The sequence below is a fragment of the Crocodylus siamensis genome, chromosome 3 (assembly GCF_052110815.1).
Source record: "Crocodylus siamensis isolate JL-2025a chromosome 3, ASM5211081v1, whole genome shotgun sequence".
Classification (NCBI taxonomy): Eukaryota; Metazoa; Chordata; order Crocodylia; family Crocodylidae; genus Crocodylus; species Crocodylus siamensis.
In genome coordinates this window covers 255,066,005-255,138,093 of record NC_143397.1, presented here as the reverse complement: position 1 = coordinate 255,138,093, position 72,089 = coordinate 255,066,005, and the positions used below count along the sequence as shown (strand labels likewise).

General features: G+C 48.9%; 1 long non-coding RNA gene across 1 annotated transcript; it reads left to right on the top strand.

The window, feature by feature from the left end:
- Positions 1-17,744: 17,744 nt before the first annotated feature.
- Positions 17,745-32,230, top strand: LOC149869682 (uncharacterized). Its single transcript, XR_016441129.1, has 5 exons — positions 17,745-17,849; positions 19,198-19,288; positions 24,012-24,373; positions 24,546-24,696; positions 32,099-32,230. It is a non-coding gene; the product is annotated as an uncharacterized LOC149869682 (long non-coding RNA).
- Positions 32,231-72,089: the final 39,859 nt, after the last annotated feature.

Sequence of the window (72,089 nt, the reverse complement as noted above, 5' to 3'; positions counted from 1 at the left end):
AGGCCCCGAGAGAGGCACATAGTGAAGTGGGAAGAGGCCCAGTGGGGGCACAGAGGCCTGATGAGGGGCCAGGAGCGAAGTAGGCTAAAAGCTGAAGAGTCACTCAGCAAACATTCAGGTGAGGTCAACGGGAGATGCCCAACAGACTGCCCTGGAGCTAACTGAGGTGTGGAGAGACAAGCCTGAAGCTGGGTGAGGCCGGGCAGTATGAATGTGGCCCAGCAGAGAGGGCAGTGTGAAAGAGGCTGGGTGAAAGCCGGTGGAATGAATGGGACTCCAGTGAGAGAGGGGTGGCATGAGAGAGTGGCCCTCTGGAGTAGTATGGCAGAGCTACAACTATGTGCCCAGTTTGCTCTGGACCTAGGCAGGAGAGGTAACACACAGTAGAAGATTTCTGAGGCATGGGGCATGTACAGGAGTGGTCAGAGTGTGCATTTACGGCTGTAGCCATTAGGGCATCCAAAAGGTAGTCTCCTGCTCAAATAACAGTTGAACTTTATTTTTATCAAGGTATGGCAGAAAGTGGAGTGGGAGGACTGCCCAGAGAGAGGAAGACTGGAGGCAGATCTGGCCGGGAAGGTAACCCTGTTGCATCCAGTTTGTGTTAAGGGCTGGTTTATGATAGCTGCAAGGCATGGAAGTGGCTAGAAGGGGAGAGTAGAGGCCACTGAAAGTGCCCAGTGAAAGATGCTATGTTTATCATAGTTTAGGTTAGCTGATGGCACTTGAGCCTAAGGGTTTTATTAAAGATAAGCCTGATATAGGAGCACAATGAACAGCAGGGCAGAGAAAAGCACTTGAGGTTACTCCAGTTTGAGGGCAGCCTCTCAAACTTAGTACAATGCCCAAAGTCATGTCAAGCAGGAATAAAAGAGAGGCAACACAGAGACTGGAGAGCATGGGAGGTGAATCTGACTGCCAGGGGATGTCAGACTTCAGAGTCAAAGCACCAAATCTGCTGTGCCATCCCCCCCTGCACAAGCCCTCGAGATCCACCTAGTATGGCAAAAGACAATAGAGGGTGAAACAGCCAAGAGATGCTGAAATTACAATAGCTATGATTGTTGTTGCCTCCAAAGGACTGGGTAGGTCCTACTTCAATATGACTTAAATGAGGGGATGGCAGTTATTTAGTAACTTAATTCACTTAACGTGGCCTTTATTTATACCATGCACCAGGTGATCCAACTGTCTGACAGCAGGGGTAGTGCAGGGTTAACACTCAGATCCTACTGGTTTTAGACAGTAGAAGTATACATCATTGTATATTACCCCAAGTATACATCATTGTATATTACCACCTACTGGCTAATGATCTTTGTAAATCAGCCTTTATTTCTCTTGTACCCAGTTTTACTTGCATCATTTTACATGCTTTCCTCATGACCAGTCATGATTGGTGCTGTGGATCTTTAGATTTTACAAATTAATGAACTTATTCAATTAAAACATCCCCTACACTTTTTTTTTTTCCAGCCTTGGTCATGCCACCCCATGTGCTTTATCTACTATCCAAGTCTGTATTGATTCCATCCATCTCAGGATGTTCTTGAACAGATGCCAGATGTACTGATGCACTCTGCTGCCTTTCACAGATCTTTAGACCTCCAGGCTTTTAACACTTCTTGGCCCATCTGTGGCCTGCAGTAATCAGTATAACATACCAACAGTGTAGCCATTGTAGAGACAGATTGCTGTAAGGGTTAGATACATCTGAGTTCTTCAATTAAAGAAAACAGTTATGAGCTTGAAGTCATGAGTTAAGCTGCTATCAAAAAAAGAAAAAATATATGCTAATTTAACCCTGATGCTCAGATAACTGAATTGTCATCTTCACTAGGTTAGAGGAATGATAATGGTTTTGCATGTCTGCAAGCACCCACACATTCACCATGCTACAACCCAGTATGGTCACCACTCCCCTCTCTTTTCCTTCACTATCAGGAAAGCGAACTTTGCAGAACTTGGCAAAAACATTCTATAGAAGTGGCCAAATCTGAAGGAAATTCAGATTAACAACAACTGGCTTTACAAATGGCCTCTGCCTGTTTCTTGGCACTCAGAATGGAAATAAGATGTGACATTTCAGAGTTCATAAAATCTGGTAAAAATTACATGTTTAAATAAATATGTAAATTGGTCAAGCAGCATCTCCAAGGAGGAAAGCTCTTTGACTGTGCTTCACACTCCTCATTCAATAAGCAAATACTTTAAGAGGATCAAGGATGGATTTTAAATTAAGTTAAACTTTAACAAGGAATATATAATCCTTCCAGGAAGAAGAGATTTTTGTCACCTCCATTTATAATCTCTCTCATCCTTCAAAAACTAAAGTAGCTGACATGGCAACTATCTGGAAGTGAAAAAAAGCAAACCATGGAGCTGAATCAGTCTACAAGAGTTCTGCAAAAACAAAGACTTCCAGTGATTGATATCAGAGACATTGGAAACAGAAAGATCCATGGATTCGTCTTCTCCAACACTTGACCAGTTCAAGAAGGATTCTCTTCACTGTAGCTGCAAGGTCCATCTACTTTAATTTTATATGACCCAAAATAAAGGGTTTTCCAACACTTTATTTTTAGGTCTTTTTAGGTGTTAAAAATGGAAGGGACCCTCCTATGTTTTCAAGCCCAGTCCCCCTGTTTTCACAGGCAACCACATCATATATTCCCTTTCTCCTGCCAATTTTAAAATTAATTAGGTTGTGTGCACAAGCTACTTCTATTGGGAAGCTGCTCCAGTCATGGGCATCTGATAGTTAAAAACCTTCTGCTTTTATTAGTCACGGTCAGTTTATAACTCTGTTCATTGTCTGTTAGTTTAATGAGACTTACTTTCTTCTACAATTTAATAAATCTTTCTGTTCGGGAAGATGTCCTAATATTCAGCCTACATTTCCTTGTGTTCATTTGCATGCCATTAATATTACTATCTTACTGTAATGGGAAGCTCATACACCATTACTAAAAAGAATTGGAATTAGGAAAAAAAGAGCATTTTTTGGACTAGCTTCCATTGATTGGAAAAGGGTCAAGCCAGGAGCTACATAAACCCAGGTCAGAAGGGCAGTTTGGCAGCCTGGCCCAGACAGTGTTTGGCAGAGGAGCTGCTTTATAAATTGTGAGCCATGAATAATCCTGAAAGGGCTGAATGTGGACTACCCCACTGGATTGAAATGGAGACCCCAAGGGAGAAAGGGGGTGATAAGTAAAACCTACTGAGCTTCTTAAAACTCAGACTGCTGAGCCCAGGAGGCTAGCATTTAGCCACTGTGGGATTGATGGAAAGAAATATTGACTGGGCCAGAGCTGGAAGAGCTTGGTCATGTGGAGAGGGTGCTTGAGATGGTCTTCTGGCAGAAGTAAGGGTTGGCCCCCAATTACCACTGAACATGGCAGGTAAGACAAGGAGGTTAGTGGGGATAACAGATAAGGAAGGAGAAAGGGCTGAGCCCTGAAAGACATCAGACCATTCTCCCTAGTCCCTAGGACTTACTACGGCAGTGTATTGGCTAGGAACCTGGCATGGAGTTAAGAAGTTTGTGGAGATAGAGGAATCAATGCAGCTCTTCACTCAACAGCAGGCAGACAGTAGAAAAGCAGAAATATGAAAGGGAAGAGACTCAGAGGAACCAGAACCCGCTGTTGCATGTGGTGCAGGGACAGAAGGCCCAGATGCATGCTGTATGCAAGGCATCTGTTCCTACAAGCCAAGGCTAGAGAGCAATAATGACACCAGAGCGAGTTGGTGACATCTTTCTCCATCCAGAAAGCTAGTGGAGTACTCATGAGAAAACATGAAATTTCATGAGAGGCTGACTAAATAGGATGACCCAGAGTTCTTCCAAGTCTCCTTGGAATGAACATGTGGAATGGAGAGACATGGGACCAACAGCTGGGAGCTTTCCTAAAATCAGGGATGTCCATGCTACTCATCAGGCTTTTCTCTCTAAGGAGGCCCTGACTATGACCAGTTTAAGGAGACTATGCTTCATCAGATCAATGCATCAGAAGAAACCCACTGTCAATAGTTTTGAGCCAGGAAATGCTGAGAGCTCCATAATCCCTGACTAGTCATCCAGGCACTACAAGATGCTGCAAACAAGTAGCTGAGGCCAGAAATGAAGACGTTGGAGGTACTAACAAAACAAATCATACTGGGACAGTTGGTGTGGCACCTGGAAGGCAGAGTGAAGAAATGGGTTAGGAGTTATGAATGGTCCCACAATGCTTGGGGACAATGAAGTCTCCAAAGGACTTCATGTCAGCTAACAGGGACTCTCAGAGGGAATGCGAGGAAAGTGAAATTGGAAGAAGACTGGGTGCTCCCCCTTGAGAATGAAAAGGCCCGAGATAAAAGGTAGAGATGCAGCCAGTAAGACCTGAAACAACTGTTTTAAATCCACATCCCTGGGCATTTTCCTAGGCTGTGTGGGGCAGGAAAAAGAGCCCACCAGTCCAAGGGACAGGGGCGGTGGACAAGTCTATACTTCACCTCGATCCCCTGAGCCACCAAGGACCTCAGCCGGTGACTCCTTCATAGAGCCATTGCCATGGGCATGTATCTAACAATTCATGGACACCCCACAATACCTGCCCCTTCTGTGAGCGGAGGGAGAGCCTGGCACACGCGTTCCTGGAGTTTGCCAGGCTGCGGCTCCTTCACCACCTCCTCCAGAAACTTGCTGAGGTTCTGGCTGCACTTCTCTCCTCACCTGTTGATTTATACACATCTGGCCCCACCAGTCTTGGGACCTCCTGTTCAACCTCCTCCTGTCCCTAAGCAAGCTAGCAATATACCTCACCAGGAAGGAGGTCTGGCCAGAAGGACCCCTAGCACTGCTTTTCTTTCCCTAGTGCAATCCTGGACAGAGTATCACTGGGCAGTGTCCACTGGCTCCTCCGACTCATTCAAGGGTCAGTGTGTGCTGTATGGTGTACTCTGCTTAGTGTCGCCCACCCCTTGGCACACTAGTTATTAATCTTTGATCATCGCTCCCATCTCTGTTAGGTCTTTAGTTGTCCCTAGAAATTGGTTTTTGCCTTTCCAGTAGCCTCCCTGTCTAAGGGAGGCTAATGGTTTACTTGGTGGGAACTGCCCTATGATTCTTTACGGCAACACAATAAGATAATCCAAAAAGGCACACCTCTGAGAGCTAGGGAGAAGGAGCCACCCACAAGCTGGAGGGGATGGATTGCAATTATGGGGCAGTCCTGGAAAGGGATGCTAATGCTGAAGCAGCTGAGGACCTACTTCTAGTAATTATCTGCCTAGAAAAGACAACTGTGCAAGAAGACGACAGAGAGGAAGGTATGTAAAGGCAAGCCCCTAACTCCCCTGCTCAAGTGGACTGGAATTAAAGGACAAACAAGGACTGATGTTTTTAAGACTACCCCTTCTAGCCAGGGGAAGCCAGAGTCAGAGGCTACATAAACACGGATCTGAAGGGAAGTCTGGCCCAGACAGTGCTTGGAAGAGCTGCCTATTGAATCATGAGCTATGAACTGCGAGCAAGGCCCCAAAAGAGGAAAAGGTACCTCTAGGGAGTTGAATTGTTTGTAGTTAAAAGTCAAAAGCAAGGTAAAAGTTAATTTGCTTCCCCCACCCTTTTTTCTTTTTGTTCATTTTTGGCAAGAGGAACTCCTGGCTGTGGGCACCCTGCCACAAGCATTGGCCAGCTGAAGGGGTAGGCAGTTGAGGAGTGGTTTACAGGTTGTTAGGGAGCTGATAAGGCCCACATAAATTATTTGGGGTCATTGCCTCTAAGGTCAGGGTTGAGACAGCCGCTGAGAGAGAGGAAGTAACAAGTAGAGCCTGAGAAGCTGAGTAGACTGGTGAGCCCAGAAAGCTAGTATTTGGTCATTATGGGGTTCCCAGAAAGAAAAACATGAATGGAGCGAGAGGTGGGATGGTCCAAATTAGATGAACGGTGGAGTGTGGCACCTGAGGTGTCCCTCCAGCAGAACCGAGGGCCAACCCCTAATGACCAGGTATGGCTAGGTGAGACAGAGGCTACTGGGGGTGTTCAACAGGCAAGCAGGCAAGGGCGGGAGCAGCAGCACATGCTAGTCAGCCAGGACTGCAACACTTGCACTCTAAGTCACATTTCTTCTTTCTTGGTGGGCATCCCTTTCAAATACATGTAGACTACAGAGTTTTGGCAACACACTTGGGGGGAAAAAAAAAAAAAAATCAATGCTAGCTAGATGCTGTCTCTCCCTAACAACAAAGCCATAATTATCATGCTGCTATAACAGTGTTTGAGAGACTAGCCATTCAATTAGGCTGCTATCCAAATGGGTGCAAATTCAAAATACTATTAATGCTACACTTTAATTAGATTGGACTGGGGCTGCATTTATTGAAACAGAGGCCAGTCACATTGCACCACCACTATATCAGTAGTGTCAGAGGGTAGATATCTTCATTTAGCATAAACCACAACCGTCACGCTTCTCTGCATCACCTTCCAGGCACAGCAAAAACATGGGGTGGTCAGAGCATGAAGCCTTACTCATGCCAGACCATCTCATTAAAGGGTCCTTTGGAAAGGATTCACAAAAGAGACTGGGGCAGGCATACGAAAATCAAGATGAAGCTATTTTAATGTCTTCCTTGGTACATTTTGTAGAGTCTGTTTACCCTTTGCTAGGGAGGTGTAGGTATACTACTTTTGTCAGGACCTCATCTTTTTATATGTCCAACTTGGATTTCGACATAATGCACACATATCACTCACACTTCGATCTGTACTTAGAGTCAGGATCACAAAGAAGTTGGGCTGGAAGGGACTTTAGAGGTCATCTAGTCCAACCCCTGCCCAAGGCAGGATCATTCCTATCCAAACCATTCCGTACAACCATAATCTAAGCTCTAGATAAGACTACCCTCAACCCTGACGCAACATAGGCCTAACACCCTAACCTGCCACAGGTAAAGCAGGGGAATCAGAGCAGTCAATGTCCTGTTTCTATACAATCACTACTTCAACCCTTCATGCACACACTGCTCCTTTTTCAAGCTTATTGAATGGAAACAACTTCCATTGTCATCAGCTAGTTCAGGTATGGGCAAGTTTCCATTAAAAACATCAAAAGTTCAGTATTGAAAACTCAGGGCTTCAACTAGCCAGGCTCAATTACTTTGTCATTTCCTAATAGAGGCAAAGTAGGCTGTAGAGCCAGGATAACTACCCAGGTGCCAGTTGCTAGGGCAACCAGAGGGAACTAGTGACCCATACCTGCCAGCAGTCAGCTGACCAGAAGGGGCAGGGCCTGGCTCCCATTTAAACCCCAGGGCTGAGGCCAGGCAGGCAGTTCCCTGCTGGCAGTCAAGGGGGAAGGAGATCAGCCTGAGCGAGTAAAAGGAAGAGGCCTGAATGCATGGGAAGCTCGATATGGGTGAGAGATGGAGCACCCTTGGGCTGGCTCAAATGATGTTTTACCTGAGCAGCATGAATTTCTGTTATAGCCCAGGGTCTTGTGTTTTGTTTGCTGTTTAACTGGTGGCTTGGGTGAGACTATAAGGAGATGGAGGCCTCATGGTAGTGTGGTGACCGCAGCCCCAAAGAGAGGGGCACCAAGAGAAGCCCCAGAGAAGGAGTGGTCCAACAGGGCTGCAGAGAGCCCAAGCACCAGGGAGGGCACAGCCTTTGGGGGAGACAAACCCTGATCAGTTGTATTTTTCCTTGACTGGACTAGCAGAGGCGGGTTTGGGGTTGCACCTTGGTTTGGAGCCCATGACCCTCTGGTTGTGGGTCCAGCTCCTGTGCCTCTGGGCCAGGGAGAGCTGTGCTCCAGAAGAGAGCAGAAAAGGGGGCCATGAGCCTCCAGACACTGGAAGGAAAAGCCTTAGAGTCAAACCCTGTTTGGTGGGTTTGGACAGGGAGGCCTAGCTAGAGGAAATAGGGGTCTGGCCCTCCTGGGAGAGACCCCAACATACCAGTCAGTATCCCTCTCACATAATTTCCATCAAGACATGGCAGACAAGATCAGGGTGGAACAGAAAATCCAAGGACGACTCCAAGGGTGCCCCACGTAAGGCACAGATGGCCAACAAGATGGTGCTGGGGCGGGCAACATGTTACAGATGCATATCACAACATTGAATAGCAAAAATCACAGGCAGTACCCCCTTGGGTCCAGATGGCATGTGTCTCTTTCCTGCAGAAGTGGGAACTGCTGGAAGACCATGCTTTATAGAAAGCAGATGATAAATTACCAAGTCCTCTTTTCTTTAGGTGAAATACTGCCTCCTATTTCTCCCTAAAGCTACATGAGCTCTGAATGGTTTCCTTTTTCCACCTTCACCTTTAGGCAGGGTTAGCAAGTGGTTCAAATCCACTTCGTGCTGCTCCGATTAATCTTGGCCTCTTAATCACACACTTCTTTATCTCCTCCTCCGTCTTTTATGTTTAACTCTTTGTGCCTCTGTATAGAGCAATATTTTCTCAAAATAGTCCCCCTTTGAGCTCCTAGCATGTCCAAACCATCTCAGACTTCCCACTCAACTGTTGACCAGGAACAGTTACTTGTGAAATTGTTCTTACAATAGGAAAGAGAATAAGGAAGTATCTTGTCCAAGGTAGCACGTACTTTTCAATTATATTTAATCCTCTTCCATTTCCTTTGCTTACTTCCCAGAGTAAGTATGTAGAGGTCTTATTCCTTCTTTCATCCCATCACTAATTCAAGCATGTCCTCCTTAGAAGTGCTTGGCTTCCATTCTGGGAAAAGAGATGTCATCAAGGAATGAATTGAAGAAATGGAAATTTTGGCTCACTCCTTTATTTTATCCCCTCTGCAAACCAGGGATTATCCTTGCTATATTGATTTATGAGAAAAAGGCAGAAAGAACTAGGGATATTTCATCTGAATGGGGATTTGGAGAGAGAGAACAAACCTGCAAATCTCAGTCATCAAATACCTTGAGGGTGATTATAGTAAGAATAGAGATGGATGACTTCTCTGGGGCTGTAGCAGACAGGACTAGGAGCAATATCCTATAGCTACAGTGGGGGAAGTTTAGGTTGGAGACTAGGAAGAATTTTCTGACTGAGTGTGGTCAAGCATTGGAACAGACTACTTAGAGAAATTATGGGCTCTCCATCCATGTACATTTTCAAGAACAGGTTAGACAGGCACTTGGCTGGCATTGTCCGGGATCATCCTTTTGATACTTGAGCATCAAAAAGTTGAGCTAGGTCCTTTCCATAACCTACTTTCTATGACCCTGTGGTCTGAGGGAAAAAATAGATGTCAAAAATATCTATTTACATGTAACCTGGCAACAACATGGAGGCTGGTGGAGATTTCTATACCTTCCTTAAACCAGTCTCGATTAACTTGTCTGTTATAATCTTAGTAGCCCAAATTTAGTAAAACAGTATGTGTTAATTATTCCTGGACCCAAAATGTTGGGTTTTAATATCAGTAGAGCCCCCTCTGCAGTATCTTATAGACATCCAAGATGTGCTGCTGTCTAAGGACTAGATTGAACCTGTGGAAAGCAGTCCTGGATTATATAGTTCCTAGATATACACTTCAGTACAAATATGCTACGAGTACAAAGTATTGCAAATGGTACGAGGCTCCTGTTATTTGAAATACTCTCTTTGCCTTTTAGCTGCAATTGACCTGGATGCTTCCATCCCAATTTGCCCGCTGTCACTGCAAAAGACTTCTCCTCTTCTGGTTCCTACTCATCTAAGGAAAGCCCAACATTGACTTAATTGCATTCCTATTGCCAAGACGCCACTTCAAAGAAAACAGGAACACCTCATATCAATTACTTTACAGCAGCCAAGCAGTTAAATTAGGTTGCAAAGTAATTTACAATCTGTTCCATTTGTCTCAAGCTCCCATTGTCAGAACAGGATTATTTTTCAGCAAAATGTCCGTCTCCAGCACTAGCCTCAGGAAGTGCTGTAATTAAAAAACTTTTATTCTTTTTAAATACATCTGTGAGCCACCAGGAAAAATATATATCCATTATAATTAAAATATTTCTCCATGCCGTACGTGCCTAGAAATTTGTAACCAGTTGTGAGCGGAGAAGCTATGTTTGATGTACTGTACTTGAGAGATTCCTTAAAGAACACCAACAAAGAAAACCCTAAAACAGCAGACACTATATATCTGAACAAAAATATTCGTGGTAACAACAAATGCTACTTGCTCTGGAGAGATACCAGACTGCTGGGGTGATCAAAGTGGGTGGTGCTTGCCCTGGTGACCCACATGTTCAATGTTTGGTGCTGTTAGACCAGACATGTCAGAGCTTTGAATGTGCACAGTCCCCATCCTTGCTGCTCTAGGGCATCAAGTTGCAGAGAAGAGCAGTGATGCCCATGATGCTGATTAGCAGTGAATGTGATGCCTCTTAATGGATTGTGTCAGGTTATGGGGCCTAAAGTCTTAAAGAGGATAAAAGTCACTTGTTCTCCTAACTCTACTTTCCAACATACTTACTCTAGCACTACCCCTTCTTGGGTTGCCTTGCAAACTCCTGAGCCATCAGGTGTATATTTGTGACACTTGCACCTTGTTTACAGAGGAGAATTGTATGTTTTCTAAAATTATTTGCAAGGATAGAAGTTAAAACAGTTGGGGTAAGATGGCTGAGCCAAAAAATCCCAGCTAGAGTAGACTGGGCAAAAATGGTATTTAAGTTGTTCTTCTGTCACATGATGGGACCTGAAAACTTTTGAGCTATCACTTGGAGCTTTTATGATAGAAATGTAATGCCATATTTTCCATCATCAAGGGGGTCCAAAGGTTTTCACAAGTGAAATGCAAAGATCCATTCACTCACCACTGAACATAAAGGTTTTACCATCACACAGCAACACTGAAGAACAAGTTCTGCATGGGCTGAAGACCACTATAGAAGGGGAAAATAATCAGATCAGTAGAATGAAATTAGACTAGATCTTGTCTAGGACACTGGGGCAAAGACCTCTGATGTTGCACTAAAAGGACAGGCTCTTTAATGCCTATAGATGGGCAAGACTAGAGTTTCACATCTCATCTACAAACCACTCACCCAGAGCGGTGGAATTGCCATTGACATCAGTGGAGCTATACAGTCTTTCAGTGACTGAAGATCTGCTCTGTCTATAGTGACAGGGGCTAGACCCATTAGGAAGCTAGAAGATACTGCTAAGCCCCCCTCTCTAAGTAAGGGGAGGGAGATTGGGACACTGAATATGGAAGAAGGCTAGCTGAAAGAGCAGAGGAGACTGAAGGAAGTTGCAGGAGCTAGAAAGCTTTGCAGACCTGAAGGGAGAGGGGCATTATTTTCATTTATGGCCTGAAGTGGCACTCATGTTTTATAACTTGCAGAGGGGAAGGCAATATATCTTCTCTCAACCTGAATCAAAAGGCTATGCTTTTCTGTTTGGCTTCCTTTGATGAAGAGGGCTTTGTACAACAAACCTGTTTTGCAACTTGAAGAAGTGTGGCTGGACCTTAAGTCAGATGAAATGGTGGAAGGCACTACCAATTCACACTGCCCTCCACCACCTTACTCTACCAAGCAAGTATAACCCTGCTTTATACTGCAGCATTTCTCTCACCCAACAGAGAGATAGCAGCAGCAGGGAAGAAACATGAATTTCTATATGGAAAACTGCATCGCTGGGCACATGCTGAGTCCAGTTCAGGGCAACTCAGCTAGAAAGGCCTAGAAACATCTAGACATAAAGGTGTCTTATTTTACATCTCATCGGCATGTCCAAGAACTAACCTGGTAGGCTGCACTTCACCAGCTACCTCCAGACCCAAGAGCTGAGCTTGTCAGGCTGCGAGGAGGGACACTAACTAAAATACAGGAATTGGAATATTTTCCATGCTTATTTAATGTCTGCAGGACAGCAGGCACTACCTGCATTGCTTTGGGTAGAGATAAAAGCAATCCCAACTTTACCCACTAGAGAAGCCCTCCCATAGCTAAATGTTAGGTCAAGGATGTTGTTGTCAATGGACCCAAAGGGAAGGTGGGCAGGGGAGGGGCTGATATTTCGTGCAGCTTATGGATTTAGTGACTTCCTAACTACTTTTAAACAAACATAGAATCCAGCCTACCAGAACAAATGGCAGAGCTGAGGAAAGCCTAATTCTGTGCATTTTTACCTCACTTACAGAGAAAAAACAGGAGAGGGCTTCATAGTCAGATCCTTATAGAGGATCCAGGTCATGGGTATTTTACATTTTGGTCCTAGTACCTGTGCCATGTTAGATACAGGGTACATATTTCTGAATCAGTCCCTATTAAATCAAGGGACTAGTAGCTAACCACACGGATCTACAGAAGATCTTCATAAGTCCTAAACCATGCGTTGAAAAAGATGAGAGGCTGCCATTCTTCTTAAGGTCAGAAGAGAATGGGTGATATCTGCTGCTATTTTTGCACAGCCTATAATACACGAGAGATTATCTATGGTTTAATATTAGGAGGGGATGTGTTTATGAATTACTAAAGTATAGGAGTGTAACTGGAATGCCAAAAAAACTGGCCATTACAAGTCTGGAGAGGGAACAGCCGGGAAGTCTGGGAAAACACCTGTAGATGTACTTTCATTTAAAACATTATTCAACACATTCCCATAGCTCTTTGCAAGGATTATGCACATTCAGTATTGTTTTTTCCAAGAAACTGCATCATACTCCCTCTGTGTCGGTGTTAATTATCTGTCAACCTTCAATTCCACATGCCAATCACCTGAAGGCAACATTTTCCTAAAACACTGAACCAGGTGTCAGAATTTTATGCCCTTTCCTAATTAAAAGGTTAAGCTGAGAACAGGCAGAAGGGCAGTGGGATATAGTTATACATAATATTTGTTCAGTATTTCATACTTACATTAGTGCTTTGCTTCACTGTACAGGCAGAAGGACACCGGGCATTTGACTCACATTCTGCAGCATCTTGGATGACTGCAGCCCGAGCTACGTGATCAGATGAGATGCGGTGTGGCCACAAGGAGCTTTATTATTTATAGTAATGTGCAAGGCTGGATTCCCCAGCAAATGTAAAATCACCAGCTGGGAATTTGGCTGTGCAGGTATAAAAAACCCAGAAATGCTGACTGATGGCAAAAAGGTATTTCAGGTATGTCTCTGCTAATTGCTAAATGAAATGCAAGTGCAAAATTGGAAGCAAAAGGAAGTGCCACTATAAAGCATTGGGTTTTTAAACAGCTGTGCAGGTGTTCCATTCTCTGGAGGAGAGAAATGTTTGACAGGAAAGGATATTTGTGTTGGCAGCATCACTTGATCCATGTTTCAGGAGCCAAATTGAAAACATATTTCCACAAGGTACAGCCATAGATCATTAGAAGGAGCCAACTTTCATGTAGTGGGCAAGGAAGGCACAGACCTGTAAATTAAGAGATACCCAACAAACTGTTGGAAATATATTGGGGACTATGAAAAACCGGCAAATATAAGAGCCCAAGCAATAACAGAAGCAGATTGTACCCTTCCATTCTTATTAGCAATTTGGGATCAACTTCCTACACTGGTGAGTATTATAATCAGATCATCTTTGCAAACTCCAAAACACTCTTGGTCTCACACTTTTCTCCTTTTTCCACTGCTTACTCTTCTACCATTAATTTGAGACTGGCTCTTAAACTCCAGAGACTCTTTGCAAATAACATACATCGTGGCTCCTTCTTTCAAAGCATATATTCTCCAGTTTGGCCAAATGAAGATAATTTCAGGCCTCAGAGGAGATCCAATTTTGGGACCCTTGAAGGTGTTTTAGTTCAAAAGTGCACCACCGCCACTTTCTCACCGCTGATGTGCATTTCATCACGTATACAAATGCATGTGACACAGCACTGAGCACGTCAGCTCGCATGCAGAGCAAACTCCATTAATCAAGTCTGCTCCAAAGCCCCAAAGATCCAGCATGGTGGAGCAGACAAATGTGTGTGTATAAATGCCCTCAGTGCTACAACTCAAGTCAGTGATTCAGTGGGTCTAAAAAGTAGTGAGAACACAAGGGGGTAATTTCAGTTGAAATTAAATCCATTCCTTGAGCCATACTATTCCCAATAAGTCCAGCACAAAATAAGTTATAGAAATCAGGAGACTTTACCCATCTAGGGATAGTCTCAACTGCTCTTGAAATGGCATCTGGTGCTTAAATTGAAGCAAAGTGATGCAGTTCAGGGTCCAGGAGCTACTGAACTCCAAGGCTCCTAAAGTCTGATCTCCTCAGAAGTCTGTGGTATCTCCATTTCAGTTCAGTATTGTCCAAATTCAGACGAGGGCCACTATCTCTAAAGGCTGGTAAGTAACCTATAGGAATATGATGATGATGATGATAATAATATGTGTGAGCTAAGGAGAATAGTTAGGGAAGCGCTGAGGTAATCCCAACACAGATCAAAGGGAGTAGGAGGGCGCAAAAGCCCCCATGGCTCACCAAAAGCATCCAGGAACGTCTCCTAACTAAAAAGGAGGTGTACACCCAAAGGAAGGGAGGAGCCATCACTAGAGAGGACTATACTGCAGTTGCTCGGGGATGTAGGGGGGCAATCAGGAAGGCCAAGGCAGAGATGGGACTGGGACTAGCTACCCAGATTAAGAACAACAAGAAGTCCTTTTTTTCAATACATAGTTCCAGGTAATGTGGGGCCTTTGCAGGACACACTAGGAAATTTGGTCATCATACCAGACAACAAAGCCAACATATTTAACGATTTCTTTGCCTCCATTTTCCTAAGCAGGGACCGAAACAGTCACCCACCCCCCGCTGGGTCACCTTCAGGCCCCAGGAGGGGTGCACCTAGGCCAAGGGTTAGTGAGGAACTAGTTAGGGAACTTCTGGAGGGACTGGATGTATTCAAGTCAGCTGGTCTGGATGATCACCCTAGAGTACTGAGGGAATTAACTGAGGTCATTGCAGGACCCCTGGCACGGCTTCACGAGCATTCGTGGTGCTGTGGTGTGGTGCTGGAGGACTGAAAGAGGGCCAGCGTGGTTCCCATCTTCAAAAAAGGGGAAGAAGGAGGACCCGGGAAACTATAGGCCAGTTAGTCTTACCTCGATCCTGGGCAAACTTTTTGAGAAAATTATTCTGGCACATATGCCCAAAGGGGCCAGCAGGGGAGTTTATGCTTAGGGGCAACCAACATGGGTTCATTAGTGAGAGGTCCTGTCAGACCAACCTGGTGGTCTTCTACGACCAGATCACCAAATCCTTAGATGCAGGGGTAGCAGTGGACATAGTCTCCTGGATATTCGGAAGGCCTTCGACACTGTCTCTAACCCGTTCTCATTAAGAAACTGGGGGCTGTGGTGTCGACACCCACACAGTCAAATGGGTCGCCAACTGGCTGGAGGGCCACACCCAGAGAGCGGTGGTGGACGGGTCATGTTCAACCTGGAGGGATGTGGGCAGTGGGGTCCCCCAGGGCTCGGTCCTCGGGCCCGCACTGTTCAACATCATCAGGGACTTGGATGAGGGGGTAAAAAGAACCCTGTTCAAATTTGCTGATGACACTAAGATGTGGGGGGATGTGGGCATGCTAGAAGGGAACAATAGGCTGCAATTGGACCTAGACAGGTTATGAGGGTGGGTGGATGAGAACAGGATGGGATTCAACAACAAGTGATGCACCTGGGGAGGAACAACAGGCACCATACCTACAGGCTGGGGAATGCCATTCTTGTCAGTACAGAGGCAGAAAAGGATTTTGGAGTCATCACTGACTCCAAAATGAACATGGGCTGGCAGTGTGGGGATGCAATCAGGAAGGCCAACTGCACCTTTTCATGCATTCACAGATGCATCTCGAGCAGGTTCAAGGAGGTAATCCTCCCCCTCTATGCAGCACTGGTCAGGCCACAGCTGGAGTAGTGCGTCCAGTTCTGGGCACCACACTTCAAGAGGGATGTGGACAACATGGAGAGGGTCCAGAGGAGGCCACTCGCATGATCAGGGGACAGCAGGGCAGGCCCTACGAGGGGAGGCGATGGGAGCTGAACCTGTTCAGCCTCCACAAGAGAAGGCTGAGGGGGATCTAGTGGCCTGTTACAAACTAGTCAGGGGGGACCAGCAGGCACTGGGGAAGTCCCTGTTCCCCCGAGCACTGCCAGGAGTGACCAGGAATAATGGTCACAAGCTGGCAGAGGGTAGGTTTAGGTTAGACATCAGGAGGCGCGACTTCACGGTCCGGGCGGCTAGGATCTGGAACCAACTTCCAAGAGAAGTGGTGCAGGCTCCTACCCTGGGGGGCTTTAAGAGGAGGCTGGATGAACACCTGGCTGGGGTCATTTGACCCCAGTACTCTTTCCTGCCATGGCAGGGGGTCAGACTCAATGATCAGTTGGGGAGCAGGAGCGGAGGGAGCAGGGTACATGTGTGCCACTCACACAAGTACCCCCATACCTCAGTGGCAGAGATAGCCGCAGCAGCAGCAGCAGCAGAGGAGACAGCAGCAGGGGCAGCAACAGCTGATTCCCCTAAGTTAAGTGGGGCAGAGAGCACGGCACAGCTGAGGCGGATCTGGAGGGGAAGCCCTTCGGTGCTGCCTTAGCTCACCCAACAGGGAGCCGTGCTTCCGGGCAGCATGTGCGAACAGTGCATGCAAACAGGCATGCTCTGTAAGGGCACGCCGGCGTTTGCCCCAGCGTTCACATAAGGCGGGCGCGAGATAGCTGCACAGAGTGGTACCTCCAGGGTGCAAAGCAGTGGGCACACCTCTGCAGTCATGGTGATACAGACACGGAGTGCAGCTGCCGGGGCCCCGCCCTGGTGCTGCCGCCTACCGTGGGCTCTTCTGAGGCCTCCACCCAAAAACAGAGCTCACTGTGGGGTCAGTGACCCCTTGCCCCCGTGTCTGTGGAGGGGGCTCAGTGGGGTCCTGGGGGGGTGGGGCCTGGAGGTCTCCTTGCCTGTCCCTCCTAGGCATGACTTAGGGCCCTGGAGGAGCAGGTAAGTGAGCTCCAGGCTGCGGTGAGCAGGCTGAGGGGGATCAGGGATGAAGAGGATGAAATTGATGCCTATTTCTGTTCTCTACAGGCCCTGTCACCCACTGTACAGCATCCACAGGAGACGCATCCAACACAGGAGTGGAAGAAGGTGCCCAAATCCAGAGCTGCTAGGCCCAGAGCGGTGGAAGCTCCCCAGGTTCAGCTGGGGAACACGTTTGATGCCCTGGCAGCTGTGATGGAGGAGGATGGTGGAATTGCCTCTGGTGGGGACGATGCCACTCCCCACACAACAGGGAATGGGCAGAGAGTGAACACCAGGAAGAAGAAACGCTGGGTCCTCGTCATCGGAGACTCCATCCTATGAGGACTGGAAGGTCCCATCTGTCGGCCTGACCCCTTGACACGACAGGTCTGCTTCATGCCTGGGGCTCAGGTCAGGGACATCACGGAAAGGATCCCAGCCTACATCCGACCTGCAGACCAATACTCTACGGTTGTCGTCTATGTGGGTATGAACAACCCTGACTGCATTATGAAGGATTTCAAGGCTCTGGGAGACAGGCTGAAGGAGACGGGGGCGCAGGCAGTATTTTCCTCTCTTCTTCCAGTGAGTAGGCAGGGACGGCAACATGAGGCCTGCATTGGCGTGGTCAACCGGTGCTTATGCAGCTGGTGCCGCCAGGCAGGCTTTGGGTTCCTTGATAATGACCTATACTTTCGGGCGGGGGACTTGCTGGGGTGGGATGGGCTTCATCCCTCTCTTAAAAGCAAGCATGTCTTCTCTTCCAGGTTGGCTGATCTCGTACAGCAAGTTTTAAACTAGCCTCACTGAGGGAGGGGGCCACAGGAAGATGAGACGCTGTCCAAGCAAGACAGGTGACAAAGGCAAGGAGTGCTAAGGTAAGGAACAGGAGTCCAGACAGTCTCCCTAAACAGGGGGTAGCACATACAATCTTCTTGCAAGGCCTTAAATGCCTATATACCAATGCTCGCAGTATGGGGAACAAACAGCAGGAACTCGCCCTCAGAATAGCTAGTTCAAACCCAGATGTCATAGGACTAACAGAAACGTGGTGGGATTCATCCCATGACTGGGCAGTCAGCATTAGGGGCTATAGGCTTTACAGGCAGGATAGAGAAGGAAGGAAAGGTGGGGGTGGGTGCTCTATGCCAAGGGGCAATGCACATCCTCTGCCAGCAGGATGGGGTCAGGGGAGGGACAGGCTGAGGTACTCTGGGTCAAGATTCAAGGGGACCGTGGGGAGAGCGATTTGACGGTGGGGGTCTACTACAGACCCCCCAACCAAGGGGAGGAGCTGGATCGGGAATTTTCGGGCCAGCTTGCAGAGGCACTTAAGGCAAGGGATGTAGTTATTATGGGTGAATTTAATTACCTGGACATCTGCTGGGAGGAAGTCAGCCAGCTCCATCCTTGGGCCTGCACTGTTCAATTTCTTTATCAGCAATCTGGATAATGGGGTGAAATGCAACCTGTTTAAATTCGCTGATGATACCAAAATTTGGGGTGAGGTGAGCATGCTAGTAGGGAGGGAAAGATTGCAGCAAGATCTGGATAGGTTACAGGAGTGGGCTGACATAAACAAGATGCGTTTCAATACTGACAAGTGCAGGGTGCTGCACTTAGGCAGAAGTAATCAGCAGCACTCTTATAGAATGGGAAACTCCCTTCTTGAGAGCACGGAGGCAGAAAGGGACCTTGGAGTCATTACTGACTCCAAGAAGAAAATGGGCGGGGTCATGGTTGGCAGGGCTAACTGGACCTTGTGCATCTCAAGTAGAGCCAAGGAGGTGATCCTCCCCCTCTATGTGACGCTGGTCAGGCCACAGCTGGAGTATTGCATCCAGTTATGTGCGCCCCATTTCAGGAGGGATGTGGACAATGTTGAAAGGGTCCAGAGGAGGCCACCTGCATGATCCGGGGACAACAGGGCAGACCCTACAATGAAAGACTGCGGGACCTAAAGTCACTAGGGGGGGACTAGAAGGGTTTGGGGGAGACACTGTTTCCCCTAGCACCCCCTGGCATGACAAGGAATAATGGACACAAATTATTGGAGAGTAGGTTTAGATTAGACATCCACAAGAACTACTTCATGGTCAGGGTGCTAGGATCTGGAGCCAACTTCCATGGGAAGTGGTGCTGGCTCCTACCCTGGGGCGTCTTTAAAAGGAGACTTGATGCCTACCTGGCTGAACTCATTTGAGTCCAGTTTTTTCTCCCGCCCAGGCGGAGGGTCAGACTTGAAGATCTACAAGGTCCCTTCCAACCCTACTTCTATGATTCTATGATCTGCTCAGGTCCCTTCCAACCCTAGAAGGTATGAAACTATATTTTGCTCTACGCTGTCCTCTTATAGCATTTGATTATGTGAACATGGGTTTATGAAAGCTCTTGTCCTCTCATATATCTTATTTAAATAATTCTATAAAAAGGAGCAGATCTAATCTGCTCATATGGTGAGGGAGCCATTTGAAAAGATGACAATGTCACTGGTCACCTAGAGAGGAAGACTGGGAAGTGAAAAGTAGGGCTATGCAAAGCTTTGGATCATGATTCGGAGACCAAATCTATGAATCTGAATTGAATCGCTAGAAGCTTTAGGTGTGCCAAGTTTCAAGGTGATAAGTGCAAGTGTTTCTGGGAAACTATACCTCAACGTCCTGAAAGAAAAACTCATGTCACATGTGTGTGTTAAGCCACAGGGAAGTGAAAACTGCGGGGATGGTAGCTCTTACTGAGGCCACAAACGTGGCATGCATCATGCTCTCAGCAGAGGCTACCATCCCTGCAAGTTTAATCCAAATAAGCCAAAAGACAGCAAAGTTATAGATATTTCATTCATTTCCCATTATACTCTATAGCCGAATAGGCACCGAATCTTCCAAAGCTATTCGGCGAAGTCTAATCAGAAAAACCATTTGGATCTCCAAAATCGAATCTCTGGCATCCAAATTGAATAGTTCCCTATTCACACAGGCCTAGTGAATGGGCATGAAAACTGAATATGCTACTCCTCTGTAGAAATGGATACATATCAAATCAAGAACTGTGGGGTGCAGGGTTGATAATTTGACTTTTAAATGCAGCTGCACAGAAATTACCACCAAAGCAAAAATAACCCCATTAGCCAATAGTAGTATGAGACTTATCCACTAATAGTCTAAAACTGCACTTGCCTTTTAACTTGTTTCTGTGCTATATTGTGAACTTCCATCTGGCACCCCTAGGCAAGCGGTAACTTTACTTGAGAAGTGGGGGAGTCATCTTCATTAAGGGATCTGGGGAACATTTTATTTCTGGCACTATTTTCTATTACTTATTTTTCCTTTTAAAATATATTTTCATTAAAGGCAATTCACGGTGTTCCAATATAAACAATGTGCATGTCAGGAACAAATTGACATCTCCACACAATAAAATATTGAAATGTTGCATAATTAAGTGTCCTCCGTTTATTGAGAAAGTATATATCTACTTTAAATGTTATATGAGAACTAGAGAGCTGAGTTCATTCCCGATTCAAGAATTCAATGGTGTTACTCCCAGGGCAGTTAAGAGTTTCTCTTTTTGCTCAAAAATTTCATTTTTTTTTCCTCTTTCTGCAGTGAAACAAACCTGTTATCTGCCACTTATATGAAGTGGGAAAGATTCCCACCTTTCATTGTCTTACAATAGTGCTTTGCTGGTAGAATAAATAAAAACATTCAATTTATTATACACCTGCAAAAGCACTTGGGACAAAATCCTGCCTCCCCCTCTCCTCCCCTCCCCTCCATGACAGCAATTTTCAAATAGTTGTTCATACACCTTTTATCAGAAAAAATTATCAGAACAAGAATCCATGCTAACTACAATTTATTATGGCTGGGGCAGGCTAAATAATTTAGAGATTAAGAGGTGGCACACCAATCTTCCCTGCTAGAGGGAGAAGCTGGGCACTGCAGCCTGAGCTGGCTATGATGCTGTTCCCCAGAAGGATTTCTCCAGGTAGGGACCTATGAAAGCCATGGGCAGCAGGCCATCCATACACACAGTGAAAGGGGACAGCCAGATCCCAAGATGGCTGTGGCCCTTGTCAGGGGGATGGGCCCAAATGGCCTTGCCTTGGGTACTCTGTGCTTGGTCATTTGCCAAGAGTGAGGTTAATTCTTGGGGACCCTCACAAGGCTGTTCTTGACCCATCCATTTTTCTATAGCTGAAGATGGCCATCAATTCACTCTTTCCCCAGACAGCCCATTTCCTAAAGGAGAGGCCGTTACCCTGCACCCAGGAGCTGCCCACTAAGTCTTGCAGATGCCAGGGACCATCTAGATGCACCACTTGCAGAGGGGGTGACACACTTAGTGAGAAAACTGGCAGGAGACAGCCCTCTAGATGAAGCAGTGACACCAGCAGGAGGCTCAGGACTTCCACAATCAATTCCTGCAGGAGCTCCACTGTTTTTGCCATGACCATGCTGTGGCCATTGAGGCAGCTCAGGCTGGGAGGTTGGCTCTGGAGCAACTGGTCACCTAGACTGAGAGAAAGAGCAGCTAGCCCTGAAGAGCTTGGGGGTGATGCGGCAACTCTAGGCCTCCATTGATGTGGCCGTAGCACGTGAGTGCAGGGTCAGTGAGCACTTCATGGCCTCCATCCCTGCCCCAGTTGCTTCTGCTGCTGTCCCCTATGCTCTTCCAGCCCCACCATAGCCATCTGGCTCCACTGGCCAGCCTGGGGCCCCAGCACCAGGGCAGGACCTTGCTGGGGGCAAGTTGGCTGCATGGTGTCACAGCTGGCCCCCAAGCAGGTCCCACAGGCGCACTATGGCCATCAAGGAGCACAGGTGCTGCCTCCCCCTCCCCCAGGCCCAGACCAACCTGTGGTGACTGCCCCTCATGAGGGGTGCCCACCCTCCTCCCCGGGGCCGCTGAGCCCTGGGCCACATCCTCATGGCCTGTGTACACACAGTGATTGGACCAGGTTCCAAAAGTTGGGGTTATAGGGCAGCTAACCTCCTTCCTGTACCTGTGGATCCTCTCTCTCATTTCTCTGGATCACATCTGCACCATTTTCATTGTTTCCAGGGTTGGGGTGGGTTTCATGGTTTTAATGAGTAATAGCTTGCCTGCACAGGAACATGGGGCCAATAGACAGGGATGACTGCCTGGACCAGAGAAGTTTTAAAAAGTTCGCAGGGAGGGGAGCTGAAGAAGAACACAAAAGCTATGGTACTGAGGAGGCAGCACATAGCTGGTATAGCCCTCTCCAGATCTAAGGAAAGACTGCAAGTTTGAATTAACCCCTTGTTACTTGCCTGAGTGTTTGTTTCATTATGGATATTGGGGGTTTTTTTTGTGGGGATAAGTTTTCCCCAGGGAAAATAAAAAGCTGTATTACAACCCTCTACAGGAGGCTTAGAAAAGAACTGACTTACTGCCTTGTCCCAGCAACAATATTTTCATGTATTGTTACTTAGCACCCTCTGAGCTTGGACCTACCCAGACTTGTTCCAATCTGGAAACTCCCAGCTTGACTAACAGCTCGATTCAACCATGAACCCAGCTCAGCCTCTAGTGTGATGCCACAAATTCTAACTGATACCTAGGATTATGACCCTCAGCTTGGTCTCAGACTTCCAATATTGTGACTCAGTTCTCATGTCCAAGTCTGTGCCTTTAGCCCCTGAACTTCTAACATGATCTTATCATGCCTGCACTACTTATTATTTGCACTGTTATAGGTAAGACCCTATTGTGCTTGGTGCTGTACAAACACAGAGCAAAAAGGCAGACCAGAAGTAGCTGTGTGGGCAAAGACTGAGACACAACAAGAAACCACAAATGCATGCAGACATGGGGAGAGAACAAGGGAACAAGGACACAGTGAAAGAGCACGTCCTGTGCTTCCATGAATTCCCATTGTGATTGCATGGTGTTACCATAATTCAAAATTCTAACATAAAAAAGTTTTGTCCATATGTCTGTCTGTCCATCCATCCGTAATATTTTTGGCCAAATGTGCATGTGCCGATTGGCTGCATGGTCCGGGCAGGCGGCGGGTGGGGCCTGCTGAGTTAAAACGAAAGCCCCTCCATTAGCACACACTTCTCCTCCAGCCTCCAGCATGGTGGCTCCCTTCATCCCTTTTCCACACATTACAAATAAATAAATAGAAATAAATAAATTGAGAAGTGCAATTTAATAGCAGCAGGGCCAGCTAAGGAAAAGTGGAAGCTCTCCACCAGTGCAGTGGCTCTCCCCACCCCTTTTCCACACCTGGAAAAATAAATCAATTGGGAATAGCAAATTCTTAGCAATGGGGCCAGCTGAGGAAAAGCAGGAGCCAAGTTCCTGACTACTGTGAGAGGACAATTGGATGCCCAACATCATCAAAAAAGTTGTCACAAACTCAAGTTGGACAGTTGGGGCTGAAAGTGGAAAGGAGAGGGGATGACTGGGCACATGTGGGGCTCCACTTGCATGTGTGCCCCCCTTACCCGTATGGAGGCGGTGGCGAGGGCAGCAGCAGCTGATCCCCACCAAGGTAAGTGGGGAGAAGAGCCAACACAGCTGGGGCAGATCCAGAGGGGAAGCCCTCCAGATCCCTTTTAGTTGAGGCATCAGGGATCAGTGCTCCTGAGCTGAGCATTAACAGAGTGCGCAAACAGGCATGCTCTGTAAGGGTGCACTGATGTTTGCACAGGCAGGCAAACAAGAGGGACTAGGAGGAAGTCTTTGACAGGGAAAGGGCAAAAGGCACCACACACATACAAAAAAGGTATTGATGCAGAGTGCTGCTAGGGCCCCTACCTGGGGCTTCTCTGAGGCCTCCATCCAGAAAGAGCCCATGGGGGAACTGGAGTCACCCTGCCCCCTGGCCTGCAGGGGATGCCTGTTGGAGGTGGGGGGGGCAGGGAATGGGGCCCCCCCATATCCATCCCACAGGTGCCTGTCTTAGGGCTTTGCAGGGATTGGTGAGGAAGCTCCAGGAGGAGGTTTGCAGGCTGAGGGGGATCAGAGCAGCAGAGGATGAAATTGACGGCTATTTCCTTTCCCTGCAGGGCCCTGCACCAAAAGGGAGAACCACCCTAGGAGGTCTCCTCCACAGCGGAATGGCAGAAGGTTCCCCCCAGAGCCAGGGCTGCTCATGGCAGTGCAGTATCAGCTTCCCCAGTCCAGCTGGGAAACAGGTATGAGGCCCTGGTGACAATGGAGGAAGAGGAAGGAGAGGAGGAAACTTCTGGAGAGGAGGCCACTCCAAACACTGAACAGGCTGCAGGAGACAAGTTGACTCAGAAGAAGAGATGCCGGATGCTCATCACAGGTGACTCCATCCTGAGAGGAAGATCGCATCTGTCGCCAGGATCCCATGACACGCGTGGTCTCCTGTCTGCCTGTAGTGTGGATTCAGGGCATGATGAAGGTGATCCCGGCCATTATCTAGCCCACTGATTACTACCCCATGTTCCTTATCCATGTCGGTACTAATGATGTGGCCAGGAGCAGTCCAGATCATTTGATGAAGGACTAGCAAGCTCTAGGGGGCAAGCTGAAGGAGACAGGGACTCAGGTGGTTTTTTCATCTGTCCTTCCAGTGAGTGGATGTGGACACCACGAGACCTGCATCAGAGAGGTCAATGTGTGGCTTCGAAAATGGTGTCTGGAGGCAGACTTAAGCTTTTTACACAACCCATATTTCAGAACAAGAGATGTGCTTGTGGGATGGGCTTCACCTTTCCCTCAAAGGTAAGTGTGTGTTCTCTTTCGGGTTGGCTGACCTCCTTTGGTGGGCTTTAAACTAGGCTTGTTGGGGGAAGCAGAGGATGAGGACAGAGTGAGCCATAGAACACCAAACCAAATGATATCTACAAGAACAGCCTGGCCAAGGCAGGCAATGAGCACAAGTAGTACCCAGGTAAGAGACTGGGGTCTTTATAGTCCTGGGATTAGGGGGACAGTGCATACACCCTCAGGAGACCTCAAATGCCTCTACACTATTGCTCATAGTATGGGGAACAAGCAGAAAGAACTTGCCCTCCTTGTAGGTAACAAAAACCCAGACATAGTGGGGCTCACTGAAACTTGGCAGGCTAGAACAGGGAGGAAAGGTGGGGGTGTGGCACTCTACGTCATGAGCAATATACATCCTCAGAAAACAGCACAGTGTCAGAGGAGGGGCACACTGAAGTGCTCTGGGTCAGAATACAAGGGGTCAGGGGAGAAAGATTTAATGGTGGGGGTCTACTACAGACCACCCAACCAGGGGGAAGAGCTGGACCAGGAATTCTCAGGTCAGCTCACAGAGGCAGGTAAGTCAAGGAACGTGATCATCATGGGTGACCTAAACTATTCAGACATCTGCTGGGAAGAGGAGTCAGCCAGGTCTGACTGCTCACGTAGGTTCCTAGCTGAGTTACAGGACCTCCATGTAACCCAGGAGGTGCACAGCCCCACCAGGGAAAATGCCTTGTTGGACCTGGTCCTGGCCACAGGCAATGATTTGGTGAGGGGACTGCAGGTTCTCGACCAACTGAGCAATAGTGATCATCACCTACTGGAATTCGACATCCAGCACAGGGTGTTAAAGGCCTACAGAAAGGCAACAGGCCTAGACTTCAGGAGGGCAGATTTCAATGAAGTAAGGAGACTAGTCAGGGAGGCACTGAGGTCCCGGAGGGGAGGAGAGTTGGGAGTCCAAGAAGAGTGGTCATTTCTGAAGGAGATGATCCTCCAAGCCCAAAGAGAGTGACAATCCCAATGTGGATCAAAGGGGGCAAGAGTGCTCAAAAGCCCCCATGGCTCACCAAAAGCATCCAGGAATGTCTCAAAGCTAAAAAGGAGGCATACACCCAATTGAAGGGAGCGGCCATCACCAAGAATACCTCCATTACTCGAGATTGTAGTGGGGCTGTTAGGAAGACTAAAGGTGGAGATGGGACTGGGTCTAGCGACCTGGATCGAAGATAAAAAGGAGTCCTTTTCTAAGGGAGGAAAAATAAGGTACCAGGTAATGTGGGGCCTCTGCAGGACATGCTTGGAAAGTTGGTGGTTTCACCAGATGACAAAGTTAACCTCTTTAACAATTTCTTTGCTTGCATTTTTCTGAGCAGGGACTGGGTCATCTCCCTCCCCCAGGATCCTGGACAGACCCAGGGGAGGCTCAGCCAAGCCCAGGGTCAGTGAGGACCTAGTCAGGGAACTTCTAGAGGGACTAGTAGTGCTCAAGTCAGCAGGTCCTGATGATCTCCACCCCACAGTGCTGAGGGAACTGGCAGAGGTCATTGTGGGACCCTTGGCACAGCTTTATAAGCACTTGTGGTGCTCTGGCGATTTGGCAGAGGACTGGAAGTGGGTCATTGTGGTCCCCATTTTCAAAAAAAGGGAGAAAGAAGGACCCAGGAAACCTTAGGCCCATTAGTCTTACCTCAGTCCTGGGGAAGCTCTTTAAGAATATTATCCAGGAGCACATCTGCAGGGGACCAGCAGGAGAGATTATGCTTAGGGGCAGATCAACATGCGTTCAATAGAGGCAGGTCCTCTCAGACAAAAACTGGTTGGCTTCTATGGTCAGGTCACACAATCCTTGGATGCAGGTGTCACGGTGGACGTAGTCTTTCAGGACCCTATTCTCATTAAAAAATTAGGTGACTGTGGTGTTGACACCTACACAGTCAGATGGTTGCAAATTGGCTGGAGGTCCACACCCAAAGTGTGGTGGTTGATGGGTCATTTGACCTAGAGGGATGTGGGCAGTGGGGTTCCCCAGGGCTCAGTCCTTGGGCCTGCACTGTTCAATATCTTTGTCAGCAACTTGGATGAGGGGGTGAAAAGCAGTTTATTCAAATTTGTGGATGACACTAAGATGTGGGGAGAGGTGGGCACAATATGGGGGGGGACAAGCTACAACTAGATCTGGACAGGTTACAGGGATGGGCGGACGAGAACAGGATGGGTTTCAATACTAGCAAGTGCAAAAGTACTGCACCTGGGGAGGAACAACCAGCAGCATACCTACAGGCTGGGGGACTCCCTTCTCATCAGCACAGAGGCAGAAAAGGATCTTGGGGGTCTCAAAAAAGGAGGCTTGATAATCACCTAGCCAGGTTGTTTGACCCCAGCATTCACTCCTGCCCAGGGCAGAGGGTCCAGACTTGATGATCTGCTCAGGTCCCTTCCAACCCTACCAGCTATAACACAATGAAGTGTTTTACTATGAGACACAAATCTCTTCCTGACAGAACACATCAAAATAAAGAGCATCAACAAAATTGGTGATAGATCCAGACTCTAGAACAGTCTTCTGAAAGAACACAATTAGATGCAAGTAGAAAAAGACATGCATGAACCAATAAATCTGAAGACCAAGCTTCAAGCTGTGACAACTTGTCTTCAAAAATAGAAACTTCTGGAAGTCGATGAAGGTGCTGGTTTACAAGGCTGTCATCCTGGCCACTCTCCTCTACTGCAATGAAATCTGGACCATCTATCAAGCCCCCACCCAGGCCCCTACTTGGCCCAGCCCCCTAGGGAGCCACGCAACTGGAGCCGCGTGAACAGGCTGCGTAAACAGGCACTCAAGTTAGCGTGGAGTTTGTGCAGGAGAGGGCGCGGGAGGGCACAAGACCCTGCCTGCGAACCCCCCAGAGTAGTCAGTCCCAGCCGTAGCCAGCCTATCAGAGGCATGACATGGATGCGCACGCGCCGCACCCCGAGGGTCCCCTCGGGCTCTGCAGCCCACACATTGGGCACCTCAGAGACGGCCACCCAGACAGAGCCCATGATTCCAGGCTCCACGCAGACAGAGCCCCTGGCTTTTGGCTGCGGGGGCTGCCTGTCCCTTTTTCAGGATCTGGGGCCCGGGAGCACGGCCACCTCCCCGTGCGGGGTCTGCTCCCTACTGGGGTCTCTGGCGCGCCAGCTGGAGGAGCTCCAGGCCACAGTCCAGAGACTGCGTGCCATCAGGGACTACGAGCAGGAGATAGACTCCTACTGCCAGGCCCTTTACCCTGGGCTCCCGGGGGAGAAGCACCGTCTCCCTCCAGGTCTAAGGAGGACTCCGGGACCTCATGCTCTGCCCAGTGAGGGGCATGGACCAAGGTGGTCAAGGGCCCTAAGGCCCGCCGCACCAAGGCCCCCCCCCTCGCTGGAGCTTAGCAACAGGTTCGCACCACTTGCAGCCCCAGCAGAGCCCACGCGGTTGCCAGCTTCCGCAGGCAACACAGGCTCAACTGCAGCTACTGCCCGTGCTCTCCCCAACTCAAAGCGAAAGGTGTTTGTTGTGGGAGACTCCATCCTGCAGGGGACTGAGGGGGCAATCTGCCGCCCCGACCCCTTAGCCCAGGAAGTCCGCTGCTTCCCAGGGGCCTGCATCCGAGACATTGCGGAGAGGATCCCAAAGCTCCTCCAGCCCACAGACCACTATCCCATGCTCCTTATTCACGTGGGCACCAATGACATGGCTCGGAGCACCCCCAGCCAGGTCATGAGGCTCTACAGGGATTTGGGAGCGGGGCTTAGGGGTCTGGGAGCTCAGGTGGTGTTTTCGTTGGTCCTCCCAGGCTCGGGCTATGGGCTGAGGAGGGAGAGGAGGATCCACGCGGTGAACCAAAGACTGCGGCGCTGGTGTTATCGGGAAGGCTTTGGCTTTCATGACCACAGCCCGCTCTTTGGAGAGAGAGGCAGCGAGCTGCTGGGAAGAGATGGCCTCCACCTCTCTCCCCTGGGGAGGAGGCTCTTCTCAGCCAGGCTGGCTGACCTGCTCCACCGGGCTTTAAACTACGCCCGCTGGGGGATAGGGGGACTACGGCCCCTGCTGGCCTGCTGAATGGCCCTTGCAAAGCCAGCGGACCAAGGCACTTAAGGGAGCCCACCCCTGCCCCAGCCCTGGCACAATCTGTGGGCAAGGCAAGAGCCCCCAAGGGCACACTTGCCTGCCTGTACACTAATGCCAGGAGCCTGGGCAACAAGCAGGACGAGCTCGTCCTCCTGCTCAGTGCAAAGAAATATGATGTCATTGGGATAACGGAGACCTGGTGGGACTCCACCCATGACTGGACCACGGGTATAGAGGGTATACCCTGTACAGGAAGGATCGTGTTGACAGAAAGGGCGGGGGTGTAGCTCTCTATGTGAAGGAAAGCTACATGTCCCTGCAAGCTGATGTTGGCAACCGGCATGGACAGCTAGAGACCCTCTGGGTAAAAATTCGTGGGGAATTCGGCACAGGGGACACAACGGTGGGAGTCTACTACAGACCTCCCACTCAAAGTCCCAAGCTTGACCAGGAGTTTGCCCGGGAACTGACTGAGGCCACTTGCTCCAGGACCTTGGTTGTCATGGGTGACTTCAATTACCCGGACATCTCCTGGGAAGATCACTCAGCTAAATCTGAGCGGGTGCAAAGCTTTCTCTCATGCGTGGATGACCTCTACCTGACTCAAGAAGTCTATGGGCCAATGAGAGACAAAGCGCTGCTTGACCTGGTACTGGCTACGGGGGACGACCTAATCAGCGACCTAGTGATTGATGGGAAATTGGGTGACAGCGACCACAAGCTGATCACCTTCACCATCTGCCGTAAAGCTGGCAAGTCAGTCAGCAACACAGAAGTCCTTGACTTCAGAAAAGCCGACTTTGACAAGCTCAAGAGGCTAGTCGGTCAGGCCCTCAGGGACCATGACCCCAGGGAGAGGGGAGTTCAAGAAGAGTGGTTGCTTCTCAAGGAAGCGATCCTCAGTGCACAAGCTAAATCTGTTCCAACACGGAGGAAAGGCAGCAAGAAGGCACAGCAGCCCCCCTGGCTCTCCAGGGACCTAGCAGACCTAGTGTGGCTAAAAAGGAAAGCCTACAAAGGATGAAGGACGGGATTCACCTCCAAGGAGGATTACTCTGTGCTGTTCTGGTCCTGCAGGGACCAAACCAGGAAAGCTAAGGCTGCAACTGAACTCCAACTAGCTTCAGGCATCAAGGACAACAAAAAGTCCTTTTTCAGATATGTGGGGAGCTGGAGGAAAAGCAAGGGCAATGTTGGACCCCTGCTAAACCAGATGGGGCAACTGACAACTGACGCCCAGGAAAAAGCCAACCTATTAAATAGGTACTTTGCGTCAGTCTTTCATCAGTCCCATGGGACGCCCATGCCTGCTATGGGATAGGGAGATCCGGGTGATGGGGATCCCCTGCCCTCCATAAATGCTGACCTCATGAAGGAACACCTTGAGAAGCTGGAGACCTTCAAGTCAGCCAGCCCTGACAATCTGCTCCCCAGGGTACTCAAGGAGCTGGCGAGCATCATAGCCCAGCCCCTGGCACGGGTCTTTGAAAACTCCTGGCACTCTGGTGTAGTGCCCAAAGACTGGAAGAAGGCCAATGTGGTGCCGATCTTCAAGAAAGGGAGGAGAGTGGATCCGGCTATCTACAGGCTCATTAGCCTGACTTCTATCCTGGGGAAGATCTTAGAAAAGTTTATTAAGGAGGCCATCCTTGATGGACTGGCCCAGGCTAACATCCTAAGGGACAGCCAGCATGGGTTTGTTGCGGGCAGGTCTTGTTTGACCAATCTCATTTCCTTCTACGACCAGGTGACCTATCACCTGGACAAGGGAGAAGAGATTGATGTCATATATCTTGACTTCAAAAAAGCTTTTGATCTGGTATTCCATGATCACCTCTTGGCCAAACTGGCCGGTTGTGGCCTTGGCTCCACCACAATCCCCTGGATGGGAAATTGGCTCCATGGTCATACCCAGAAGGTTGTAATTGATAGCAGTGTCACAGGAGCACTGAGGTGTCCTGTGCCTTAGGTAAAAGAAATGGACGGCTGTCAATTAGCAGGGCAGCACAGCTGCGGGGTGCTGTGGTAACCAACCGGTCATGTGACTGGAAGGGGGCAGGGCTGGGCCCTTTATAACAGCTCAGGCCTGGGCCCAGGAGCAGTTCCCCTCTGGCAGCCGCAGGAGCCACAGCTCTGTGGGAGAGCTGAGCAGCAGGGTTAATGATGGTGGTTGGCTAGCTGCAATGATGGGAGGACAGAGCGAGCGAGAGCGAGCAAGAGTGCGAGAGCGAGCGAGAGCGAGAGAGCGAGCCCAGACAGCGGTAGCGACTGAGAGTCAGCACTGTGTGCAGTTGGGATTGTAAGCCGGTAGGCCTTTTGTTACGTTGTAGCCAGCTGGCTGACTGCTTGGTTTGTTTATGATTACTCCGGAGGACCGGGTGAGGCTGTAGGGGTGCGAGAAGGCCTCAAAGGGGCTCCCCAGTAGCTTGGAGGTTCCCGGTGCCCAGTGGAGCACAGTGAGTGATGCCAGTGTGGCACAGCAGTTTGCGCTGAGAGGCATGGCACAAGGCCCCAGAGTGGGGGGCGAGAAGCGCTGGAAGTGTGGCAAAGGCCCGGAAAGGGGCGAGAGGCTCCAGAGAGGGCAAGGGGCAGCAGAAGAAGCCACAAGACAGGCCCAGTGGGGTGAGGCCTGGGCACGGCAGCTCCAGGGGTGCTGGTATCGGGGTGCAGGTTGCAGCAGCGGCCCAGGGGTGCCAGTATCAGGGTGCAGGTTGCTTAACCAGCCAGGGGGCACTGGTAAAGGGGCGATAGGCGCGTGACCCACCCAGAGGCACCAGTAGAGGGACTGCAGGTTGGTGGGACAGGCCTAGGAAGATTGGAGGGGGGCACCGGGGAGTAACAAGCCCCAGGGGCGCCAGGTGGATGACAAGCCTGGGGTGCCAGAAAGGGGCACCAGGGCAGGACGAGCCCGAAGGGTGCTGAAGGGCAAGGGACCCAAACAATGTCCAAGGAACAACTGCGAGGCTTGGGGCATGCTAAAGGGGAGGTTGGAGGCATGTATTGCCCTTAAGGCAGGGGTGTGCTGAGGCACCCCATATGGAGTGGGGGTAGTAATACTCAAACCATTCACCATGCTCTGGGAGGCGTGCTGAGGGAGATGGGCGCACAGGCGGTCTTCTCTTCCATCCTGCCAGTGAGTGGTCGAGGCAGACGCCATGAGATGTGCATAGCGGAGACCAACTGGAGGCTATAGGAATGGTGCTTCGAGGCGGGCTTTGGCTTCCTCAGCCATGACCGGCACATCGTGATGAGAGACATGCTGGGATGGGATGGGCTTCACCTTTCCCCTAAAAGTAAGGGAGTGTTCTCTTCCAGGTTGGTGAACCTCCTTCGGCAGGCTTTAAACTAGGCTCGTCGGGGGAGGGGGAAGATGAGGGCGGAGGAGACAATGAACTACCAGGCCCAGCAACAGCCAGCGAGCCCAGACCAATGGTCAAAAGGGAGAAACAGGTAAGTGATGGGGGACGGGGCATTGCTGAGACTAGGGGGTCAGTGGGCACAACCGTTGGAGGCCTCAAGTGCCTCTACACGAATGCTCGAAGTATGGGGAAGAAGCAGGAGGAACTCACCCTCCTCCTAGCTGTCACCAGCCCTGACATAGTAGGGATCACAGAAACGTGGTGGGACTCATCGCATGACTGGGCGGTGAGTGTCAAGGGCTATAGGCTATACAGGAGGGACAGGATAGGAAGGAAAGGTGGAGGAGTAGCACTCTATATCAAGGAGGAATATACGTCCTCGTTAATTAGCAAGGGGGCAGAGGGGGGCACTCTGAGGTGCTCTGGGTTAGAGTAAAAGGCAGTCCAGGGGAGAGAGACTTAACGGTGGGAGTCTACTATAGACCTCCCAACCAGGGAGAAGAGCTCGACCAGGAATTCTTAGGTCAGCTCACAGAGGCAGTGAGGGCTAAGGATGTGGTCATCATGGGGGACCTGAACTTCCCAGACATCTGCTGGGAGGAGCAGTCAGCCAAGTCTGATCGCTCACGTCGGTTCTTAGCCAGAGTGCAGGACCTCCATCTAACCCAGGAGGTGCACAGTCCCACCAGGGGAGACGCCATGTTGGACCTGGTGCTGGCCACGGGTGATGACCTGGTGAGGGGGCTGCGGGTGATGGGCCACCTGGGAGACAGTGATCATCGCTTGCTGGAATTCACCATCCAGCGTAAGGTGGCAAAGGGCTGCAGCAAGGCAACAGCCCTAGACTTTAGGAGGGCTGACTTCAACAAGCTAAGGAGGATCGTTGGGGAAGCGCTGAGGACCCAGAGGGGAAGGGAATCAGATGTCGAAGGTGAGTGGTTGCTCCTTAAGGAGACGATCCTCCATGCCCAAAGGGAGGTAATCCCAACAAGGGTCAAAGGGAGCAGGAGGGCACATAAACCCCCATGGCTCACTAAGAGCATCCGGGAATGTCTCCTTGCTAAAAGGGAGGCATACACCCAATGGAGAGATGGGGTCATCACCAAGAAGGACTATGTTACAGTCACCCGAGGATGTAGGGGGGCAGTCAGGAGGGCCAAGACAAAGATGGAAATAGGACTAGCTTCCCGGATTAAGGACAATAAGAAGTCCTTCTTCAAATACATAGGGGGTAAAAAGAGGGTCCCGGGTAATGTGGGGCCCCTGCAGGACATGATGGGCAACTTAGTCATCACGCCAGATGACAAAGCTAACATATTTAACGATTTCTTTGCCTCTGTCTTCTTAAGTAGGGACCAGTTCAGCCACCTCCCTCCTGGGCCCCCCTCGGGCCCCGGGAGAGACACGCCTGGGCCAGGGGTTAGCGAGGAGTTAGTTAGGGTACTTCTGGAGAGGCCGGACGTGTTCAAGTCCGCTGGTCCAGACGATCTTCACCCTAGGGTTCTACAGGAACTGGCCGAGGTCATTGCGGGACCCCTGGCGCGGCTCTATGAGCACTCGTGGTGCTCTGGTGAGGTGCCGGAGGACTGGAAGATGGCCAATGTGGTCCCTATCTTCAAAAAGGGAAAAAAAGAGGACCCGGGAAATTACAGGCCAGTTAGTCTTACCTCAATCCCGGGTAAGCTCTTTGAAAAAATTATCCTGGCACACATCCAGGAGGGCCTTGCGGGGGAATGCATGCTCAGGGGCAACCAACATGGGTTCATCAGTGACAGGTCTTGTCAGACCAACCTGGTGGCCTTTTACGATCAGGTCACCAAATCATTAGACGCAGGGGTTGCTGTGGATGTAGTCTTTTTGGACTTCCGGAAGGCTTTCGACACCGTCTCTCACCCTGTCCTCATCAAAAAGCTGGGAGACTGTGGTGTCGATGCCCACACGGTCAAATGGGTCGCCAACTGGTTGGAGGGCCGCACCCAGAGGGTGGTAGTGGATGGGTTCTTCTCGACCTGGAAGGACGTGGGCAGTGGGGTTCCGCAGGGCTCGGTCCTCGGGCCCGCACTGTTCAACATCTTCATCAGTGACTTGGATGAGGGGGTAGAAAGCACCCTGTTCAAGTTTGCTGATGACACTAAGATGTGGGGGGATGTGGGTGCACTAGAAGGGTGCAATAGGCTACAAGCTGACCTTGACAGGTTGCAACGGTGGGCGGATGAGAATAGGATGGGGTTTAACACTGATAAGTGCAAGGTGTTGCACATGGGGAGGAAGAACCGGCACCACACTTACAGGTTGGGGAACTCCCCTCTTGCCAGCACGGAGACGGAAAAGGATCTTGGAGTCGTCATTGACTCCACGATGAACATGGGCCGGCAGTGTGGGGAGGCAGTCAAGAAGGCCAACCGTACCCTGTCATGCATCCACAGATGCATCTCGAGCAGGTCCAGGGAGGTGATCCTCCCCCTCTATGCGGCACTGGTCAGGCCGCAGCTGGAGTACTGCGTCCAGTTCTGGGCGCCACACTTCAAGAGGGACGTGGACGATATGGAGAGAGTTCAGAGGAGGGCCACTCGTATGATCAGGGGTCAGCAGGGCAGGCCTTATGAGGAGAGGCTACGGGACCTGAACCTGTTTAGCCTCCACAAGAGAAGGTTAAGGGGGGACCTTGTGGCCTGCTACAAACTGGTCGGGGGGATCAGCAGGTATTGGGGGAGTCCCTGTTCCCCCGTGCGCTGCCAGGAGTGACCAGGAATAACGGTCACAAGCTGGCGGAGGGTAAGTTTAGATTAGATATTAGGAGGCGCTACTTCACAGTCAGGGCGGCTAGGGCCTGGAACCGGCTTCCAGGGGAAGTGGTGCAGGCTCCTAGCCTGGGGATTTTTAAAAGGAAGTTAGATGAGCACCTTGCCGGGGTCATCTGACCCCGGTGCTCTTTCCTGCCAAGGCAGGGGGTCGGACTAGATGATCTACCTAGGTCCCTTCCGACTCTAGCTACTATGAAACCAGGGGATAAAGGCAGCCTCCCTTCTAAACTAATTGTCAAAGACGTGGCAGGCGAGAACCAGAGGGTGCTGAATCACCTTGAGTGACGGTAGCGGGTGCTAGGGAGTACACAGCCACTCCTAGGTGCCACCCCCTCACAGGCAGTCCTTCTTCGTGGTGCCCTGTGACCAGTGGGGTCCCTCAAGGCTCTGTCCTGGGACCCATACTGTTCAACATCTTCATTAATGATGTGGACATTGGAGTCAGGAGTGGACTGGCCAAGTTCGCCGATGACACCAGACTTTAGGGCAAAACATCCACGCCAGAAGATAGGCGGGTGATCCAGGCTGACCTGGACAAGCTCAGCAAATGGGCAGACGAGAACCCGATGCTGTTTAACACCGAAAAATGCAAGGTTCTCCACCTTGGGAGGAAAAACCTGCCTATCCTTATAGGCTCGGCAGTGCTACGTTGGATAGCACTACAGAAGAAAGAGACTTGGGGGTCATCATTGACCACAAGATGAACATGAGCCTCCAATGTGATGCTGCGGCTAGTAAAGCGACCAAAATGCTGGCGTGCATCCATAGATGCTTCTCAAGCAAATCCCAAGACATCATTCTCCCCTTGTACTCGGCCTTGGTGAGGCCGCAGCTGGAGTACTGCGTCCAGTTTTGGGCTCCACAATTCAAAAAGGATGTGGAGAAGCTTGAGAGAGTCCAGAGGAGAGCCACGTGCATGATCAGAGGTCAGGAAAACAGATCTTATGACGACAGCCATGGGACTCTTTAGCCTCGAAAAGCGTAGGCTCAGGAGTGATCTGATGGCCACCTATAAGTTTATATCAGGGGTGACCACCAGGATCTGGGGGAACGTCTGTTCACCAGAGCGCCCCAAGGGATGACTAGGTCGAACGGTCATAAACTCCTGCAAGACCGTTTCAGGCTGGACATAAGGAAGACTTTCTTTCCTGTCCGAGCCGCCAAGGTCTGGAACAGCCTGCCATCGGAGGTGGTTCAAGCACCTACATTGAACACCTTCAAGAGTAAGTTGGATGCTTATCTTGTTGGGATCCTATGACCCCAGCTGACTTCCTGCCCTTTGGGCAGGGGGCTGGACTCGATCTCCCAAGGTCCCTTCCAGCCCTGATGTCTATGAATCTATGAATCAATGCCACATTAAGAACCTTGAGAGCTTTCATCAGCAGTGCTTGCACTGAATCCTAGGGAATCAAATGGGAAGACTGCTGGCCCAATGCAAGCATCCTCCATGAAGCTGTGTTCACCAGCATTGAAGCCTTGCTCTTGAGAATTAACTTTGATGGATGGGCCACTGCATCCATATGTTGGAGAACCATCTCCCTCACTAGATTGTCTTCTCTCGGCTCTCCATTGGCCAAACTTGTTTCAAAAGGATGACCAAAGGAAACAATAGAACAGATCATTCAAGCTTGCCCTTAAGCATGGAGGCATTGACACCCACAGCTAGAAGGAGCAAACTGCTCACTGTTTAGTGTGACACCACCTGGTCCCCTAAAGCACACACCGCTTCAATGTCCAACAACTCAATTCTGAGGCAGAACAGCAGTGGGGGAGGAAGGAGAAGACCAACCCGGTGCTGTGAATCCCACTCCCCTGCACAACATGTCCCCATTGCCAAAGAACTGGTGTATCCAGAATCGGGCTTCTCAGTCACCTGAGGACCCAAAGCTGACAGTCATCATCAACTCCAAGGGACTGCCAACAGCACAGAGATAGCAATTGGACTTGCAGCAGCAACAAGACAGCTGTGCAGCTGAGTCCCAAGAGGAAGTACTGTGCAAAGACAATTAGATGTGCAACACCGTCAAGGAAGTTATGCTAATGAGTCTGTAGAAGAATGTGCTACGAGAAGACAATTATATGCCAGATGACATCAAGAAAGTCAGGTGCATGAATTGCAGGAAGAGGCCATTGAGAGAAGAGAATTAAATACAGAACGTAAAATCAAAAAAAGGAGTGCAAATGTGTCCCATGAAAATGCCACAGTGAGAAGACTATTAGATGCAGAATGCCATCAAGAAAGTACTTCAAATGATTCTCAGGAAAAAGGCACTAAACAAAGACATTTAGATGCCACATGGCATCAAGAAAGCTGGGACAATGTGGCCTAAGAACATGCTGCAGCAAGATGACAGTTGGACTCAGTTTGCTCTGCAAGAACACAGCAAAGACCATTCCAAATAAGAGACAGTCATCTGTTAAGAGAATCAGAAGTAGGAAGGCGTTACTATGGTAAAATGGATGTCATTAGCCAGTTTTGTCATTCTTTAAACTTCATGGCTGAGCAGACATTAGATAGAAATTTTTCAGGTTTGCCATCACAAAGGAAGTTAGGTTGTCTGACCACCATGAATTTCCTCTAGTATTGAAAGAGGTCATGAACAACACACAACATACGTTTTACAAGAACTGTTGGAGCAACATTCAGTCATTTAATAGTTCTTTAAGTTTTGCATTTTGTGGAGCAAAAATTGTACCCATTGCTGGACAAAGCCCATATTGCTTTAATGCATCACCCAACATCTCATTTGAAATCTAGAGAAGGGGATGAAAGATCCTATGACCAGCTTTATATTTTGGATTCAAGTGAAGCAGTTGAAGAGCAGTTAAATCTTCACCAAAAATCGCCAATATGATCCTGCTTTAATGCAAGACCTGGACATTTTATTGAGAAACATCAGCCCATTTTCAACCTCTTACACAACGTTAGGTGAAGTTGTAAGGCAAGAAAAGCAAAGAGCAGCTGTGGAAAATTGTTCAATTGCAAATGTTAATATGGTGTTCCATCAAGATCAAGAATCTGACAGAAGATATAATTTGCCAAGCAATGATGAAATTGCAATGATTTTCTGGAATGACGACAGGGAACCACCTTTCCATAGGGTTATAGAATCTAGTCAAGATCCCAAGGCTTTGAAAATATAAAAGTATTTTGAAAGTTAACTTAGATCCTATAACACAAATTCTATTTTATCCATATGGTGAACCAGGTTGGCATTCAGCTTTACAACTTCCTGGATATAAGATTTTAACACAGAAAAATAGTGTCCATGTTACAATATAAAAGCTGCTCAAACAGCAGTTCGTCAAAATGAATTTAATCCAATTTTATATGGAGGAAAATAGAGTCAGTGGTGGATTGTAGATTCATATTTGCAAGTTTGTGATGGAGCACCTTTGGTGCCCATCACATTACGGGCTCAGCCAGGGAGAGGGCAGGTGCCTGATTTGGGTGGCCATTTAATGTACAGCTCTCTGGCTCAGCCAGGGAGAGGGCAGGTGCCTGATTTGGGTGACCATTTAATGTACAGCTCTCTGGGCTAAGGGAAGCAGTTTGAGATCATCCAGCAGGGGAAGAACATCTTCCTGCTGAGCTCCAGGAATACTGCAGAGGTAAGAGGGGAGGCCTCAGGGATCATGGGTACAACCTAAAACTTCACTCTGCTGGGAAAGAATGGCCTGGTGGGCCTCCTGGTGGCGAAGGAGTCACCAAGAAATGCCAGGCCACTTGCCTCCCCAGTAAAAGGCAGAGAGGGACATCTAAACCCCAGCCTCCACCATCTGGTGGGTTTTTAATTAGAAGTGGTGGGCCAGGCATGTCTAGGCAGGCACCCAAGCCTACAGGGGCAGTGGGGATAGGAGTATCTCAGAGGGGGTGAGAAATAAAGGCCCCAGAGAAAGATGGTGGAGAATGAGGCCCCAGAGTGACAGGGTCAGAGAAGTGCCCCAGAAAGGGGTATAGGATGGTGGCGGCGGTGGCAGCAGCAGCAGCAACGACAAAAATTTAGAGTAGTGTAACACAGTGGTCTCCTCTCCTTCCTTCTCCTCCAGAGTTGCCAGGGCCTCATACAGAAACTGCTGAAACCTCCAGTATGCAAGTTGGAAAAAAACCCAAAAACTGTCATTTTGCCATCATTCCAAGGAGGACCAAGAAATATATGAGAGAACAATACCATGATTGATGCCATGGCAATAGTGAATGTTACTGGGTAAAACCTGGGATGCTGGAGCACAGAGGTGGGGGGTTAGTACACCAGGGAAGGATAAGGGTTATGCACAGCAGTAGCACAATTAAAAGGTGGAGCCAGGGATCCCACATTTGCTTTCAGGGCATTGGAGAAGGGGAGAGCAGCACAGAAACAACTGAGCAACAGGAGGCTTGGCGAACAGAAAAATCAGGAGACTGATATCAGACTGGTGAGGCTGAGGGTACCCCCACAGGAGGTGGGTAGCTAATGAGACCAAGAGGCTGGGTACGCTGTCCTGGAGAAAAGATCCAGAGATGATTGTACCCCCTGATCAGGATGGCTGGGAGACCCCCGCAATTGGGAGAAGAACAAAGCAAAGCAAAGTCGCAATCAGATAAGCGGCGAAACAGCCAACACAGTTGCACAAGCACCCATGACACACATTTTGCCTGTCAGAAGCTAGGGGTGCAGGGCCTCAGAACCCAGAAAACCTGTACCTATCTCCTTGACAGCTTCCAGGCTCCATGGCCTCAGCAGAGGCTAGCAGACCTGCAGCTTTCACCCTGCTGCTCCTTAACACACAATGTCACCCATGTCACAAGTTTTGCTTGTCCACAGCTTGAGGTACGGCTTCCCCCAAACCCCTGCACCTGTCTATTTCAAACTTGTCAGGCTTTGTGGCCTCAGCAGGGACCCCCCATGCAGTTTTGACCCTACTGTGGCTTAACACACAAGTGACATGAGTTTTGCTTTCAAGAATTTGGAGTGCAGTTTCCCTGAGCCCCTGCACCTCTGAGACTTGGCAGGCTTCATGTTCTCAGCAGAGGATACCACCCCTGCATGTTTCATCCAAAGCAGACAAAAAACAATGATGTTATAGATATTTCTTTAATTCCCCTTTATACCCTATGGCTGAATCAGCTTCAGAGCTGATTCAGTCGAATCAAAGCAGGAAACTGATTTGTAGCTCCAAATCAAGTCACTGGCATCTGAATCAGCTGAATCTGAACTGGAATTGAATAGTTCCCTATTTGCACAGGCCTAGCATTTATCCCAATTCTGCTTACATTGACCTCGAGCCAAGGTGATGACAGAAAGCCCACATGACAAAAGGATGGACTGCAGTTTTGGGTGACAAGGGTCCAGGGGACTAGAATAAGCCAGTGGCTGAGGTTCAAGTGGGAGACACCACCATCATCCCCGTGGTCATCAACACTGGCTGCTACCCAGTCCATGATAAGGGAGGACCTGGTACCCACATAGCTAGGAAGTCCCGAATAACCCATGAGTATGGTCTGCATCCACAGAGCCTCATATACCTATGAGAGAAGGTGGCTTCAGCTAGCCATGATGGGTCACGTGGAAGAGATCATGGTGGGGCTAGCAGAGACAATCCCCTGCCCAATGCTTCTGGGAGTTGACTGGGCACACCTGAAGGAAGTGGTCATGCAGGTCTTGAGAAGAGGTGGTGGGGAGTGGCAAAGTGACCCAGATGCCACATGTTTTGGAGCACCCAAAGAAGGGGGAGACCCTAGACCTAGAACATATCACTGGTGATGGATACTTCCAGGAGGAGCAGAGGAATGAACCACTGTTCTGGAATATCTGGCAGACCCAGCTGACCAAACAAGGAGTGGTGGTAGATCCAGAGAAAGTAAAGCTGAGTCCCTGCTTTGAGGTAAGGTTGGACATTCTGTATAGGGTGGTAGAGAAGGTGTAGAAGTACAAGAAATATCAGGTCTTAATCCTGCAGAAGTACTGGGGCAACTTGCTATGGGTAGCCCATACTCTCCTGATGGGAGGACACCTGGGGAGGGACAAGAGACAGAAGTCCAGTTGAAGCAGTGAGTCTTCTGGCCCAGTCTCTACAAAATGGTGGAGAGATTCTGCACAGAATGCCCCAAATACCAAGAGACAGTGGGGCTAAGACCTCCCAAGGCCCCTCTGATGCCACTGCCATTGGCAGGGAGGCCATTCAACAGGATTACCATGGACATGGCAGTAGTTTCCCTGCAGCTGGACAGGTTGGCAGTTCATTCTGATAATCATCAGTTATGTTGGGGGTCAGGAGCAGAGGGAGCAGGGCACACGTGAACCCCACACACATATGTTCCCCTTTACCTCAGCAGTGGAGGCAGCAGGCAGCAGCAGCTGCGGCAGTGGAGGGGACACCAGCAGCTGATCCCCCTAAGGTAAGTGGGGCAGAGGGTGGTGGCACAGCTTAGGTGGATCTGTGGTGCTCTTGGTTCAGCTAGTAGGAAACCGCACTCCCGAGCCACGCACAAACAGGAGCACTCTGTACGGGTGTGCTGATGTTTGCACCGGTGTTCGTGTAAGGTAGGTACACAGTAGCAGCCCAGAAGGGCATCTCCAACAAGAAAGAGTAGTACACTCAGCTCCGTGGACATGGTGCGGATGCAGAGCGCAGCTTCTAGGGGCCCCACCATGGCAGCGCCACCTACCCTGGGGTCTTCCGAGGCCTCCACCCAAACATAGCTCCTGGTAGGGTCGGCAGCCTCTTGCCCCTGTCTGTGGGGGAGGCTTGGTGGGGTCCCAGCAGCTGGTGGGAAGAGGGGGGCTTGTGGTTCCCCTATCTGCCCCTCCTGTGCCTGGACTTGGGGCTCTGGAGGAGCAGATACTGGAGCTCCAGGCTGAGGTGAGCAGGCTGCAGGGGATCAGATCTGCAGAGCATGAAATTTACTCATATTTCTGTTCACTGCAGAACCAGTTGTCCAGTGTACAGTCCCCTCCCCCCCCCCCCCAGAGACACGTTCAACTCAGGAGTGGCAGAAGGTATCCACCAGATCCAAGGCTGCTTGGGCTGCCATGGTAGAGGCTCCCCAGGTACAACTGGGGAACGGACATGAGCCCCTGGCAGTCATGGTGGTGAAGGATGAAGGTGATGCCACCAGGGGGGACAATGCCACTCCATGCAAGATACAGAGGGTACAGAGAGGGAACATCAGGAGAAAGACATGCCAAGTCCTCGTCATCGGGGACTCCATCCTAAGGGGAACGGAATGACCCATTGGTATGAGATGTCTGCTTCATGCCAGGGCACAGATTCAGGACATCACAGAGAGGATTTTGGCCTACATTCGACTCTCAGACCAGTAGCCTATGGTTCTCATCCACTTGGGAACAAATGACGCAGCCAGAGGCAACCCAGACCACATCATGAAGGACTCTGATGTCCTGGGGGCCAAGCTCAAGGAGACAGGGTCGCAGGTGGTATTCCCCTCTGTTCTCCCGGCGAGTAGGCATAGAGGCAATACAAGGCCTGAATTGGTAATGTCAACCAGTGGTTATAGAGTTGGTGCCACCAGGCAGGCCTCAGATTCCTGGATAACTTATACTTTCGCATGGGGGACTTGCTTGGGTGGAATGGGCTACACCTCTCTCCTAAAGGCAAGCGTGTCTTCTCTTCCAGGTTGGCTGATCTTGTGTGGCATGCTTTAAACTAGCTTCACCGGGGGATGGGGCCACAGGAGGACCTGACACCTCACAACCAAGACAGGTGACATGCACAAGGAGTACCCAGGTAAGCAACAGGGGTCCAGATAGTCCTGGGAAATGAAGGGTGGCACACACACCAATTCAAGGCCTTAAATGCCTCTACACCCATGCTCATAGTACGGGGAATAAGCAGGAGGAACTCACCCCCCAGATAGCTAGTTCAAACCTGAACACAGTACAGCTCACAGAAACCTGGTGGGATTCAGCCCATGACTGGGCGGTCAACATTAGGGGCTATAGACTATACAGTTGGGATAGAGCGGGGAGGAGAGGTGGGGATGTGGTGCTCTACGTCAAAGAGCAATACACATCCTCAACCAGCAGGATGAGGTCAGAGGAGGGGCAGGCTGAAGTGCTCTGGGTCCAGGAGCGGTGCTCTGGGTCGGGAGCCAGAAGCAGGGAGGAGAGGCAGGACCGTGCACCTCTTCCGCTCCCCTTGGCCGGCCCTCGCCCCACCCGAGGGTGCGGCAGGGGTGACGGCGATCGGACGGGGGGTTTGGAGGGACGGGCCAGGCACATGTGTATCTCTCACACACACACACACACACACACACACACCCTTACCTGACCGGAGGCGACACAGCAGCAGCGGAGTCACCAGTGGGGGCAGCAGCAGCTGATCCCCCCCAAGGTAAGTGGGGAAGAGGGACTGGATGCAGCTGAGCTGGATCCAAAGAAGCCCCCCGGAACCCTCTTAGCTGAGCCAGTAGGGAGCTGTGCTTTTGTGTCGGCGTTTGCACCGGCAGGTGAGCAGGGAGGGCCAGGAGGGAGACTCCTGCTAGGGCAGAGTGAAGGCACTGCACTAAGCCATAAACAAGCAGCAACTCCTACGATGGTGTTGACACAGAGTGCTGCCAGGGCCCCTGCCCAGGGAGCGCAGCGTACCCTGAGCTTGTCTGAGGCCTCCACCCAGACAGAGACCATGGGAGAGCTGGCACCCCCCACCCCCTGGCCTCCAGTAGTTGCACATCAAGGCTGGGGGGGCAGGGATTAGGAACCCCCACACCTGTCCTGCAGGTGCCCACCTTGGAGCCCTGGAGGCGCAGGTGAGGGAGCTCCAGGAGGCCGTTAGCAGGCTGAGGGGAATCAGGGAGGCAGAGGATGAAATTGAGGGCTATTTCCTTTCCCTGCAAGGTCACACACCCAAGGGAGAAGCACCTCAGGAAGCGCCCTCTACTGCAGAGTGGCAGACAGTCACCTCCAGAACCAGGGCTGCTTGTAACACAGCAGCACAAGTTCCTCCAGTCCAGCTGGAGAACAGGTACGAGGCCCTGGCAACTCTGGAGGAGAAGGAAGGAGAGGAGACAACTGGAGAGGAGGCAACTCCAGACTCTCCACGATCCGAGCAAGCCGAAGGAGCTAAGCAGTCCTGGGAGGGAGGAAACGTGGAGTGATTGTCATAGGTGACTATCCTGAAAGGTACAGAGGGCCCCATCTGTCGCCAAGACCCCTCGACACGTGAAGTCTACTGCCTATCCGGAGCAAAGATTCAGGACATGAAGGGGATGATCCAGGCCATAATCCAGCCCACCAATTACTACCCCATGGTCCTAATCCATGTGGGTACTAATGATGAAGCCAGGAGAAGCCCTGATCACCTGATGGCGGACTACCACGCTCTGGGGGGCATGCTGAATGAGATGGGCGCACAAGTGGTTTTCTCTTCTGTCCTACCAGTGAGCGGACGTGGAAGATGGCATGCAACGTGCATTGTAGAGACCAACTGGTGGCTTCAGGAATGGTGTCTCAAGGCGGGCTTTGGCTTCCTCAACAACGACCTGCACACCATGACAAGGAGACATGCTCGGGTGGGATGGGCTCCACCTTTCCCCTAAAGGTGGGCATGTGTTTTCTTCTAAGTTGGCAGATCTCCTCCAGCAGGCTTTAAACTAGCCTCATCGGGGGAAGGGGAAGATGAGGGCAGAGGAAGCCTTGGACCGCTAAACCAAGCAACACCGACAAGTACAGCCCAGCTTAGACTGATGGAGTGGAATATATACATAGGCAAGCAACAGGGGCCAGGGTAATGGGGAAAGTAGGGGGCCAGTGCACACATCCACAGGAGGCCTCAAATGACCCTACACAAGTGCTCGTAGTATGGGAAACAAGCAAGAGGAACTTACCCTCCTGCTGGCTGTTACCAACCCAGACATAGTGGGGCTCACTGAAACGTGGTGGGATCCAACGCATGACTGGGTGGTGAATAGCAAGGGCTATAGGCTGTACAAGAGGGACAGGACAGGGAGGAAAGGTGGGGGCTTGGCACTCTACATTAAGGAGGAATACACATCCTCGTCAATTAGCAAAGAATCAAAGGAGAGACACATTGAAGTGCTTTGGGTTAGAGTACAAGGCAGTCAAGGGGAAAGATTTAGAAAGTGGCAGTCTACTACAGACCACTCAACCAAGGGGAAGAGCTAGACAGGGAATTCTTAAGTCAGCTCACGGAGGTAGTTAGGTCAAAAGACATGGTTATCATGGGGGACCTGAACTTTCCAGACATCTGCTGGGAAGAGCAGTCAGCCAGGTCTGACCACTCACTTAAGTTCCTAGCCAGAATACAGGCCCTCCATTGAACCCAGGAGGTGCACAGCCCAACCAGGGGACACGCCTTGTTGGACCTGGTGCTGGCCACGAGAGATGACCTGGTGAGGGGGCTGTAGGTGCTTGACCACCTGGGCGACACTGATCATTGCCTGCTGGAATTCATCATCCAGTGCAGGGTGGCAAAGGCCTGCAGCAAGGCAGCAGCCCTAGATTTCAGGAGGGTGGACTTCAGTGAGCTAAGGAGAATAGTCAGGGAAGCACTCAGGTCCCAGAGGGGAGGGGAGCCGGGTGTCCAAGAAGAGTGGTTGCTCCTTAAAGAGACGATCCTCCAAGCTCAAAGGGAGGTAATCCCAACACAGATCAAAGGGGGCAGGAGGGCACAAAAGCCCCATGGCTCACTAAAAGCATCCAGGAATGTCTCCTAGCTAAAAACGGAAGTGCACACCCAATGGAAGAGAGGGGCCAAAACCAGGGAGGATTATACTGTGGTTGCTCGGGGATGCAGGGGGGCTGTCAGGAAGGCCAAGGCAGAGATAGAACTGGTACTAGCTTCCCAGATTAAGGACAACAAGAAGTCCTTTTTTAAATACATAGGGGGCAAAAAGAAGGTTTCGGATAATGTGGGGCCCCTGCAGGACACGCTAAGAAATTTGGTAGTCACACCAGATGACAAAGCCAACATATTTAATGATTTCTTTGCTTCCATTTTCCTAAGCAGGGACAGAAACAGTCAACCCCCCTCTGGGCCCTTCTTATACCCCAGGGGAGGTGCACCTAGGCCAAGGTTTAGTGAGAAACTAGTTAGGGAACTTCTAGAGGGACTGGATGCCTTCAAATCAGCTGGTCCGTACGATCTACACCCCAGGGTGCTGAGGGAATTAGCTGAGGTGATTGCGGGTCCCCTGGCACAGCTTTACAAGCACTCATGGTGCTCTAGTGTGGTGCCAGAGGACTGGAAGAGGGCCAACATGGTTCCCATCTTCAAAAAAGGGAGGAAGGAGGACCCAGGAAACTATAGGCCAGTTAGTCTTACCTCGATCCTGGGTAAGCTCTTTAAGAGAGTTATCCTGGCACATGTCCATGAAGGGCCAGCTTAGGGACAACCAACACGGGTTCATTAGCAGCAGGTCCTGTCAGACCAACCTGGTGGCCTTCTACGACCAGGTCACAAAATCCTTAGATACGGGGGTAGCAGTGGACATAATCTTTCTGAACTCTAGGAAGGCCTTTGACACCGTCTCTCACCCCATTCTCATTAAAAAAACTGAGGGACTGTGGTGTCGACACCCACACAGTCATATGGGTTGCTAACTGGCTGGAGGGCCGCACCCAGAGAGAGAGTGTGGTGGACAGGTCATTTTTGACCTGGAGGGCTGTGGGCAGTGGGGACCCCCAGGGCTCAGTCCTTGAGCCCACACTGTTCAACATCTTCATCAGTGACTTGGATGAGGGGGTAAAAAGTACCCTGTTATAATTTGCTGATGATGTGGGCATGCTAGAAGGGAGGAATAGGCTACAAACCAGACCTAGACAGGTTACAAGGGTGGGCAGATGAGAACAGGATGGGTTTCAACACTGACAAGTACAAGGTGCTGCACCCGGGGAGGAAGAACCAGCACCATACCTACAGGCTGGGGAACTCCCTTCTTGTCAGGGCAGAGGCAGAAGAGGATCTTGGAGACATTATTGATGCCAAGATAAACATGGGCCGGCAGTGTGGGGACGCGGTCAGGAAGGCCAACCACAGCTTGTCATGCATCCACAGATGCATCTCGAGCAGGTCCAAGGCGGTGATCCTCCCCCTCTATGCGACACTGGTCAGGCCGCAGCTGGAGTACTGCATCCAGTTCTGGGCACCGCACTTCACAAGGGACGTGGACAACATGGAGAGGGTCCAGAGGAGGTCACTCACGTGATCAGGGCCAGCAGGGCAGGCCCTATGGGGAGAGGCTATGGGACCTGAACCTGTTCCGCCTCCAAAAGAGAAGGCTGAGGGGGGATCTAGTGGCCTGTTACAAACTAGTAAAAAGGACCAGCAGGCATTGGGGGAGTCCCTGTTCCCCCAAGCACTGCCAGGAATGACTAGAAATAATGCTCACAAGCTGGCAGAGGGGAGATTCAAACTAGACATCAGGAGGTGTGACTTCACTGTCAGGGCAGCTAAGATCTGGAACCAACTTCCAAGCAAAGTGGTACTGGCTCCTACCCTGGGGGTCTTTAAAAGGAGGCTGGATGAACACCTTGCCAGGGTCGTTTGACTGCAGTACTTTTTCCTGCCATGGCAGGGGGTCAGACTTGGTGATCTGCTCAGTGGGATGAACCCAACCAACTACGAAGCTAAGATGGGCTGGTCTTGTTTTATGATAACAAGTCAAAAACAAACAAAAAAGTTATCCCAATTCAAAGCCAGCTGGAGTACTGCATCCAGTTCTGAGTGCTGCATTTCAGAAGGGATGTAGACATGATTGCGAGGGTTCAGAGAAGGGCCACTCATGATCTGGGGACAGCAGGGCAGACCTATGAGAAGCTATGGGACCTTAACCTGTTCAGCCTTTGCAAGAGAAGGCTGAGGGGTGACCTGGTGGCCATCTATAAACTTAACAGGGGGGAACCAGCGGTGATTGGGAGAGACCTTGTTCCCCGAGCGCCTCCCCAGGTAATAAGAAATAACAGCCATAAGTTGCTAGACAGTAAGTTTAGACTAGATATTAGAAGACATTATTTCACAGTCAGAGAAGCTAGGATCTGCAACCAACTTCCAAGGGAATTGGTGCTGGCTCCTACCTTGAGCATCTTTAAGAGGAGGCTTGACATTTACCTAGGTGGGGTTATTTGAGCCCAGTTCTCTCCTACCCAGTGCAGGGGGGTCAGACTAGAAGATCTACAGGGTCCTTTCCAACCCTACTTCTATGAATTTACAAGTTCCTATGAATTTATGCCACCCATTTCCCTGAAGCTATTCTCCTGTGTTTGGCGACTGCTCCTGTGATTAGTGGGCAAACTTAGGAAATGGATTGCTTGGGCCAGCATTCCCTGGTAGATTCTCATGGACCAAGGCAGAAACATCATGTACAGGATCCTAAAGGGGATATGCAGCATGCTGAAAAAAAAAAAATCAAACAACTCAGAACCTCCGTTGTTCACCCCCAGACAGACGGCCTGGTGGAGTGCTGCAACCATACCCTAGAGGGGAGGATACAGGCGTGTATACAGGGAGACCCCTGAGGGTGGGATGCCATGATTCCCCTGCTTCTGTTTTCACTCAGGGAGGTGCCCCAAGTATCCACCGCCTACATCTCATTCAAGCTGGTCTACCGTCATGCCCCAAGGGGGATCTTAGACATGGTATGTGAAGGGTGGGAGACTGACGCTGAAGGAGTGACACCACTGCAGACCATGACCTGCTTTCAGGACAGGCTGAAGAGAGCCTTGGCAATAGCTCAGGAGAACCTGGGGCAGAGAAAAGAAACCAAAACAATACTATGACATGCAGGCCACAGAGCAAGAGCTGAAGATAGGCAATTGGGTTCTGGTGCTACTGCCTGACAACCTGCACAAATTATCATCCCGATAGCAGGGACTGTTTCAAGTGACCCAACATACAGGATCAGTCAATTAGGAGGTGCTCCAGATGGCATCAACACGGAGAAGGCAAATCTAACACATTAACTTATTGAAGAAGTGACACCAAAGAGAGGGGTGGATGATACAAGACTCTGTTAAGATAGAAGAGTTAGAAGGGGACAGGGAGCTTCAGAGAATAGGGGAGCCCCCACTGATGCCCAAAGTTGATAGCAGACTTGACCCCGAACAAGAAGGGATCCTGGGGGCTCCAATAACAGTGTATAGAGACATGTTCTGCAAGATCCCAGGGGAAGCATGGGTAGTGATACATCGCATCCAGATCCCACTCAAACATATCATGCACGATCATTGGAGAAGGCTACCCAGACACTTGTGGCCCACCGTCAAACAAGAAGTCGATGGATGAAGAAGCTGGGCATCATTGAGGAATCCAGAAGCCCTTTTAGAAGCCCGATGGTGGTGGTCCCAAAGACATATGGCTCCATAAGTTTGTGCATCGATTACCATAAAGTGAACGTGATAGTGACATTTGAGGCATTCCCGATGCCCCAGATAGATGATATGCTGGAGAGGGTTGGCCAGGCCAAATACATCTTGAACCTGGACCTGACCAACAGCTATTGGCAGATCTCAGTGGTGCCAGCCAACAAGAAGAAAACTGCCTTTGGAACCCCATGGGGCTTATCTCAATTCAGGTAGATGTCATTTCGGCTTCACAGAACAGCAGCCTCATTCCAGCACTTGATGGACCAGCTGTTAGCCTCCCCACCAGAAATTTGGGGCCGCATATATAGATGATATCATTGTTTTCTCCTCTGACTGGGAAATGTACTTCCAACACCTACAGAAGATCCTCAGTGAACTCTGTTAGGGTGACAATATTTAGAACTTGGGGAGCACTGGATTTGCAGCTGAATAAAAGGCATGACCTGTGGCCTAGCAGAGCTGCTGACCGCAAGGCAGAATGATACCTAAGCCAGCTATTTGCTCATGCTAAATAACCATTTTAATTGTGTCAATGATTTCCTGAAAAAGCAGGGAGTCTGTGTGGCTGGGAAATTAGCTCCAAGGTCAGACCCAGAGGGTGGTAATTGACGGAAGTCAATAGTTGTGGTGCCCTGTGACCAGTGGGGTCCCCCAAGGCTGTCCTTGGACCCATATTGTTCAACATCTTCAGTAATGATGGTGACATTGGAGTCAGGAGCAGACAGGCTAAGTTTGCCAATGACACCAAACTTTGGAGCAAAGCATCCACACCTGAAGACAGGCGGGTGATCCAGGCTGACCTGGACAGGCTCAGCAAATGGGTGGACAAGAACCTGATGGTGTTTAATGCTGAAAAAATGCAAGGTTGTCCACCTTGGGAGGAAAAACCTGCAGCATCCTTATAGGCTCGGCAGTGCTACGCTGGCTAGCACTACAGAAGAAAGAGACTTGGGGGTCATCATTGACCACAAGATGAACATGAGCCCGCAATGCGATGCTGCGGCTAGTAAAGCGACCAAAACGCTGGCGTCCATCCATAGATGCTTCTCCAGCAAATCCCGGGACGTCATTCTCCCCTTGTACTCGGCCTTGGTGAGGCCGCAGCTGGAGTACCGCATCCAGTTTTGGGCTCCACAATTCAAAAAGGATGTGGAGAAGCTTGACAGAGTCCAGAGAAGAGCTAGGCGTATGATCAGAGGTCAGGAAAACAGACCTTATGACGACAGGCTGAGAGCCATGGGGGTCTTTAGCCTGGAAAACCACTGGCTCAGGGGTGACCTGATGGCCACCTATAAGTTTCTCAGGGGTGACCACCAGGATCTGCGGGAACGTCTGTTCACCAGAGCGCCCCAAGGGATGACGAGGTCGAACGGTCATAAACTCCTGCAAGACCGTTTCAGGCTGGACATAAGGAAGAATTTCTTTACTGTCCGAACCCCCCAAGGTCTGGAACAGCCTGCCATCAGAGATGGTTCAAGCACCTACATTGAACACCTTCGAATGTAAATTGGATGCTTATCTTGCTGGGATCCTATGACCCCAGCTGACTTCCTGCCCTTTGGGCAGGGGGCTGGACTTGATGATCTTCTGATGTCCCTTCCAGGCCTAATGTCTATGAAATCTATGAAAATACAATTCTCATATATCAATGAAGTACGACATCAATAAAGTCTGTCAAATGTATACTTTTGTAAACTTATTTAAAGATTATGACTGCACCAATATTAAAATAGTAAATAATCAGTACCTACAACTTGACAAGATAGCCAATTACCTCAATGCAAGGTCTGTGACACCGCCAAAGCTAGGTGGAGATTGCTGGAAAATGGTATGCATGACAGATCTCATGGAATCATTAAATTAGCAGTTCATTTGCCATTCCAGCAGTCAGTATATTTTTAACTAGGACATGAACATGAGGCCATTGATCATGCAGACATTTCAAAAGTGACTTTAAATGCTTGGTTTTCATTAAATCATAACTGCCCCGAAGCACGACGGTATTTATATACTGCGAAATTCCATACCATTATGCATTTCAAAAAGGTGTATGGCGAAGAAGACAGAGGTGGAGACCGCATTCTCCCTAGGGTGGATTTAGTGAGTCCAACTGATACAGTAAGATTCTGTTTAAGAGTGCTACTATTGCACATCCATGAAGCAACCAGTTTTGAAGAATTATGTACCGTTAACGCTGTCCTCTGTGATACATTTCAAGAAGCAGCAAGATGACAAAATTTGCCGGTCAATGATGAAGGATGGAGCTTCTATCTATGGGCATTTGAATTCCAGCTGCTGCCTTCACAGTTGAGGCACATGTTTGCATTTATTTGAATATTTTTTAAGCCATCTAATGCATTGCAGCTATGGGAACAATTTAGGGATGACATGACAGAGGACCATAGGTGACATCACCATCATGTGGCAGTACAAAAGGCATTGCTGGATATATAGGAATTGTTGATGGTTCATGGACTGAATTGTAGTTCTTTTGGTCCCCCTGATCCAGGTTGGATTATTGAACAAAATAATGACACCCTTTATGACATTGCCAAAGAAGGTCGCAGAAAAAGAATGAATTGGAAATCTCAACATGCAACAGAAATATGCCTTCGATCAAACTGTTACTGCTATAAATGGAGACATAGGCAACTGGTAAGGGGTGCACGTGCCCCCTCCCCCATGGGAACGGTGCCTCCCAACAGCCGACACTAATGCTGTCAGCAGGGCTGGTGCCCCCTGACAAGGCCAACGCTGTTGGCAGCTTCTGCGGGTGCCCCCCCCCCAGATTCAGGAGGCACCAGTCACTCATGAATGGAGACGATGCAAATCACTGCTTTTCTTTGGACAGACCTGAAGGATCTGGGAAAACTCCTTTAAATGCAACACATTAAGATGGAGAACAAATTTGTCCAACCCACTTGTATAACCTTTGGCAACAATGGGAATAGGTGCTCCTCTTTTAAAGAGGAGGAAGAACAATACACAGTGGCTTCAAATTACTCATCCCAATATTTGAAACATCTATTTCACATTTGAGCTTATGTTCACCTGAAGATGCCACACTGAAAAAAGGCCACCCTAATTATAAGTGATGAAGCAACTATGATGCACGCTCATGCACTTAGATGCATTAATTTATTGTTGAAAGAGATTATACAAAATTATATGCCCTTTGGAGGAAAAATGCTTTTTTGTTAGGCAAAGACTTCAGACAAAAAAGGGCTAGTAAGAGGTACAAGAACGGAGACAATTCAGATCATGTATAAAAAGTAATCATCTGTGTTCATATTTCACCAAAATCAAAATCACCACAAAACAAGCGAACTGAAGGACAACATCAGTTCAATGAATTGACTCAAAATTGGTGAAGGAACTGTTGCATGGTTATAGGTTGCCACCAGATGCAACTGAAATACCACAAACCTTTATTGAAATGGAGTCCATTGTCACAGCAGTTTATGGAAACACATTGAAGTAGATGGCTTGGATTCCCTTGCGAGCAAAATTATTGTAACTCCTAAAAATAAACACACCATGGAATTGACTACTGAAATTATAAAGCTTTGCTGCCTGGTGTAATGAAAAAATACCACAGCGCAGATTCAATGATCATGGATGATTCTGAAAAAAAACAACACAAAAAGCTATTTATCCCATTGAATTTTTAAACATGCAAACACCATCAGGACTGCCAGTGCATGAATTGCAATTGAAAATTGATGTTATTGTTATGCTAATCAGAAATATGAACCCAAAAGTGGGATTGTGCAATGGAACTCGACTGCTACTAAGAGGATTACACCAAATTTTTCCTCAATGCTGAAATAATTACAGGTACTAATATAGGTGAACATATCATCATTCCTCAGATTGATTTTTGCTCCAGACACACAACTACCTTTCATTCTAAAAAGGAGACAATTTTCCATAACAGTGTTTGCAATAACAATTAATAAATTACAAGGACAAATGTTCGACTCTGTTGGACTCCACTTACCAGAGCCAATGTTTTCCCATGGACAATAGTATGTGGCCCTAACAATAACCAGGAATGATAACAACTTAAGAATAAACATTTCACCGATGGAAAAGAACAAGCAAGGAAATCTAAACAGCGATGAGAAAATATTCACCGAGGATGGAGTCTTTAAGGAGATATTTGATGATAATTGATTCCTGCCACATCATCTGGATGGTTAACCGAACTGTAAGCAATCCAAAGGAAAGATCAGGTAACCAAATCCCAGCGACATATTGGAGGAGTCACAGAATGAGGAAGCAATTCGTATCTTTAAATGTTCAGCCTACTTTATTTTTGTGCACATTTACTTTATTTAATACATATACAAAGTAAAATCTACCTATTTGTTTTTGTTATTCAAAATTCATCCATCATTGATGGCAGACAATTTGTTAGTCGTAAATAAAATTCATCCCCAGTTTGGATTTCTTAAAATAACTAACTGAGCTCAAACCACTCTGAAGCAAGATCTATGGATTATTTTGCAGTACTCTTTATTCCACTCTTCAGTGGAAAAGCATCCGGCTCTCAGATCTCTCCTCCACTAGCCTCACTTTCCTTCTCTGCTCGTGCTGTAGCACGAATATGCATGCATTTCCATTTTGGTAACTTAATCTCACTGCCTGAATGTGATTTATCACTCCAGCTGGCCAAGCAATAATTGTTCCATTTCTTTTAAACATACATTTATCTCCAGTAACATTCATATAATGAAAAAGGAGAGTCTCTAGTTTTTAAATATGTATGGGGGATGGATACATAATGAATAGTTATAGAAATTTAAAATATTTAAAATGTTCAGAAATAAACTTTATATCCCCCTCCCCCATAATACTTGCATTATTGTAGTGTTCCCGATACTAAACATTTTTGTTCTAGTCTCATTTGTCTTGCTATGCTGCCTTCTTTCTAGTACCAGTATGATGAAGCTTTTTGATAACTATAGTCTAAGACTTCTGAACACTGTCAAGAGGCTTCCCAACTTACAGCCACTTTATAACATGATAGCTTTCAATGAACGTGAAGTATTTAAAAAATAAAAGTGGCTATTTATATTTCAATTCATGAGAATAGCTACCCATTTCCAAAACCTCCAGAAAAGAAGCTGGGGTCTAGCCCCATCTGGGAGGGGAGGGAAGAGGAGGGGTGGGGAAAGTTAGCACCACTGCCCAGTCTCTCTCAAGTCCCAAACTCAGGGTATGGCTTTCTAGGTAAAGCGTCCAAGCAAAGCAGCACCTTTATAATTCCCAGAAGCTTTACACCTTCTCTTAGAAGGAAGTACACATCCTTCCCTTTCCCCCTGGGGGGAACTTACATCCTGCCTATAGAGTCCATCCAACTGCGATGAGCTCTGAGCCCCTTAAGAGCTCACTGAGCTCTCTTCCCACTGGCCTAATAATTATAATAATTGAATGAGGCTGGGTTAGTCTCAGGTCTTTAAATGAAAGGCTGCAATCCAAATAAATGGTCAATGCTGATTAAGGCTGAAGTTGCACTGAGACTTGCACCTCATTTAAAAACAGCCCTCCTCCTTCCCCACCAATCAGCAAAAACACTTCATCATATGCTTAAATTCCTTTACATTAAATTCCACGCCCCTCTATTGCATATGCCAACTCCCACTGGCACCCATAATCTCTCTGAGCCCAAGATCCCCAAGAGCAGCCATGATGGAGCCACAGACAGCTTTCGGGGGTCCCAACTTGTCGGGGGAAGAGCCTGCTGACCTCATAGCAATGGGGGGGAGCGATGCCAAGGTACAGTGGCAGTTTGCCTGAGGCAGCCATTGAAACATCACTGCAACATCCACATTTATGACACCGTGGCAGCCTGCATGTGGGACCATGGCCACCAGCAGATTCAACTTATGCATAAAGATCAGGGGGTGGGGTAGGGGATGCAAAGGTAGCATATACATCAAGTACAAAAATAAAAAAAATACACGATACTAGCGATGCGTGAGTACAAAAGTTTCCATTTGGGTTTTTGCCTACCAACAGTAGTAAGACAGCTCAGCATGCAGGCATAACACTGCCATTTTGTGGGGCTGTGCTCATCCAGGGAAGCATCTGCTTAGTGCTTCACTTTTACCTCAGGAATGCAACATTTCTCTAAAACAGACCATCGTTGTGTGATACCAGTAACAGTTTGCAGCCGAGTGGGAGAAGGGCCGAGTCTCCTCAGTACTCTTCACTCTAAAAACTATACATTTCTCTTCCTTTCCTTAATCTTTCTGAATTGCTTTCAACTTAGGAGTATAGAGAGGGTTTCTCATTAAAAAGGGGGCCAGAAGGGCTGGCAAAAAAAGCTTGGAAACCTTTGTCCCATTTTAACAAGATCCACCAACATAGTTCAATGACTGGATGATGCAATACAAGAACCGTCACATCTAAGCATGTCAATTTATATAAAAGGAAAAAGAGTGGACTCAGCAGAGCAAATGGCAATGTTGAATAGCAATCCAGAAGTTTACAGGGAAGCCAGAGACCGGCTCCACGTAGCATCTGAATTTCATTTCAATTGGTCCTGCAGACCACAGGTGACATGCACCTGAATGAAGATGGAAAGGTGGTCTGACTCATGAGGACAGAATGGGTGTTCCAGTTCTACAAAGCAAAGTGTGGAAGAAGATGGAGAATTCAGGCAGAGCTGGTAGAGCAAGACGACTGATAATGAAGCCAGAGACAGACCATTCGGAATTTATCCAGTCCCTCAAAATTTAAAATCCAGTTTGTGAATCATGCATGGAGTCCTGCTTTAATGAACTGCCACTTTATAAAATAACATCCTAGCAGCTAATTTAGTCACATGTCTAGCAAAGATCCACACATACATTCTGAAGGTCTTAAGTTCCAATAAGATCCATGGTTGGAGCAAATAACTTATGGAAGGGAAGTTTGAATTTCATGGAGAAAAAAAAAAAAAAAAAAAAGGCAGCCAGAGAAGGTTTTAGCAAAAACCCAATCAAATTAAATCCTTAAGTGTTAAGAGTGTCCCAGGGGGACACAAGTAGTGGGCCCAAAGCCCCCTCCCACAGCAGGACCCAAGGCAGGGCCAACCTGCCTGGGGAAGAAAGAGAAGAGCCCTGAGGACAAGGCAAACTTACTTTTTTTGAAGAAATAGAGCCAGATGAGCCACACTGGGATGAACCACCTGTGTGGTTTGTCAGCCATTTTTATTGCCAGCTGGGAACAGCACAGGCAGGTGATATCAAAAAAAAAAAAAGCCAAGGAATAGGAGGTCCTGGGACACTGGGAGAAGGTAGGAGGAGGGCAGTGTTGACCCTACTTGCATTATGAGGTAGGAGCAGCAATGGGATGGGACATATCTCCCTTGTGCAAGGAGGGCCCCTTCTGACTGCATCTGCAGAGGGAGCTACTGAATTCAGAAAGGTTATGGAAAAGGTTGAACTCTAAGGCTGAGAACCACTGGCCTAGAGAGAGAGTGTGTGGGAAGTGAAACAATACAGGGAAGTAGCAGGAAGGTGATATCTAGGAGGTTGAAACACAGACAGGAGAGTACAGATCTTATGCAATGAAATGCTGCATAAAGATCAAGGTCTTGTGGGCTCAGTGGGTGGCTGTGACCAACCACACCAGTTGGTCTGGTCATGCCTGCAAGACCATGTCCTTCATGTGGAAACCGATCAATAATTTGCTGCCCCAGAACCCAGGCTGTAACCCTGCAGTTTACACCAGCAGGGGTGGCCTGCCCAAGTCCCTGCCCCTATCCCGCCCCCTCTGGTGGCAACGCCTTGCTGAAGAAGGTGCCCTCAGGTGTTCATCACCCTGCCTCACACACTTCCCTGGATCCCGCACCCACTGACAGCTCGGAAAGCCCTGGTCAGTGACTGCCTCAACAAGTCTGCACCCCCAGCTCCTTCCCAGGGGTGACCCCCAGCTCAGAGAGGGATGGGGTTTGGAGTTGAGGGCAATAAAGATTTTGTTTTACCCATGTACATGTCTAAAGAGTGGTACTGGGGGTGGGCAAGGTATAGGGAGGCGTGCAGGAGGAGGGTGTCAGGCAGGGCTTCCCACACCTGGTGCCCTGGCCTATGCTGGCAGGTTTGCAGCTGTCCTGTGGCCTGCTGGGACCAGCAGGGCCAGCACCAGCATAAGGTGCTGGTTGTTGCTGTCAGGGACCAGGCTGGACCAGCAGGACACTGAACACTTTTGGCAGGAGAAGCCCTGGCACAGGGATGCAGGGTGGGGAGGGAGGAAGCTGGCACATGCTACCCCTGTGCTGTGCACGCAGCTCCTGGGCAGGGGTGGGCAGTGCCAGATTTAGGTGTACACTAAGTAAGCTTCATCTTAGGGCCTCACACTGAGGGGCCTCTAAACCAACCCCTGGGCTGCAAAGGGTCGGCTGCTGGATGAGAAGTGACTGCAGACTGGGAAACCGCAGCCCCACAGAGCCGGATGAAGAAGCTGGGACTCCTCCCACAGGGCCTGCAGCAGCCGTGGTTAAGATTTGGGCCCACCTCCTGCTTCAGGGGGTGGAAGTATCTTGACTTGTTCTGGATGGAAATTCTTGCTATGGGGCTCTACATGGTGGTCCAGTTTGCAGTTTGTCGGGCCATGGCATAGAAAGGTTGGGATCCCCTAGCTTAGGGCCCCAGCATGTCATAATCTGGCCCTGGGGAATGGGGCTGGCCAGGGATCAGAGCATCCAGGTGCTGGCCAGTGGCTCTGGCTTCAACATGGCTGCCAAGTGCTGGCAGCTATGATTCTGGAGGCTGGAGCCCCTCCCCCCCATTTGGGCACAGGGACACATGGCAGGACTGGAGGGACCTGGGACTATAGCCCAAAGTGTCCACATGTATAGACACCTGCCAAAAATGCTTAATGCACATTACATTTACTAACACTTATTTGCACGTGTAGACTCACCTCAGGTGTATGATACTACTCAGTAGCTGTTCTTTCCAACATCTTTATTAAATAGCTGTCTATTGAAGTGTGGCCATGAAGTGACTTCCTATATGAACCTTGATCACTTCTTTAAAATTCTCAGATCATTTTTATAGGAAGAGGTTCATATAGTCTGCTGTCAGTAATTCCCCTCCCCCCCCCATCAAGCTACAACACTATTCCTTCTCTCTGAATCCTTGAGGTTTGCTGATGCCAGCGATTCTGAAGGGAAGAACTTGTTACAAACATTAGTTGATTTTGAGACGCTTGAAATCCCGATGGGTTCTCAACCCCATGTATTTATTTTAAAGGCATATGTGAGCAAATGACTCCAAGATAATTGAAACATAAAAATCAATGATAATTACTTTGAGCTTAAAGAACGCTCCTTGGTAATTTTGCTGGTGCCTTCAGTGATACTCCAGGCAATGCTCATTCTGCTGCATCTTTTTCTATCCTCCCTGCAATTTGCTTGGCCTCATCATTTATTTTCTGGTTTATGTTAGGGGGAGTGGGAAAACTATGGTTTCTTGAAAGCAATCGAATTGTTTAGAGCCCAGCGTCTTGACTTCACCTCACTGGTCATATACAAGACTGGATCCTAGCCTGTTCAAGCAACCATGCCCATTTAAAAGACTTCACATCATTAGCTGCTTCACATTAATTTGGGTGATGTGTCCAAATACTTCTTCAACAAGTACAATTTAATTGGAAGGAGGGTAACAGTGATACCCTAGAGTCCAATGTAGTGGTGTGCTGTTAATCTTTAGCAAAGTGGCCTCTTCTTTAGGGAAGAAAGTGATGCTAACTATTGTACACTGATGGTCAATCCATCAGTTATTGCCTTAGGAGGGGGATACAGCTGCTGCAAGAGGGTCTCGAGAGTCCAGCAAAGGACAACAACAATGGTTCAGGGGCCGGGGCATATGACCTGTCAGGAGAGGCAGAGGGAACTGGGTTTATTTAGTCTGCAGAAGAGGAGGATGAGGGAGGATTTGATCGCAGCCTTCAACTACCTGAAGGATGGCTGCAAAGAGGATGCTTTGACAAAGCCCTTGTGTGAGCAGTATATATTAGGGCTGTGTGAGACTTCAGACTGTGCTTTAGATCCAGAGAAGCTTTGAATGCTTCAGCAACCAAAGCAGCATGTCTTGATCAAAGTGCTGTTTTCATTGCGTTTTCCAAAGCAGTTTGGAGCTTCTGAAGTGCTTCAGAAAAAAAAAAACTTTGGAGCTACCTTGGAGATCTGGTCATAAGGTATAACGGGGAATCAATTAAGTATCTATAACATTGTTGGTTTTGTCCCATTTTGATGCAACTTGCAGAGATGGTAGCCTCTGTTGAGAGCATGAAGCCTGCCACATTTCAAGAATATGGGTGCAAGGGTTTGGGGGGAACTGCACCTCAAATTCTTAAAAGGAAAACTCATGTCATGCATATGTGTTACACCACAGGGGGGTGGAAACCTGCAGGGGTGGTAGCCCCTGCTCAGGCCATAAAACCAGCCAAGTTTCAAGAAGGTGAGAGTGCAGGGGTTTGGGGGGGAGGGGTGGGTATGGAACTGCACGTGAAGCTGTGGACAAGGAAAAAAAAAAAGAGAAAAAAAAACCAAACACCACACACACTCATGACATGGGTGATACTGTGAGTGTTAAGGTACAGCAGGGTGAAAGCTGCAGGCCTGCTAGCCCCTGCTGCAGCTATGAAGCCTACCAGCTGTCAAGGAGATTGGTGCAAGGGGGTTCCAGGGCCCTGCACCACTAGCTGCTGACAGGTAAAATGCATGACATGGGTGCTTGTGCAACTGACTCCGTCTTGGGGTCTGCATAGATTCTTTCCTCTCCTTAGTCTGTGGTTTTGTAGGTGTTAACGAGTTAGTGAGGTTTGACGGCCAAGCTGACAATGAAGAGGACTGGAAATCTGCATCATAGCACAGATTTGTCCCCACATGACAGAGCAGGGATTTTCAGCAAATTCCACACTGACCTTCACTGCCTTGGACTTTTTCCCCTCAACTGACTTTACAGAATCTTAGATTCCAGGCTCAGAACAGAACAGGCCAAAGGTTTGAGTTTCAGCTAGTTTGCCATCGTTTGTTCATCAAATGGTAGGCAGGCTTGTGATTCTCTAGGTACTGAGAAGTTTGGGATTTTTATCTCTTCAATGATGCAGAATCAAAAGGTACATTCAATATGGTCTAACATTCTCAGGCCTCTCTGGGAGGTTTGAAGACCGTTGCTGTAAAAGGACTGGAACCTCCTCTATCAGATCCTACAAAAGTTCATCAAGGAATCAGTCTGCTATAAGCTTGCAGAAAGCAAGATCCTGAATGGCAGCCAGCATGGCTTCACTGCCTGCAAGTCTTGCCTTACCAACTGTATCTCCTCCTATGATCAAGAAACTCACCACCTGGACACAACAGAGCAGGTTGACATTGTGTACCTTTACTTGCAAAAATGCCTTTGATCTAGTATCCCACAATGCCTGTGCCAGGGCTACTCGTAACACAGCAGCACCAGTTCCTCCAGTCCGGCTGGAGAACAATTACGAAGCATCTCGAGCAAGTCCAAAGAGGTGATCCTCCCCCTCTATGCAGCACTGGTCAGGCCACAGCTGGAGTACTGCGTCCAGTTCTGGGCGCCACACTTCAGGAGGGATGTGGACAGCATGGAGAGGGTCCAGAGGAGGCCACTCGCACGATCAGGGGGCAGCAGGGCCGGCCCTACGAGGAGAGGCGACGGGACCTGAACCTGTTCAGCCTCCACAAGAGAAGGCTGAGGGGGATCTAGTGGCCTGTTATAAACTAGTCAGAGGGGACCAGCGGGCATTGGGGGAACCACTATTCCCTCATGCACTGCCAGGAATGACCAGGAATAACAGGTCACAAGCTGGCAGAGGGCAGGTTTAGGTTAGATATCAGGAAGCACTATTTCACAGTCAGGGCGGCTAGGATCTGGAACCAACTTCCAAGAGAAATGGTGCAGGCTCCTACCCTGGGGGGTCTTTAAGAGGAGGTTGGATGAACATCTTGCTGGGGTTGTTTGACCCCAGTATTATTTCCTGCCACGGCAGGGGGTTGGACTAGATCTACTCAGGTCCCTTCTGACCCAAGAATCTACAAAACTATGAAACTATAATGTCTTCATGATAAAATTGGAGGATTGTGGGCTTAACTCTGAGACAGTCAGGTGGGTGAGAAACTGGCTGCAGCACAGGACCCAGAGAGTCATAGTGAATGGATCAGTGTCATCCTGGTGAGAAGTGGGCAGCAGTATCCTGCAGGGCTTGGTGCTCAATCCCATACTTTTCAACAGATTTATTAAATGATTTTGATGTGGGGGTGAAGATCTCACTGGCCAAGTTCATGGACAACACCAAGTTATGGGAGAGCATGGTCACGCTTGAAGATGGGCTATAAATACAGGCAGATCTAGACAGGCTGGCAGGTTTGGTGGATCGGAATCTGATAAGTTCAAGAAATCTAACAAAATGCTCCACCTCAGGATGAGCAACCCCCAACACACCTAGAGGCCTGGTGGCACCAAACTGACTAGCACCATGAATGAAAGGGAGCTGGGCATAATAATAGATCACAGTATGAATATGACCCAGCAGTGCGATGCTGTAGCCAGTAGGGAAAATAATACTCTGGCATGCATCAATCCATGCATCTCCAGCAAAACCAAGGAGGTGATTCTTCCTCTTTACTCAACAGTGGTGAGACCACAGCAGGAGCACTGCATCCAGTTCTGGGCGCTGCACTTCAACAAGGATGTGGAAAAGCTTGAGAGTCCAAATGAGTCTGTATGATCAGAGTCTTAAAAGGCATGCCATATGAGGAAAGCCTTAGGGGTCAGGGACTCTTCAGCCTGAGAAGGCTGAGAGGGGATCTGGTGGCAGCTCACTGCTACACTAGGGGAGTACATCAAGGGCTCAGTGAGCAACTGTGCACCAGGGCACCCAAGAGGAAAAACCAGAAGTAACGGCCACAAACTCCTGGAAGATCGATTCAGGCTCAGCATTAGGAAAAACTTGTTCACAACCAGGGTGTCCAGACTGTGGAATAAGCTCCCTCCAGAGATGGTGCAATCACCTACCCTGGGCATCTTCAAGAGAAGATTGGACAATCACCTCACTGGGGTCACCTGACCCCCAGATGTCTTTCCTGCTTGGTGCAGGGGGCTGGACCTGATGATCTTTTGAGGTCCCTTCCGGCATCACAATCTAGGAATCCACACAGTTCTGTTGAGAATGGCTGTTATGAATGCACACATAGGCCATGCCTTATCACACTGACTAAACTCACAAGTATGTGGGGTTTTTTTTCCCCTTCAGACTGAGTATGAGCCCTTTTGGAAAAAAAGGTTAGAGTTGTCTGAACTTGTTTTTTTGTGCACCCCACTCCATACAGCAGTCAACAGAGAAGGAAAGAGTCTAATCTAACTCTCATCTACACAATCCAAAACTTTAGCACAAGTTGTGCAGACTCATGCATTTAGGCCTGGAGTTCACCAAATTAACTACTGATGTCAGACAGTGATGAATTGCATATGCAATATTCCTTTTTGTTCTTTGCTCAGCTGAACCTGAAGCCTTTGTAATAATGAATCAGAACTAGTCCTAAAAGCTAATCTGCAGGTGATGGGTAGAAAAGACCTCAGAAGATTTTGTTTGCGAGAGGCGGGTCATCTGCCTCCTGGTTTGAACAGCAAGCAAAGCAGTGAGGGTGTGAGCAGTGAACAATATTAAAAAAGTCTTTCTAACAAAGATGCATAATTTTGGTTCCATCTTCAATAAAATTTATCCTCAGAGAAGCCAAGGAGAGGCGGCAACACCACACTCTCCATGCTCCAAACAGGCCAAAGGAGCTAAGCAGTCCTGGAGGAGGAAACGTGGAGTGCTTGTCACTGGTGACTCCATCCTGAGAGGTACAGAGGGCCCCATCTGTTGTCAGAACCCCTCACCACATGAGGTCTACTGCCTGCCCAAAGCAAAGATTCAGGACGTGATGGGGATGATCCAGGCTGTGATCCAGCCCACCAATTACTACCCCATGGTCCTAATCCATTTGGGTACTAATGATGCACCCAGAAGAAGCCCTGATCACCTGACGGCAGACTACCACGCTCTGGGGGGCATGCTAAAGGAGATAGATGCACAGGTGGTATTCTCTTCTGTCCTACCAGTGAGCGGACATGGAAGACAACATGAGACCTGCATCACAGAGACCAACCGGTGGCTTTGGAAATGGTGTCTTGAGGCAGGCTTTGGCTTCCTAGACAGCAACTCGCACATCACAATGAGAGACATGCTCGGGTGGGATGGGCTTCACCTTTCCCCCAAAAGGTAAGCATGTGTTATCTTCTAGGCTGGTGGATCTCCTCCAGTGGGCTTTAAACTAGCCTCATTGGAGGAAGGGGAAGATGAGGGCAGAGGAAGCACTGGACCGCTAAACCAAACGGCACCCACAAGTACAGCCCAGCCTAGACCAACAAGCAGAACAAATACCCAGGTAAGCAAGAGGGGCCAGGGCAATGCTGAGGTTAGGGGGCCAGTGCACACATCTTCAGGAAGCCTCAAATGCCTCTACACAAACGCTCATAGTATGAGGAACAAGCAGGAGGAACTCACCCTTCTTCTAGCTGACACCAACCCAGACATAGTGGGGCTCACAGAAGTGTGGTGGGATGCAATGCATGACTGGGCAGTGAATATCAAGGGCTATAGGCTGTACAGGAGGGATAGGACAAGGAGGAAAAGTGGGGGTGTGGCGCTCCACATTAAAGGAGGAATACACATCCTCAGCGAGTAGCACTGGGTCAGAGAAGGGGCACACTGAAGTGCTCTGGGTTAGTACACAAGGAAGTCAAGGGAAAGGGACTTACCGGTGGGGTCTACTACAGACCACCCAACCAAGGGGAAGAGCTAGACAGGGAATTCTTTAGTCAGCTCACAGAGGTAGTTAGGTCAAAAGACGTGGTTATCATGGCTGACCTGCACTTTCCAGAGATCTGTTGGGAAGAGCAGTCATCCAGGTCTGATCACTCATGTAGGTTCCTAGCCAAGATGCAGGACCTCCATCTAACCCAGGAGGTGCACAGCCCCACCAGGGGAGACGCCTTGTGGGACCTGGTGCTGGCCACAGGCAACAACCTGGCGAGGGGGCTGTGGGTGCTCGACCAGCTAGGCAACAGTGATCATCACCTGCTGATATTCACCATCCAGCGCAAGGTGGCAAAGGTCTGCAGCAAGGCAGCAGCCCTAGATTTCAGGAGGGCAGACTTCAATGAGCTAAGGAGAATAGTCGGGGAAGCACTGAAGTCCCGGAGGGGAGGGGAGTCAGGTGACCAAGTAGAGTGGTCGCTCCTTAAGGAGACGATCCACCAAGCCCAAAGGGAGGTAATCCCAACACGGATAAAGAGGGGGCAGGAGGGCGCAAGAGCCCTGTGGCTCACCAAAAGCATCCGGGAATGTCTCCTACCTAAAAGGGAGGCGCACCTCATGGAAGGGAAGGGCCAACACCAGGGAGGACTACACTGCAGTTGCTCAGGGCTGCAGGTGGGCAGTCAGGAAGGCCAAGGCAGAAATGGAACTGGAACTAGCTACCTAGATAAAGGACAACAAGAAATCCTTTTTTAAAAATACACAGGGGGCAAAAAGAAGGTACCAGGTAATGTGGGGCCCCTGCAGGACACACTAGGAAATCTGATCGTCGCACCAGACAACAAAGCTAATCTATTTAACATCTTCTTTGCCTCCATTTTCCTGCCAGGGACCAAATCAGGCCCCAGGGGAGACACACCTAGGTCAATGAGAATCTGGTCAGGGAACTTCTGGAGGGACTGGATGTATTTAAATCCAGGAAGGGAATTAGCTGTGGTCATTGCGGGACCCCTGGCACGGCTTTACGAGCACTTGTGGTTCTCTGGTGTGGTGCCACAGAACTGGAAAAGGGCCAACATAGTTCCCATCTTCGAAAAGGGGATGAAGGAGGATCCGGGGAACTATAGGCCAGTTAGTCTTACCTCGATCCTAGGCAAGCTTTTTGAGAGAATTATTCTGGCACATGTCCACGAGGGGCCAGTGGGGGAGGTTATGCTTAGGGGCAACCCACATGGATTCATTCGAGGCAGGTCCTGTCAGACCAACCTGGTGGCCTTCTATGACCAGGTCACAAAATCCTTAGAGCCAGGGGTAGCAGTAGACATAGTCTTTCTGGATTTTAAGAAGGCCTTCGACACTTTCTCACCACATTCTCATTAAAAAACTGGGGGCTGTGGCGTTGACACCCACACAGTCAAATGAGTCGCTAACTGGCTGGAGGGCCGCACCCAGAGAGCGGTGGTGGACAGGTCATTTTCAGCCTGGAGAGTTGTGGGCAGTGGGGTCCCCCAGGGCTCGGTCCTCGGGCCCGCACTGTTCAACATCTTCATCAGCGACTTGGATGAGGGGGTAAAAAGCACCTGTTCAAATTGGCTGACAGCACTAAGATGTGGGGGGAAGGAGGCATGATAGAAGGGAGAAATAGGCTGCAATCAGACCTAGACAGGTTACAGGGGTGGGCAGATGAGAACAGGATGGGATTCAACACCGACAAGTGCAAAGTGCCACATCTGGGGAGGAACAACTGGCACCATACCTACAGGCTGGGGAACTCCCTTCTCGTCAGGGCAGAGGCAGAAAAGGATCTTGGAGTCATCATTGATGCCGAGATGAACATGGGCCGGCAGTGTGGGGACGCGGTCAGGAAGGCCAACCGCACCTTGTCCTCCATCCACAGATGCATCTCAACCTGGTCCAAGGAGGTGATCCTCCCCCTCTATGCGGCACTGGTCAGAGCACAGTTGGAGTACTGTGTCCAGTTCTGGGTGCGGGATGTGGACAACATGGAGAGGGTCCAGAGGAGGGTCACTCACGTGATCAGGAGGCAGCAGGGCAGGCCCTATGAGGAGAGGCAATGGGACCTGAACCTGTTCAGCCTCCACAAGAGAAGGCTGGGGGGGGGGGGGAGGGTGATCTAGTGGCCTGTTACAAACTAGTCAGAGGGGACCAGCAGGCACTGGGGAAGTCCCTGTTCCCCCGAGCACTGCCAGGAGTGTCAAGAACTAATGGTCACAAGCTGGTAGAGGGTAGATTCAGCCTAGATATCAGGAGGTGCTACTTCACGGTTAGGGTGGCTAGGATCTGGAACCAATTTCCAAGCAAAGTGGTACTGGCTCCTACCCTGGGGTCTTTAAGAGGAGACTAGACAAAACACCTTGCTGGGGCCGTTTGACCCCAGTACTTTTTCCTGTCAAGGCAGGGGGTCAGACTTGATGATCTACTCAGGTCCCTTCTGACCCCACTAAGTATGAAACTATGAAGGTGTGTGGGGGGGATCCACAATCATGTTAACACCTATGTGCATGGGTGTTTTGTTATAGAATCATACAAAATTAAGTTTGGAAGGGATTTCAGGAAGTCCAAGTCGAACTTCCCTGCTCAAAGAAAGCTCTAAAAACCTCCAAGGATGGAGAGTTCATCTGTTTAAGTAACCTGTTCCACTGCTTCACCCACCTTCCTTGCGAGTAAAGTTTCTCAATATCCAACCAAAACCTGCTTAGCTGCAACTTGACACCATTGCTCCTTGCTCTATCATCTGTCAGGACAGGTTGAATTCCCTACAATAAAAGCAAGGTAGGGCAAGGTCCAAGGTGCAAAGAGATTCATCCAGTGTGTCCTAAAGAGCATAAGATGACAGACCAGAGATAACCCCATGGCTGACTCTGTGCCCCCCCACACCAACCACTGGAGCTGCATGGGTTTGTACAGGGAGTAACGGCAGGTTTGAATGGACAGAGGAGCAAGATCATTCTCTCTGCATTTGTGGGAGCTCATCGAAGTTGGATGGTGGGTATCATTGCTGTCTGCAAGAACACCAGGGCAAGTAACACCTTAGAGGAAGAGATATTTAAGATTAAATGACATAGCTAACACGAGAACCATGTGGTACATGAACTGGCCAAGAACAAAGGTTCTGAAGCTAGAGTTTAGAAGGCTTCTAGCTGCCTGAGCAGAGATGTTCTGGATCAACCCAATGGAGAACTGGCTATTTTTAAAAACACGTACCTTGCTGAACAGTATTACACGACATGGTTGTCTGGAATATCAGAAATGGATGTGAGGTCTCTGGAGGATCCCCTCCAGCCCTCTGCCTTAGGCTCCTGGGTTTTAAGGATGTCCTTACTTCCCTCAGGATGGGGCATTTCTTCTTCCAGCACAAAGCTTGACATATCTGATCTACAACCCAACGAAGTGACAACTGGAGCATAATTCCTCTTCATGTGGAATGAGCCAACAAAACCTGACAGCTGACAATAAGCACTTCAAAACAAACACTATTAAAAGTTAGATGAGACGGCTGGCAGATAAGATAAGCAAGCAAGACAGTTAAATAAAAGATAGAGCTATAGCTCTGCCTAGATACATAGGGTAGGTATGAATGGCACCATTTCTCCTGCTAAGCATTAACTATATCTTAGAGGGGGCTTGGGTCTCTGAAGAGGCTGTTTTATTAAGATACCGTGTATTTTCCATACGTGTTTGTGCATTTCTCCCTCTCGGCAAGAATGAATGAGCTTTTTCAAGAAACATAAGCAAGCTCTACTTGCTGTTACCATAAAGCATCATGAGCAATAAGCTTAGGTTGTCACTGTCAGCTTTAGGACTACCCTGGCCTAGTGGGAGGGGTGGGGGGGGATGACAAAAAAAATAAAAATAAAAAACCCCCCACAAACTCACCAGTGAGTGTAATAAAGTATGGGGACAGGTTACCCAGAGGGGTGATGGAAGCCCCATGCTTGGAGGTTTAAACACTCGGGTAGACAAAGCCTTGGCTGGGATGATGTAGCTGGGGCTGGTCCTGCTTTGAGCAGGAGGTTGGACTAGATGCAACCTCCTGAAGTCCCTTCCAACCCCCACTTTCTATGCTTCTGATATCACCCAAGGTGGTATAACTGATTCAACTGCAGTAGGCGACATCAACCCATAAGTTAAAAAAAAAAAAAAAGTGGTCTTTATCTCTACTTCCTGAAGTTCAGAAACAGAACTGGACACAGGCAGAGCAATCTAGTAGCAGTGTTCCCACGGTGACATTCAAAGGCCATTACAGTTATACCTCTGCTAACATACCCAGGCATTATGTTCATCCTTTTTATCTAAAAAGAATCACACTGGAGATAGCAGTGACATTTCTTGATCTATGATTCTTAGATACATGTCAATCTCCCCTCTTCATCTGTCCTACTTAAAACTTTGTCCTGAATTATTTAACCTTGAACTTGACAATAATAAAAGAGACACATGGATTGTTCCTGGTTTACTAAGAGACATAGATCGCACTTTGAGAGTGTGACCCATCTTCCCTGTTCCTTTCCACTCCATCAATCCCAGTGTCATCTGTAAAACTGTATCAGCGATAATTTTATATTTTGTTGCTAGCACAAATCTAGACTAGCACTGGGGTGGGAGGGAAAATGAAGAACTGACCTTATTGGAAGTGCTACCTTAGCTGATCCCATCCACAGTTAGGATTTGATCTAAATCGGTTCTTAAAACTACTTCAGATTGATTTTATACAACGCTAGATAGGAGTTTTAAGCAGACTCTTGGGTTGCACCAAGTCCAACTTTTAAGTCTGATATCATGATAAAACCACCATCACCTGCACCTCCAAATCTCAGCCCCCTTTTACCATAGTATCTAGACATTTCACACTCTTTAACGTACTTCTCTTTATTTCACCTCTCCTGTTTTTAGAGCTAGGGAACTGAGGCACAAAGAGGCCAAGTGATTCACCGATGGTCAAAACAGGAGGTCAGTGACAGAGCAGGGCATGCAACCCAGGTCTTTGCAGTCCTCTGCTAATGGACTAGCCACTGAACCACTCTGCTTCTCAAAACAAGATGTCAAGTTTAAGGAGAGTGGCTGCTGAGAGGACTGGAGGCAGCCAAGGATCAATGGGATTATTAAAAGGCAAGCCCAGGGACTGTAGCATTTATCTATGCTCCTAGAGCAGCTGCATGACCGCCTGTCTGCCATTTTACAAGTTCCCATCACCTTGGTGACTATCAACTTGATTGCAGCCCTCATGTCTTGCCCATCTTCCTTGCCATACACCCCAATTACTATAAAATTCTGGCTAGCCCAACCCCGGTATCCGCTAGATCCACCCACCATACTTCTCCAGACATGGACAAGGGCTTCCTGCTCTGAGTAGCCTAATGTATCTGAGCTGGTTACTAAGCTTTAAAAAAAAAACACATTATCTTGTTGTGCATCTGCTGCCTAGCACTTCCCCATGCCTGTAGGTCTCATGCTGTAGAAGCAGGTGCAAGCGTTGTAGCAATAGGGAAGATCAAACTTGTATGCGGCTTAGGGAAAACGACTGTAGAAACCACTTCCCCACCCCCACTTCTCTTATTCCCCACTGCATGGCCCTTCTGCCTCTTTCTATAGAGCAGGACTCTCCATTCACCGAGAGGAAAAAAAGACTCTCATCCACAACAGAAGCTGGACCCAGCCCAGACTGGACCTAGAGACTAAACCACTTGAAATGCTGGATTCCTCCGAGTGCCTTAGGCTTGCAGCAAGAAGTAGAATATTTCAGGCACTTTCCACTACTGGCAGACACAGCTGGAAAGCCAATATTAGCAAGCCCCTAAAGCTGAACAGGTTCTGCCCAGCCAACAGAGCAACCCTTACAGAGATACTGTTCTTCTAGATGGTCTGGCAGACTGATTGGAAAACCATCAGGCAGTAGGCAGGCTGCACACGTAGGCCCTGTAACAGAGACCTTTGACCACAACATTGAGCCAGGCTCCCACAAGGAGAGCAGAAGCTTTCAGCATCCTGGTTTGCCAAGAAGAGAAAGGATTGCAGAGAGACTTTAGGAAGTCCAGGAACTCTCTGCCCTAAGTTTACTCCTGTAATTTGAATGCCCATCTAACAGCCTGTAGTTAAGTCTGAATGTGGGGGGCTGGCTGTCATTTTGAAGTCCCTTTTTCTCCCCCCACCCTTTAGTGTTTTGTTCCAGTTGCTATGTATTCCAGTCTGGGAAGGCTACTGCTGCTCCCAGTGTCCTGAAGAGTGAGATTTCTGCAGGTCCACTCGAGACAAGATACCTGCCATCCCACTCTAGGAGCCCTGAAAGAGTATAGATTGCTCCCAGCCCATGGCAACAGGACATGTCACCTTCACTCTCCTTGGAGATGGCCCCTCCAAACCCCAGTGCAACTGCAGCGGTAGGGTGTCAGAGAGGAAACTTTTTAGTGCTGCTACTTCTGCAAGAGCCCCATAGTGTGGTTCCATCTCAGAAGTCAGCATTGCTCCCAAGTGCTTAAAACACTTGAGTACCATGGCACTAAATTCATGTGACCAAGGACAGGCCGGAGCATAGGCAACATGACGGGACATGATTCTACATAGACACATGCACAAAGTCATCCCAACATCGCTACGCTCCAAGGAAGCTGACGGTGGCTGAACCACTTTTTCATCCACCCCGATAGAAGCCCCGGGTCCGATGCACTGAAAGCAATGCCGCATTGCCACGCCATCACTCACGGCCCTGTACCTACTCAGAAGGCTGTCACTTCAGCACCATAAATCTTTTGAGTGCAGAGATAATGCCCTCCGTTCTTTCCCTTCCTAGGCAGTGAGGTCACAGAGAGCTCCCCTATTTATAATCAATATTTCATCTGCCAGCCTTTTGTTTATTGACCTTGAAAACTATTTCATATTAATTCATCAGGCTGGCACATCCTTTTGCTACCTTGACATTTGCTTACTGTTAATAGGGTAAATGCGTGATAAGTATTTTTAAAAAGATCCCAGCCCCTTTCATACAGTCCCGAGTAATAATTTTATTACAGGGAGCCCTCTTTCATCTGCGTTATCTGTTTTCCAGGGACAGAGGCCCTTCATCAAACCAGATAATTCTATTTGGTGAAAGACGCTTTTGTGCAAAACCTGATGCCTAATTTATGAGATAAGCTGGACTGACAACAAAATGACCTTCTCCCTCTATCTGGTTATTAAATTGTTTGTGATCTAATAAAATGCTGGTAATACACTCCGTTGCAGCGGGGTTTTAATTTCCTACCTGACATTTAGATTAAAAAGAGTATGGATTCAGGGAACAAATTTGACACATTCTGAAACAGGATCTTGCACAAAAGCCCAGCTCTGGTACCCCTAAAACACCCAGGTGGAGAAAAGAGGATTCTGCAAGCTATTCATTTGGACTTGGAAAATGTAATGACATGGGGCAGAGAGAGTCAACAAGGCAAGACCTCCCCCCCCTTTCCCACAGGACTGTGTTACTTGGATCAGTCAGCACTACTTGTTTAGTAGCAGAACTGAGATCTCGCGCATGGGCACTCGGGTCTGCCCTTAGCCGAATGCCGATAGCAGTCTCTGCTACCCTAGCCACCAAACAGAAAAGCAGGCTCTGCTTCATTCACTCAGCTTCACTAAAACTGTTTAATGCCAAGGTAGGAGCAGTCTCTTTTTCATTGATTTTGCTTTTTATACGTTTCAGAGTTTTTTGCCACTTGCGATTAGGTATTTTGTACTTATTTATGCAGAGAGGTCATGACAGCGGTACTGGGTCGCTCAGAGATGAAGATCGACTAGCAAGACATTGAGTGTAGCATTGTTTAATTAATGAGAGCATGCAAAAAAATATATATTCCACCTTGGGAAAAATCCCTAGAATTTTCTACAGAATAGAGCATCTGAAACACTTTCCTCCCAACTGTTTTTTTTCTGTGCTTGCTGTTCAGTCTTCAACAGTTACCCTGATTTACTTCCTGTGTACATGTCTTTACGTAGAGACAGTGAGTTCACC